Raw genomic sequence first — 67,988 nt, forward strand, 5'->3', positions numbered from 1 at the left:
CCTAGTAGCAAGCAAATATATTAGCCCTCCCCCTCGAGTCAAAAATCTCTGCCTAGCCAAAACGTGCTGCTAGCTACTGCAATCGTATATGTCAGGGGCCGTTTTGGATCGCTTATTCCATGTCGTGCCATTTTAGATTCCGCTTCTCAGGTTAACTTTATAACATCGAGACTCGCCAATCAGCTGCAGTTAGATCCTCACCCGTCTCACGTTCAAATCGCCGGTATTGGAGAGTCAATTCTACCATCCAGCAAGGCTGTGGACATCGTCCTGCAATCTCAAGACGAAAGCTATCGCGGTTTCCTCTCTGCAATTATCACTGCCTCAATCACAGGAATGCAGCCTAACTTCGGCCTAGACGCAAAGGATTGGCCAATGCCAAAGAATCTAAAACTGGCTGATCCTAATTTCGCCAAGCCCCAGCGTGTCGATCTGCTGATAGGTGCTGGTTTGTTCTTCGAATTAATGTGTGTTGGACAGATTCGACTGTCAGACCAATTTCCAACATTGCAGAAGACGAAACTTGGCTGGATAGTGTCAGGAAGTATTAAAAACTCTGAGAAAGCCCGTGCGGCGCTAGCAGCCGTTGAAGATCCCCCTGTCATCTCCGCTTGCGAGACTAATTTGTGCGATATTGTAAGGCGGTTTTGGGAAGTCGATGGAGATTATTCGCCCTCATCAATTTCGGAGGAAGATGTTCATTGCGAACAGCATTTCGTCACAAACTGCATTCGCCTAGAGTAAGGAGCTTACTCCGTGCGTTTGCCAACCAAATTCAGTCTAGAGGAATTAGGAGAATCGTATCAGCAGGCGCTACGTAGATTTCTCAATTTGGAGAGGAAGCTAGCAAAAAATGCACAGCTTAAGGAAAAATATATGGAGTTTCTCCAGGAGTATCGTGATTTAGGACACATGTCGTCAGCTTCGCGGCAGTCAGACCTCCCGCAGTACTTCTTGCCTCACCATTGCGTCCACAAGCAGGATAGTACAACCACCAAATTACGCGTAGTGTTCGATGGATCTGCCAAAACAGCGTCTGGAGTATCACTGAATGATGCGCTTATGGCTGGACCCACCATCCAACCTAAAATTCTGATAACTCTGCTTCGTTTCCGCTTTTTTAAAGTCGCCTTGTGTGGCGATATCTGCAAAATGTACCGCTGTGTACGCGTTTCCCATCCCGATACGCACGTGCAGTGCATCCTATGGCTCAATGACCCGAAGGAGGAGATTCAGGTGTTCAAGTTGGAGACTGTTACTTACGGAACCAAACCTGCCGCTTTCTTAGCAATTCGTGCTATGCATTAATTGGCAAATGATGAAGAGTTGCGTTTTCCGCTTGGCGCTGATGTTGTTCGAAGAGATTTCTATGTCGATGATCTCATATCTGGAGGGGACAGCATGGATTCTGTCATCAAGATTCGTCAGCAGGTAAAGGAGCTACTTTCGAAAGGATGTTTTCCCATACGTAAATGGTGTTCCAATGAACCCGCTGCTTTGGAAGGCGTATCGGAAGCGGATGGCGAAAAGTTCCTTACCTTTCATGACGGGACTGAAGTAACCAAGGCGCTTGGTCTAGTTTGGGATAACACCACGGACAATCTTCTGTTTAGCTTCGCTCACGTCGGAACCGCTGCAGGCCCAATATCGAAGCGTGCGGTCCTGTCTACACTAGCTAGGTTCTACGATCCTCTAGGGCTCATCTCTCCCATCATCACAAAAGCTAAAATATTTATGCAGTCGCTATGGAACGAAAGCCTAAAATTGAATTGGGACGAAAGCCTGCCCCAGGATCTACATACGACTTGGATTGAGCTGACTTCGCAGTTGTCGATGGTTAAAAACTTTAAGTTTCCACGTTACGTGCTTCGGCAGCAAGCCAGATTAGAAATGCACGCGTTTTGTGATGCGAGGCAAGCAGCATATGGCGCCTGTGTATACATGCGTTCGGAAGCTCTTGGCATTGTGCAAAGTCATCTCTTATGCTCTAAATCCAGAGTCGCGCCCTTGAAAAGTATGACTATCCCCAAGCTTGAGCTGTCCGCTGCCCTCGTATTAGCCGAACTAGTGTCCACCATAGTTAAGGGATTATCAGCTCCATGCCAAATACATTGCTGGTCGGATTCGTCCATAGCCCTTGCCTGGATTCGAGAATCACCATTGAATTTTAATATATTTGTTTCTAATCGAGTTCAGCGGATTCAGGAGCTCACCGCTGGAATGACTTGGCATCAAAGTTGCCCACAAAGTTGAATCCTGCCGACATCATATCAAGTGGATCCCACGCCCGCTAAACTAATGGATAGCAGCCTTTGGATCTCTGGACCACCATTCTTGCGTCTTGAGAGCTCAGAGTGGCCTGCAGGCTTGCAATTGCCGACCGATGTACCAGAACGTCGTCATGCAGCATTGGTTGTTTCAAACGAAAGGGATGTATCGTACGATTGCAAATTTCAAAACTCATTCGGATCCATGCAGGGCGTCTTTGCTTACATATATCGATTCTACATTCTCAAGGACAAAGGCATAGCGCGGTCGAAGGGTCAACTTACCGTAATCGACATCAAAAATGGTACGCATTTGCTCATAAGGGCAATACAGCAGCAACAATTTTTGGAAGAGATAAGGGCCCTCGCCAGCAAACAGGCCCTACCCCCAAAAAGCACAATGGCCTCACTGAATCCATTTCTGGATAGCTTTGGATTGCTGCGTGTTGGAGGCCGCCTCCAAAATGCCGAATTGGACTACGACGCGAAGCACCCGATCCTGCTTCCTAAGGGACATCCTGTCACTGTCTCTATTATTATCTTCTTTCACGAAAGGTTTCTCCACGCAGGAGCTCAAGGATTGCTCGGACTGCTTCGGCAAAAATTCTGGCCTATTGGTGGACGCAAATATGTTGCGGGAATCATTCGCAAATGTGTTAGATGCTTTCGTTTGAAGCCAGTGCTGAGGGAACATATCATGGGAAACTTGCCTGCGGATCGCGTAAGGACTAATCCAGCATTCCACACAACGGGTGTTGATTTTTGCGGACCCTTTTATCACAAGTCGGAAGTCAGAAGCAGGCCTCCTATCAAATGTTACATCGCTGTCTTCGTATGCTTTAGCACCAAAGCAACTCATTTGGAAGTCGTTCGGGATCTATCTACAGAATCCTTTCTGGCAGCATTAAGGCGTTTTATAAGTCTACGTCCCAAACCTCGAATCATCTGGTCAGACAACGCTACAAATTTTGTAGGAGCAAAAAATGAGCTTTTGGAGCTTCGGCAAATGTTCCTCAGTGATCCTCATACGTCGGCTGTGTCACATCTCTGCGTTTCTAGTGGAATCGACTGGAAATTCATCCCCCCTCGCTCACCTCATTTTGGGGGTTTGTGGGAGGCGGCTGTTAAAGCAGCTAAATATCATTTTCATCGCATCGTCGGGACCTACATTTTTACTCTTGATGAAATTCAGACCTTGGCTTGTGAAATATCTGCTTTGTTAAATTCCCGTCCGCTTTATGCAATTACAGAAAGTCCCGATGATCTAGATGTGCTCACGCCAAACCACTTTCTCAATGGAGCCCCGAAAGCTGCATTCGACGAGCCAGATGTGCGCATCTCCGGGTGAACCTACTTAGTCGATGGCAGCGGCTGTGTCAAATGAAGCAGGCGTTTTGGAGAAAATGGAGCACGGCGTATCTTTCGATTCTTCAGGAGCGGAGCAAGTGGCGGTCATCGTCCCCATACATCAAGCTAGGAGCGCTCGTCATGATCAAGGAGGAAACGCTGCCACCATTAAGGTGGCCGCTTGGCCGCATTGAGAGCGTCATCCCAGGAAAAGATGGAACCATCAGAGTAGCCGTCATCCGCACTCAAAAAGGCCTTTTCAAGAGGGCCGTCGGAAAAATAGCGGTTCTGCCCCTTCAGGATGGATCTGTTGATAGCCTTTGCCTTCCAACGGGGGTGAATGTTCGGAGCAGAACCCAGCCGATTAGCTTCTTGCCAAATAGCACCTAATTCTTGGCCTTCAGCCGCTTATTTTGTTTGTTACTTATGTCTATGTCACTCATTTGTTTGTTAAAGCTCTGCGCTTGCTTGCCTTGCTAAACGCTCTCTGCCAGCTCGCTCTTCGCTATCTCCGCTTTGCGTCTGCCTACCGACGACGGCCGAGCGAAGCTGCGCTTAGCGATCGGAGCGGCAATGTAAAGGGCAGGCAAGCCACACTTGCAATTTGGATGTCACGCATTCAAGAACATATCGTAATTTTATTTCTGCGCCGAGTTTTATTTAATTCGAAATAATTAGTCGGCCGATTGGGGATAAAAAACATTATCTCCACAGAGACATTGAAAACTTTCCATGACATTCAGTCCGACCGACCGTCTGGCCTCTGGGATTTAATTAGTTTCATCGGCTAAATCAGCATCTAATTGCGACGACACCGGTGTCAACCGCGACAGCGACATCTGTGGACGACATTTGGGGACGGCGCCGCGTGTCCAACTAATTAGCAGCTATCGGCTTTTGTTTCCTAGTGTTCCATGAAGGGGGCATATAAAACCGAAATGAGGCGCAGTAAAGCACTTAGTTGATCGACGATCGTTAGCCGCCGAGTTAGCAAGATGAGCTGTGAGGTGCACTACAACGCCGCCTCGCGCACTTGGTTCGGACCGCGTGGCAAGGACTTCTACGGCCCTGAGATGACCCTGGGCGAGGTCATCATGCGCATGCTCCAGATCAACGCCGACCAGGTGATGCAGCACTGCGACCCCACCGGCGAGGAGCTTACCGGTGCCCAGCTGGCCCAGCAGAGTGCACGGATAGCCCAGGCCTTCAAGCGGCTGGGCCTGTATCGGGGCGATGTTATCGGTATATCGGCGAACAACACGACCTATCTGACCAGCGTGGTCATAGCGGCCCTGCTCCGAGGAATACCGATAAATCCACTGCATCCGGAGCTCGCAGAAGGTACGTTTGGGAGTGGAAACTGATCTGAAATCAAATTCACAAGTGAAAAATGATCGTAACTTGAAAGAAATATGATGAAACTGGTGTTCCCTTTCTTGTATTTCTATCTTCAGAGACGGTCAAGTACATGTATGACATAACAGAACCCAAGTTGATATTCTGCGATGTGGAGAACTATCCCACAATCCAGGCGGTCAATCAGAGATTAGTCACTCCTGCCACCATCTACCTGTTGAATGGACGGCTTGAGGGAGTGCGAGACGTCAGCGAACTGCTCAACGAAGATGAATCCATCACAGCAGCAGCGTGAGTTGTACAATCCAATATTCACACTGATCTCTTAACTGAATTCTGTAGATATGTGCCCTGTCCCAAGCTCCATGGCGATCACACGGCCTTCATTGTGTGCTCCTCCGGCACGACGGGAATGCCCAAGGGAGTGACCCGCTCACATCGGAGTTTGCTCTGCAACTGCAAGAAGTAAGCAGACGGATTCACCCCATATAATTCCCAAATCTAACGCTTCGGTCCCCTTTTAGTCCCAATACATACACTAGGGACAGCATTCTGCTGTCCTTTAGTCCTTTGTACTGGATATCCGGGACGATTATCCTGCTGGCCTCGCTGCTGAATGGATTCCGGCGCATTATCACCAATCGACCCTATAGTGTGGACTACTTGCTCCAGCTGGTGGCCACCCATCGGGTGACCTTCCTCTTCCTGGCCTCCCACCAGATCGCACTGCTCTCCAAGCACGACAGCGACTTTGAGAAGCTGAAAGCCCAGCTGGAATCCGTTCGAGTGCTGATCGGTGCCGGATCGAAGGTTTGCAAGGCCGTCTTCCGGCGCATGTACGAGCTGATCGGCAACCAGAGGTTCATTATCGGCTACGGCCTCTCAGAGATGGGAGGACTAAGCAAGAACGTCGGCGGTCCGCTCGGCTGCGAGGGCAAGGTAATGCGGAATGTGGAGCTGCGCGTCGTGGACAAACTAAAGATGCCACTGGGCATCAACGAGGTGGGGATCATATACGCCCGCCTGCGCTATCACTGGGAGGGCTTCTACCGCAATCCGGAGGCAACCGCGCGGACACTCAGCCCCGATGTCAGCGAGGCCTGTGTGTTCGGGGCGCCCGATTTGGTGGACACCAACCTCACGGCCTGTGCTGTGGTGCGAACAGCCAGTCAATGTCTGAAGGCGGATCAGATAAGGAGCATTGTGGAGCGGCACTTGAGCGGCGCCTATCACATCAGGGGCGGCGGCTTCTTTGTCGGGAGGCTGCCCAAGACATCCAACGATAAGTTGCAGCGACGCAAGGTCCTGGGTCTGATACAGCAGTTGGGAATCGAGGCTGAATAAAGTTTGATCCTAGACGGTTGACACTGTGTTTTCTGTGCGGAAGAAAGCCTTCGTAAATCAGCTTGGAACCACTGTGCGAGTACCGAAGCTTAGCTTAGACTAATGCCGATCACTCGTACTCAATGAATTTTAATAGAGATTCAAATTGCAAATGCAGCAGCCAATTCCCTTGGACGACACTGTAGCCCTTCTGCCCCGTGCCCCCGGCATCCGAGCCATCGCAATGACAAGCAATTTGTTATTTGTGGCACTCCTGTGGCTCCTCCTGCAAGTCGAACAGATATTCTACATAAAATGAATTGAAAAATTAAAATTTCAATATGCTGTGGGCATTGGGCAATGGGCGATGGGCAAAACATACATATTTTATTGGGTGCTGTTTTGGGTCGGGTCGGACTTTCGATTCGGCTCCAGTTGGAACATTTTCGACATTTGACAAATGCCGAAATAAAATGCTCGACAAAACACGATTCAATTTGCTTTAAACTCATCCCTTTTACATCCCCGTTTGGATAGGAGCAGCAGTAATAGCATCAGTTAGAACCACTGTCTCTGTCTGTGCTCCGTCCGCAGCTATCCATACTGTCCTGTCGGATCTGTCCGTCCTGTGGGGGTGGAGGTGACAGTCGGCTAAGCCGTAAAGTAGAGCCCCGGCACATGGTCCAGTCCGCTCCGGTCTGAAATCGGTTCGGTTGTGGCCGTCCGTCTGCATTTTTCATCTAATGCGGATTATCCAGGGGCTTTGCAAACTGCACCCAAGGTATAAATTGGTGTGCCAGGGATTTGCATGACCAACAACTAGCTGTACGAGTATGAATGAGCTGCAGAGTGAGTGAATTAATGGAGAGGAGCTCAAGGCTCGGCACACAATTGCTTAACAATTTCCGGTTACAGGATGAAGGCAAAGGAGGTCAATGTCCCTCCCTCTCCCTCTCTCTCTCTCTCTCTCTCATCCCATCTTTTTTTCCTTCATTCTTGTCTTTAATCCATATGCAGAACGGAATGAATATGAATACCCATTCGAGTGTTTCTATGAACCGAAGTTTGGTCATTCGCTCAATTATTCGTCAATTCCAAGGGACACATTTACAAATTCGACAAAATCGACTGCATAAATGGCTCTGATGCTGCATCAGTACGCTTGTTCCATCCATAAATTTTTGTGTTGGATTTTGAATACGTCTTTTTGGATAAAAATTAAAATTTGACGAAGCAGAAGAATGCGTCAATGGAATTTGTGAAAATAAAACGTTTGGCTGGGTGTTTTATAGAGAAATTAAATTCAAATTGAAATCGCTGACCAGAATGTAAGCCATATTCAATAATACCAGCATTTCAGCAAACTGAAGTCAGGGCTCATAAAAAAAAGGAAACGCTTTATGCAAGCGCTTTAATGTTTCATCAAGGATATCCGCAGCATATGCAATAATATGTAAACAAGGAAAACAATGCCTGCAACTTCCACAATACTCATAACTGTACCACGGGAGTGGAGAGACGAACCCAGCCCAGTCCAACCCGATTCGGGACATAGCCCTGTTTGTATTTTTTGTTTTTTTTTTTTTGTGGCCCATAATTAAACAAGAATATTCTGTACTCTGGGTGGATCTGGGCAGGGTGAGAGCGCTATATAGTCCCGCATATGCCGCGGCGCATGTCCTGTGCCGCAGCGCCCCAGTACGTGTCCTGCCTCGATCGCTGTGGCACATCTGCCGTGCGTTGATTTCGCCTCAGACCCTCAGAGCCTTAGAGCCCTCAGAGGGTTGAAAAGTGGTGGAAACTATTGCGACCGTTACTTTCAACAGTGCCCACTCCCTGGGTACGTGGACACACTGACACACACACACACCGGGATGATGTGAAGCGCGGATGCAAAAGTCCGCGCTTCACAGCTTCGACGCAAAGTTTCAGAGGAAGGAGAGGGTGGAGCGGCGTGATCAGGAGACGCAGTGCTCCCCTCAACACGATGCGCCGAAAAGGAAGCTGGACAAGCCGACGAGGAGCTCGCCGAAGCGGAGAAACAATATGAGTGGCCATCCCACGTTGCAGTCCCGCGAACAACCGGCAAGGAAGACCGAATCAGCTGCACCTACCGAAGGTGAATGGGAGAAGGTGAAGAGCAGAGCGCACGCCCGGAAGCCAAGGCCCCGTCCGGATGTTATTATCATCGAGCCAAAAGGGGAAATGACTTACGCGGAGATCCTTAACCTCGGCCCCCGCAACCAGAGCGAGAAGATGAAGAAGGTCGGCGAGAGTGTGAGCAGAGTGAAGCGAACAGCCAAAGGTGCTCTTCTATTGGAGCTCAAAGACGCCTCGAAGGAGACCGCGCAGCTGCTTCGCGAGGACATAGGCACTGTCCTAGGAGGCAAGGCGGAGGCGCGAGCACTCACCCAGCAGACGAGGCTAGAGATGCTCGACTTGGATGAGATGGCTACCTCGGAGGACGTGAGGAAGGCCTTCAGCGAGCAAATGGGGATTACACTCGATGTGGACGCCATTAAGAGTTTGCGCCCAGGCTTTGGTGGTACTCAGCGGGCTATTATTTGCCTGCCGGCGACCCTTGCAACGAAGGCGCTATCCGTTGGTAAGGTTAAAGTGGCATGGTCCGTCTGCCGCATACGGTAGCGAAATCTGCCGTTAAAGTGCTTCAGGTGCCTTGAGGTCGGCCACGTTGCACTTAATTGCTAAAGCTCTGTAGACAGAAGCGGGTGGTGCTTCCGCTGTGGGTCTGAGGAGCACAAGATAAGCGACTGCCACAATGAGGCAAAATGCTTCCTTTGTGTCGGAAAGGGCAAGCCCCACTCACACGTAGCTGGTAGCCACAGGTGCCCCATGGCACCCAAAGAGAAGGCAAGTCAAAACGCTGGACATGGTTAGGTTTTACCAAATAAACCTAAACCATTGCGAGGCTGCCAGAGATCTGCTCTCTCAGTCGGTGCGTGAAATGAGATCGGACGTTGCAATAATTAGCGAACCATACATTTCCCCGAGGATGGATTCTGGGTCCAAAGCTCCTCAGGAAAAGCAGCAATATGGGCTTGCGGTAAGCCTCCTCTGCGGCCCTCAGTGTGCGCTGAGTTCCGACATTTCGTCAGGGCGAAACTGGGGAACTTATGGATTTACAGCTGCTATCTCCCCCCAAGCTTGAGCCGTCATAGCTTCGCTGCGGCGATGGACGAATTGGCCGACGACGCCAGGCACCACAAACCAAATGTAATTGCTGGCGACTTCAATGCTTGGGCCCAGGAGTGGGGCAGTGACATCTCCAGAAGCAGCAGTTCGGACGCCATATACAAGGGACACGCACTGCTTGAGGCCTTCGCTGCGTTGGACGTAGCATTGTTGAATCAGGGGACCGCGAATACCTTCAACAGGGTGGTGGCTCTGGGTCAGTCATCGACCTTACATTCGCCTCTAGCAGCCTTTCCCCTCTGTCCACCTGGCGCCTGGGGAACCACTATACGGCCAGCGACCACGAGGCAGTGGTGTTCTCGATAGGCGGAGAAGGTGGTTGCAGACTGACCAGGGCAACGCAGACAAGCCGGAGAGCAGCCTACAATCCCGAATCAATGCGGATTCCAAGGTTCTTGGCAAGAGGCCATTCAAGGGTAAGCAATCGCCGACCTATTGGTGGAATGACGAGATCCAGGAGGCCAGACGCACTTGCCTGTCAGCTAGAAGGCGATATCAACGGGCTCGCAGAAGGAGTGGCACTAGCTGGCCAAGGCTACAGGCGGAGTACTGCGGAGCTAGAAAAGCCCTAAAGAACGCCATCAAGGAGAGCAAGAGGGAGTGCTTCCTGCAGCTTTGCGACTCAGCCGAGAAGGATCCGTGGGGACGTGCCTACAAGACGGTCATGAAGCGAATTTGTGGCAGCAACGCGGGGTCGCCGTCTGACCCAGACCAGTTGCGGACGATTGTTGAGGCATTGTTCCCATCCGGGGCTCACGGTCTTGCCAGCACTGCCGTCGCACACCAGCCTGCATACTCGGTCGAACCGGTCACGGAGGACGAAATCGTCGCCCTGGCCCAAAGCTTAAAGGCCAAGAAGGCTCCAGGCCCTGATGGAATCCCCAACCGTGCGGTAAAACTGGCGATGGCATACAACCCGCACGAGTTTGCTAAGGCATTCACGCAGTGCCTGCGGGAAGGACTATTTCCGCCGCAGTGGAAGTTGAAACACCTGGTGCTCTTGCCAAAGCCAGAAAAGCCGCCGGACGATCCCTCCTCGTTTCGACCGATTTGCTTAATCGACTCGCTGGGGAAGACTCTGGAACAGATAATCCGTAGAAGACTAGACAACGCCGTCGAGGATGCTGGGGGACTTTCACCAAACCAATACGGCTTCAGGAGTGGGAGGTCAACGGTGGACGCCATAGGCAGGGTAGTTGACATAGCCTCCAAGGCAGTGGAGGGAACTCGATGGAAGGGCGGCAAGAAGGAATACTGCCTGATTGTCACCCTAGACATCAGGAACGCCTTCAATACGGTGAAGTGGGAGTGCATCCTGGACTCACTTAACCGGCGCGGTGTACCCCAATACCTTCAGGCAATCGTAAGGAGCTACTTCGCGGGGAGACTGCTGGAGTATAATACGGAGGCCGGCGCGCAGACTCACGGCATAACGGTAGGAGTTCCCCAAGGATCAGTGATGGGTCCCCTATTATGGAACATTGCCTACGATGGAGTCATGAGATTAGCTCTTCCAGGCGGATGTCAGCTAACCTGCTACGCAGATGATGTCGCCCTGACGGTGGTGGCCAAGCACCTGGACGTCGTCGAAGCAAATTGTGACACCGCAATCCAGCTGATTGCAGACTGGCTCCGCTCTGCGGGACTAGAGATAGCCGCTCATAAAACCGAGGCAGTATTGGTGAGCACCCGTTCGACTGTGGAGACCGCTCACATCAGGGTTGGCGACCAGAGACTATCGTCGAAACGGTACCATTCGGTATCTGGGCGTGATGATCGACACCAGGCTAAGTTTCCGTGAACACCTAAGCTACGTCCAGGAGAAAGCGGCAAACACGAGTCGGGCGCTGTTCCGAATACTGTTGAACACCCGTGGCCCGAAGCAGGAGAGGAGGATTCTGCTGACCAGTGTAGTCCGCTCAGCCATGACCTACGCAGCAGACGTATGGGCGGATGGAATTAAAGTTGCCAGCTACGCTAGGGGCGTAAAAGCCACTCATCGCCTCTGCGCGCTCCGGATCTGCTGCGGCTTTCGGACCATATCCGACTACGCTGCCCTAGTCCTGGCGGGTGTCCTTCCAATTGACCTTCTGGTGCTTGAGGAGAGGTCCGTGGCCGAGGCCATCCGGGCCGGCGCGGCAAGGAGAGACGCGCGCAAGCAGGCCCGTGAAGGAAGCCTCAGAGCATGGCAAAGCCGCTGGGAAGGCTCTGATAAAGGACGGTGGACACACCGCCTGATTCCGGATGTCCGATATTGGATCGGCAGGCGACACGGTGTGGTCAATTTCCATTCCACACAGCTTCTGAGCGGACACGGCTGCTTCAGCCATTACCTTTGGAGGTTCGGCCACGAGAACTCGCCGAACTGCTCGTGGTGCGGCGACGCCACTGAAGACGCTGAGCACATCATTTTTCAATGTGGGCGCTTCTCACTTATTAGGGAGGAGTTGTGGCGAGCCGCCGGCGGGCAGCTCACGCCGAACAACCTGATCGAGAAGATTGTGGAAGACCCCATGGTATGGTCGGCCTGGAGCAACTTTGCAGCCGGCGCCATGAAGGAGCTGCGTAGGTGCGAGCGCCGAAGGAACGAGAGTGGCTAGGAGGAACCATGGTCCCTGCGAAGCAATGCTTTGCGGCCGTCCCGCAGAGACCCGGAACTTCCTGCCGGTCTCTCCAACTCAATACAGCTCCCTGTCTAGCTTTAGTTAAGTCCCAGGCTTATAAAATTTAATAAAATTAAGAGTTAATACAGAAAAAAAAAAAAAAAAAAAAAAAAAAAACACCTGGATGATAGCAGTATTGCTATCGGCATTGGTCGAGGAATTTCGAGAGTGTGGAGCAAACAGATATACAGATGCTTTTTTTCTTTGAGTGCTCGAACATCTTTCGCATAATTCTGCCCCTATTATTGGTGGGGAGTGTGGAGATGGCCACTTGCGCCGCAACAATTGTGCTGCCTGCGAACCGCTTTAGAATTTGGAACAGAAACCGCAATAATGCAGAAGGAAGTATACCTGCCTGCCTAGAACCACACGTGCATCTAATGTGTGGTCGTCTCTTGTCGTTTCCCCAAAGAGTTACGTAGAGTGGTCATCTTTATATCCGGGATATGGCTGTGTTTGTCAGCTCCTTTTTATACCCGATACTCAAAATGAGTATTGGGGTATATTAGATTTGTGGTAAAAGTGGATGTGTGTAACGTCCAGAAGGAATCGTTTCCGACCCCATAAAGTATATATATTTGTAGTGTATTGACACTCAGACTTAAGCACGCGTTGTCTTCAAGATTCTCTTTTATTCTATATCCCTTGGATGGTGTGACCGTATATAGATATTAATATAATACCTAACACGCCTCTCCTTAGATGTTTAATATACATGTCATTTACAAATCTATTTTCTTATAACAATTTGATTTGTGTACTTAATCTAATTAGCGTATATAAAATTTATGTGATTTCGTATTTTTCTTTCTTCTTAATCTGTTTAGTATTTGTTTCAGTGTTTAATTTGTACATAATTTGATTTCATAATTCCTTTCTTTATATTATTTTATTGTTAAATACGCTTTACTACCTTCCCTGCCTCACGTGGTCTCAACTCTCTCCTGGTGGGTGTTGGTTGAGAAACTATTTGTTCATTGTTGGTTTTGGAATTGTCATCTACTGAACAATTGCTTTCGACATCAGGTGTTTTCGCATTAGGCGATGTATGATTGTTAGTGCTTTGGTTTCTAATTTGATCCAGGTGACGTTTTATTTCTCTGTTATTGTTCGCCAAAATACAACAATACGAACGCGGGCCCAGTTGTTGTTTTACAGTTGCCTGAGTCCAGCTTGCTTTGTTAGGATTTTTGTAGTCCCTAACCATAACTTTTTGACCCTTTAAAAATTCTGTGCTTCGTCTACCTTTGTGATTTACAACACACTCAGTCTGTTTTTTATTTATTATGCTTTCGACCGTAGGTGGTTTTAACAACGAAAATCTTGTTTTTAGTGTACGACCAAAAAATAATTTAGCAGGAGATTCGCCCGTAGTACAATGAATCGTATTTCGGTAATCGATCAAAAATCTATTTAAAATTGTATTAAAATCTTGTCTTTCATTAGCCTTTATGTTTGCATATAGTGATTTCTTAACAGTCTTTACAAAATTTTCTGCTTGACCATTAGTCGCTGGATGTCCTGGAGCAGTAAAAATGTGATTAACTCCATTGTTTTTCATAAACGTTTTAAAATCATCAGAAGTGAACTGTCGTCCATTGTCACTAACTAACACGTCTGGTAAACCATATCGACAAAATACTTCTCTAAGCTTGTTGATAGTAAACAATGAAGTTATTTCCTTCGTTTTGAATACTTCTGCCCATTTTGTATAAGAATCTATAATAACCAATAAATGAAAACCTCTAATTGGTCCTGCAAAGTCTATGTGTACTCGACTCCAAGCCTTTCCTGTGGATTTCCACGGTATTAACAGACTCTTTTCTGGACTTGATTGTAGTTCCTGACAAGGAATACAATCTCGAATTAATTTCTCAATTTCAGAATCCATGCAAGGCCACCACACATAAGAACGTGCTAACATTTTGGTTTTTACTATTCCCAAATGCGATGCATGAAATTCTGCTAAAATAGCTTGTCTCAGTTTGGTTGGAATTACTACTCTGTGTCCCCATAAGATACAATCATATTCCACTGAAAGTTCATTTGTTTTAGAGATGTAGGCAGAAAACTCGCTGCCTTTTAATCTTGTCTTCGAACCAGTGTTAATTGCCTCACAAACTTTTGATAATATTGGGTCACGTCGTGTTTCACGAGCTATTTCTTTGAAGCTAATTTTGAACACCTTTTCGGACTGTATAAAATGTATGTAATTATAGTCTTCGTTTGGTACAGCCGTTTCCCATTGAGGCATTCTTGAGAGTCCATCTGCTATATTTAAGGTCCCCTTTATGTGTTCAACTGTATATTGAAAACCTGACAAAGTCAGTGCCCATCTTTGCATTCGTGCAGAGGCCATCAATGGAAGTCCTTTCAGGTCTCCAAATATGCTTAGTAATGGTTTGTGATCTGTTCGAAGGATGAACTTGTTTCCTAAAAGATACTGTCTTAATTTACTCACACAGAACACTATAGCCAGGGCCTCTTTCTCGATTGTACTGTAATTATGCTCGCTTTTGGATAATGCTCTTGATACAAATGCTATTGGTTTGATATCTTCATTGCATTTATGTGATAAAACACCTGAAACTGCATGACTGCTAGCATCAGTCGTTAATACTAACGGTTGATCTGGGTTGTAGTGAACTAAAACTTGTTCAGAAGTTACTTCTTTCTTTACCTCTTCATATGCACTCTGACATTCGCGTGTCCAATTAAATTTTGTATTTTTCTTTAATAATGCATATAAAGGACTCATTATCTGAGCGAAATTATTGATAAACTTTGAATAATAATTTACCATGCCTATGAAAGCTCTAAGCTGTGATACGTTTTCCGGAGCCGGTGCAAACAATACACTCGCAACTCTATCATTGTTTTTGCTCAGTCCTATCCTGTCAATTGAAAATCCTAGGTAACAAATTTTGGATTTAAAGAACTCACATTTCTTGTCATTTAATTTAAGTCCAACTGATTTCAGTTTTCTAAGTACAGCTTTTAGGTTTGAAATATGTTCTTGAAGATCTCGTCCTGTAACTGTTATGTCATCTTGATAAACCACAACTCCTCGCATACCCTGAAACAACCCTTCCATTGTTTTTTGAAAAATAGCTGCTGCAGTTTTTATACCAAATGGTAAGCGTTTAACTTTCAATAGTCCAATATGTGTGCTCCAAGTACACAAATTTTGAGATTGCTCATCTAAATTTAGCTGATTGTAAGCATTTGACAGGTCAAGTTTTGAATACAGTGTACCCCCTTCAAGCGCTGCAAAAATGTCGTCTATTCGAGGTAGTGGATACTTTACGTCGACTAAAGACCGGTTTAATGTAACCTTATAGTCACCACAAATTCGTATGTCACCGTTTGGTTTTAAAATCGGTACCAAAGGTGTTGCCCATTCAGAACTAACAACTTGCTCTAAAATTCCATCATCTATGAATTTTCGTAACTGCACTTCAATCTTTTCTTTCCATGCTAATGGTACTGACCTAGGCTTGAAAAATATTGGTTTTGCATCTTCTTTTAATAGTAACGATATCGTATTCGTAGTATATGAACCTAAACGAGGCTCAAAAACTTCAGCAAACTCCGATTTAATCTGTTCTGTAATTACAGAATTTGGTTCATTTACGTACACATTGTTCACCTGCATTAACTCAAAATTAAAAGCTCTCAAAAATGTTCTACCTAGCAAAGGTGGACTCACTGCATTGGTTACAACAACAACAATTTGTTTTTTTAGACCTCGATATTCGATCGTTGCATCGTACTCACCAATAACTTTGATTGAATCTCCATTGTAATCTACATATGGAACTAGACATTTTCTAAGTGGTCTGCTGGTATTTAAGCTTTCGTAAAATGTTTTTGGAACCAATGTGCACGGTGCACCAGTGTCGCAAGCAATTTTCGTTATGTTTCCATCAATTTTTACAGGTAAATAATATACTCCATTAGTTGAGGTTGTATCAACGCTATAGATAGAAAAGTTATAATTATCATTATCAAAATTATTATCAGAATAGGTGTCATGTTTTGTTTGAGATACATAATTTACGGATTTTTTTGATTTATTTTTACAAATGCTCGCCAAGTGACCTATTTTTCCACAGCTGTGACATTTGCATGCCTTATACTTGCAATTGTTTGAGTTATGATTTCGCCAGCCACAGTGTGTGCATGGCTGCTGCTTCTTTTCTCTGCCAGCGTCGCAGTCGTTTTCGCCGTCGCCGTCACCGTCGCTTCTGCCGCCTCTGTAACTCACGTTTCGGTTGCCCTTGAAATGACTTCTGCCGTTGCTCTTTGCTTGATCTCTGTTCTCGCCTCTTTGCCTCTGCCATTGACTAGTCCCGTTCTTTTGATGCATGTAGTTGACGTTGTGTTCTGTCTTCCTTGTGTTGATCTTCGTCTCCATGATCATCGCCTTCTTGAGTGCATCAGCCAGAGTTAGATTTTCGTCTTCTTCACATATTCTTTCATATATAGGGTTGGGAAGGCTCATCACAAATTGGTTTAATACAAACGCTTCCAGATTTGAGCCAAATTTGCATTCCAATGCCAATTGTTTAACTCGAGCATACCACTCCGCTACAGTCTCATCTTCACTTTTTGTGGACATGTGAAATTTTTTTCTTTCTCTGAATATGAGTGTAGGTGGTGTGTAGTGTGTTTTTAAAATTTCACATAATTCTTTGTATGCTTTTGATACGGGTGATACCGGATTGCACAAACTATGTAGTACAGTGTAAGCCGCAGTACCGATCGACTTCAACAAAACTGCCCTTTTTGTGTTTTCCTCTTTCACATTCAATTCGCACAAATGTATGTCGAATTTTTCCTTCCAAATGCAGAACGTTTCTTGGTGTGGCGAAAACTCAGCAATTGTTGCCATTTGATAGAATGTTGGTGCTTCATTTTTCGTCATGTTGCTATTCATATATTATATGCACTTTTAACATGTGTATGTATATTAATACGTTTTATTTTATGCTCGTCGCCAATTATGTAGTGTATTGACACTCAGACTTAAGCACGCGTTGTCTTCAAGATTCTCTTTTATTCTATCTCCCTTGGATGGTGTGACCGTATATAGATATTAATATAATACCTAACAATAATGAAAGAGGTAAACTCTAACAAGTTCGTGGTGGTTGATCGCCGCCTTATAAATCCATGCTGAGTTGGAGATATAAGTGACTTGCAGAGATGTTGCAAGTGCGGAGTTAAAACCCTCTCAAACATTTTAGGAATAGCGGATAACTTTGCTATACCTCTATAATTTTTTGCATCAGACTTGCTACCTTTTTTATGGAGAGAATTTAAAAACGATTCCTTCCAGAGGGGGGGGAAGCAAGAAGAATCAATGGATAGGGTGAATAGTTTAAGCAAAGGTCCACACAGAGCCTCGGCGCAGTACCTGAGTATACAACCTGGAACCCCGTCTGGACCCGGTGAAAACACCGGCTTAACTAGTCGAAGATCATGAAGTAGGGAACATTCATTTAACAAGGGACTGAAAATGCCGTTCGACCTCGGTAAACCGTATGGGTACGGATGACCAGAGTAGCTTTCCTCAGAATAGGTGGTTTGGAAGAATTGGGCAAAAAGATCGGCAATTGCCTGATCATTATTTGCCGACGTATTACAAAATGATAGCGAGGATGGGTGTGCGGACGTTCTACGCTTACTGTTTACGAAGCTGTAAAACTGTTTAGGGTCCTGAGAAAAACGTATCCTGCATCGAGATAGGTAGTTCTTATAGCATTGAGCATTAAGAACTGAAAAGTTTGACCGAGCTAATACATAGCGAGAGTGAGAAGTAGGAGAACCCACTTCTTGAAATTTTTTATAAAGTCTTGATTTTAAGTTTTTTAGACTGGATAGCTCTTTGGTAAACCAAGGGGGTTTTCCAGATCTAGTCGGACAAGAAAGCGGGACACAAGAATCGAAAAATGTGCCAAGAGCATTGTAAAAAATGTTTGTGCCTTTTATGATATCAGTGCACAAGTACAAAGCGGACCAATCAAAATCCCTAATGAGGTTATTAAGCTTCGCAAACTCGGCTTTACGAAAGCAGCGGACACGTTCAGGTAGCCTACTCGACCGATCCAATACAGTTGGTCCTATATCTAGCGACACCTGGAAAGTAGGGTGGTAGGCGTCTTCAGGTATAGTGAGCGGAAGGGCTCGGGTTAACAACACTATGGTCGGATCCGATACAAAGCACAGATCAAGCAATCGACCCAAGGAATTATTCACATGGTTGACTTGAGACAGGGATAGGTCAAGCAAGCCGTCAACAAAGTCATGTCGTGACATGGGCACTAGGATACTAGACTCGTTTACCGAAGACCAAACAGTTCCTGGCAAGTTGAAGTCACCAAGAACTATCATACGATCTTTATCAGATAGCGAGGAAGAAACAGCGGTTAAAGCGGACAAGTGCTGCTCATAAATTGAAATATCCGAAGAAGGTGGGATATACGAGCAAGTAATGAATATAGCGAAAGCGGGAAGAATCAGTTTTACACACAGGAATTCCAGTTCCTGTTGAACTTGGACTGTGAAGTGTTCCGACGTGAAGTAAGAGTCCACTGCAATTAGAACCCCCCTGCCCGTCGAGACGAACGGTCCTTTCTAAAAGTTGTGTACCGACCTGCCAAAACCTCGGAACTAAGAATGTCCGGCTTTAACCAGGTTTCAGTAAACACAATAACGTGGGAAGCAAATGCAACACTATCCCGGAAAAGAATGCTGAGCTTACTACGCAAGCCTCTTACATTCTGATAGGTTACTAAAAGAGAAGTTAGTTTTTTGGAAAGGTGGAAGCAAGACGGGAAGTTGAGGAAGAGGAAGTTGAGGTTGAGGTTGAGGGTGGGACACTGGAAAGGTTTGGAAGGGATATGGGGGGCCTATTCTTCTTCTTAGCCTTAAACTCCTTCACCACCAAATGCTCCGGCCAAAATTTGGCGGAGCAAATGGTGTCAAATTGAGTTGGGGAGATGCTTATCTTAAACGAGGCTATCTCCCTGGCATAAGAGAAGTTAAATTTCTCCACCTTTAAACCCACGGCTTTTATTTTGCTTTGAATAAAAGCAATTACATCATTAGATGTGAGGTCAGGGGCCAGCCGTGAAACAAAAACTTGTCGTTTTGGTGGGACTCCCACCAGTGGTTTAGTCACCACAGGCCTAGTACCTGTGGTGGCAATATCCGGAGGTCCGGAACGTCTATTTACTGGTGGGATCGGTATAGACGGGACAACTAGCGTACTTGCGGACACCACGGACACGGACGCTGCAGACGTACTTGGCTGCACATTCTCCGAGGCGATGAATTCGGCTACCGAATCTGCGTCGCCAGCAGCTGTCGTTGCCCTTGGAGTGGCAAACGAGATCAACTGCTGCACACTTGGAGTGGTCGGAGTCAGTTTTTCGGCGGCGCACGGCTGAGTGACGGTTGGCAATTGCAGATCCCGCCAAGTGACCTTTTTGCGCCTCGGAGACTCATTCAGCAGTTTTAAACCGCTAAACTGAGCCTCCATGGCTAGGAGCCGATCGTATTGGTTTTTAAAACCAACGGTCAGCTCCTTAAAGCCACTCCGCGTCTGCCTCATGAAAGCCACCATGTCTTTCTCCACCGCACGGCATGCCTCGCAACTGTAATGCAAGCCATTACGTTTGGCTATAGCATCACTCACGAGGCCAGAAAATCCAGCGCATTTTGCGTGCACTACGCTGTCGCAGAGCCAGCAGGGGACATTCGGCTGATCGTGGGTGATCTGCTTCTTACAGCTTTTTTTGGCACAGACCACAGCGTATTCCATTTTATTTTATTATTTATTTATATATATACTATTGTTTGCAAAACAAATTGGTATCAGACCAATGTGCCAGACAACGCTCAAAGCGGAATTGGTAAAAAAAAGAGAGCAGAGTGGAGAGCGGTTATAGCGAGAGCTACTAAGCAGAGAGCGCTATTGCTCAGAAAGTTTAAAGAGCGAGAGAGAAAGAACAGTTATTGAAGTTGAGGTGATAGCGAGGGAGTGATAAAACAACAAAAGCTACCAGACGAGAGCGGACTGCAATGCAATGTAATGCGTACTCACTCACTGCAACAACACAAACACAAGCACAAGCACAAGCCGACGCCGAAAAATAAAAAGTTAAATAATGTTTTAACACAAATCAAAAGGCATGCACTCGCGTAATAGAATAGGTTTCCAGATTGTCGTCTGGTTAGGAAGTAAATTTAGAATTTAGTTAGGAAAACACCGGCTGTTTATTCAAAACAAAAGGAAAAAATGCGGAGCGCAAAACAAAAACACGTCTGATCACTACGAAAGATACGAAAGATGAACCTAATCATGCAAGCAATGAGACGAAGACTGTGAGTGTACGAGCTGATATTATCGAAGATGTTTAGGATATTATTTGTCTCGCAGCAAACAAACTTTTCCGTTTCTCCGAGCTAACCACGTCCATGTCAATATCAAGTTTTCCACCAGTGGCGGGCCAGTTTAGCGAATCCTCGACTAGAAACGTAGGACCCGAAAACCATGGAGACTTAATCAACTCGCTCACGTTACAGCCTCGCGACAGAATATCAACAGGGTTTCGATGTGTTGGCACATAGCGCCATTTTCCATCAGAAGTTTAATCTTGAATATCGGACACTCGATTTCCAACAAAGGTCGATAAGGTGACTGAGTGTTGTAGCAGCCAATGCAAAACGAGCTGTGAGTCGCTCCAAAAATAAGATGTAATAGTGTGTTACGCTGCCGCTACCATGGAAATGAATGCTGCTAACGAAATTCCAATGACCAGTAAGCAAAACAGGGTGTCTTTTTTGAAGCTTAAGTCAACGGAATTATGCGAGAAAATGAAAAGATTAGTTACAGCCTGGCAGAATGAGTCGTCTGACTGTGACTACTACATGCTCATGGTAAAGCAAGAGCAAGTCGAGAAGTTGATCGGCAAATTTGAGATGTTTCACGGTGAGCTTGAGGAATTGTGTGAAATTTTTGAGTCACTTTCCAGCTCGCTGAACGGGGCGATTATGGGGAAAATGGATAAGAGTACCTTGGCTGGAAGAAACACTACGGTTGAGTTTGCCGGCTCGCAATTGGCGCTCCAGGCTGTGGAACCTGGGTCAGTGGTCATGCTTCGGGAGCTTTCAGACAAGTTCAATTCACATATGCGCGCGCTCAAGAGTTTGGGCACCACTGAGATGAGTTTGGGATGCATCGTCGTGCAGGAGCTTCTCCGAAAACTGGATCCAGCGAGCCAAGAGAAGTGGGAGGAACTATTCAACGACCTCTCAGTCTGCGCTGTCTTAGTCTACGCCGTCTGAGCATACCACTGAGCCCTGTACTTCAGCGTCTACCTCGTCTGCCCTTATTGCCCAAGATCTCAGGAATGGTGTTGTTCTACTTGCCACGGCCACGGTCTTAGTCAAAAATCGTTCCTGAGTTTTAATTCCCTGCCGAGCGTTGCTGGATTCCGGCTCCTAGTTGCATCTAATAACTTCTCGTTTCGCGAATCAGCTTCAGCTTCGAAAAATGAAATCATCGACTGCAGCCTCGGGAATTGGCGACTCTAGCTTCGTCACGGATGGATTTTCGGTCAACGTTAGCCTGCACTCTCGCTCATCGGATTACTCAACTCTCATCACTGCTATTGTAGCCTCTAGCATAACCGATCGACAGCCAAGCTTTGGAATTGACACTCAAAACTGGAACATTCCATCGAACATACCACTAGCAGATCCGGAGTTTCATAAGCCCCAGCGCGTCGATCTGCTTATTGGCGCAAGTCTGTTTTTCGAACTTCTGTGTGTTGGTCAGGTCAAGCTGCTGCCAGGATTGCCTTCAATTGAGAAAACGCGTTTGGGATGGGTCGTGTCTGGAGGTAGTTTGCGTTTAAAAGGTTCCGCGTTGATGGTTTCTCGCCCTCGGGCTGTAGCTGCTGAGGATAATAATCCAGAGGATCGGCTTGTGGTGCTTCTTCGGAGGTTTTGGGAGGTAGAAAATTGCATCGAACCAATAGTAAATTCTACCAAAGAAGAGCTAGATTGTGAAGCACACTTTGTGCAGCATTTCCGTCGACTACATAAAGGCGATTATTGTGTTCGGCTGCCAGGAAAATATAATTTGGATCTCCTTGGAGAATCTTACAATCGTTGCCCTGATGTTAAATATCAGTATGCAGCATTTATAAAGGAGTACCTGGATTTAGGCCATATGTCTCAGGTTCCTGCCCAGTCAATCAGCAACTGCCGATATTTTTTGACTCACCATTCCGTCATGAAGGAAGATAGTTCTATGACCAAGCTTCGCGTCGTTTTTGATGGATCCGCTTCAACCTCATCTGGATATTCCCTGAACGACGTTTTAATGGCTGGGCCCGTAATCCAACCCAAACTGTTTCATATTCTTGCTCGATTTCGGTCATACGCCGTTGCGATTACGGGAGATATCTGTAAGATGTATCGTTGTGTAAGAGTCTCGCCTGAGGATAGCAACTTGCAGTGTATTCTGTGGAGAAACTCCAGGGAAGAAGACTTGCGTGTGTTTCAATTGGACACCGTTACTTATGGGACGAAGCCTGCCTCCTATTTATCTGTGCGAGCGATGCATCAGTTGGCGATGGACGAGCAGATGGCGTTTCCAGTTGGAGCTGAAATCCTTCGCCGTGACTTCTACGTGGATGACTTGATATCTGGAGCCAGCTCTCAGGAAGAAGCTATCCGAATTCGGGAGCAAACTACAGCAATTTTGTCTAGAGGTCAGTTCAGATTGAGAAAATGGTGTTAGAACGTCCCTGCTGTGCTGGATGGAGTTCCGTAAGAGGACAAGGAAACATTTTTGAAGTTCGACGATTTCATTTCTCTGCGCTCCCCTCATTTTGGTGGTCTATGGGAGGCTGCAGTGAAGACGGCCAAGTACCACTTCTACCGTGCGATAGGCAACTCGGTTCTTGGATTTGACGAGCTGCGGACGCTGTTGTGCCACATCACGGCAGTGATTAATTCAAGACCTTTAGTTTCAATTTCAAGAGCCCTGCCGATCTAGATGTTCTAACTCCAGCGCATTTCTTGAATGGTGGCTCTCCTGCTTCGTTCGCTAAGCCTGACGTCACGCAGCTAATTTTCGATTGCCTGGACAGCTGGCAGCGCGTTTCGTACCTGCAGCAGCGCTCAAAGTGGCGCACTGCGAAGCCTAGTTTAGCAGTCGCTGATTTGGTTCTTGTCAAGGATGACAATCTTCCTCCCATGAAGTGGCCACTGGCGAGAGTGGTCGAGCTTTTGCCTGGACGAGATATCGTTTCCCGAGTTGCTGTGCTGAAGACGTCATCTCGAATCATCAAGCGCGCCGTCAACAAGCTGTGCCTGCTGCCCCTTAAAGATGCTGTTGAAAGTAAGGCTTCCAAAGGGGGAGTATGTCGGGTCAAGCAGCATAAATACTTTAAATTATAGCCAGTGGTGCAGCCTTACGTAAATCACCAGTACTGTTCGATATTTGCACTGCCCACTGTACAAAATCATTGCTTGCCGCAATGCTTACGCACAGCAGCAGCCGTTCTTTCTACTCTCAGTCCGCCTTCTTCGTTCCTGCCGTTCTCTCGCGCTCTATCTATTGTTTCTCTATCTATTGTTCTTGGCTTAGCTTCAGCCCGAGCTATGGGATTAGCTACAGCTATAGCGCTCTACTTCTATCGCTCTCTTTGCACGCTCGCCTGCATTAGGGCACGGCCAAGTCGGTCCCCCTGCCTTAGTTAGTCTGGAGTTGAGGTTCGTAGCCATCAGAATCGCATCGTTGTTCGTCAGTCGTTCACACATATACCCACATAAATACAACTAACATACATACTTTCGCTTTCGTGTATCAATAAATTGCAACATATGTACATACGCATACGTCGGTCCACATATAACAATAAATTGTGCCTCTTATTTAAACCCGCTCTACTTTTTTTTTAAATCAAACTTGCAAAAGTTACTAAAAACACTTAATAGCTTAATTCTTGAATTCTTAACTTGAATTCTTAAATTCATAATAAGTTATCATAACTGATAAAACTACCTACGACCATTGTGCCAACTGCACACGATTTTGTTTTTATACCCGATACTCAAAATGAGTATTGGGGTATATTAGATTTGTGGTAAAAGTGGATGTGTGTAACGTCCAGAAGGAATCGTTTCCGACCCCATAAAGTATATATATTCTTGAGTCGATTGAGCCATGTCTGTCTGTCAGTCTGTCCGTCTGTCCGTCCGTCCGTCTGTCCGTCCCCTTCAGCGCCTAGTGCTCAAAGACTATAAGACCTAGAGCAACGATGGTTTGGATCCAGACTTCTGTGATATGTCACTGCTACAAGAATATTTCAAAACTCTGCCCCGCCCACTTCCGCCCCCACAAAGAGCGAAAATCTGTGGTATCCACAATTTCGACGGTACAAGAAAACTAAAAACGCAGAATCGTAGATGATGACTATATGTTCTAGAGTGTAAACTCTCAACCAGATCGTATAATTATTATATCCAGAATCAAGAAAACATTTTCATTATATCTCGCTCTGTCTCCCTCTAACACACAGGTTTCATGGTCGGTTTTGCCAATTGCAAAAGAACCTATAAGAGCCAGAGCACCCAAATTTGTTATCCACACTCCTGTTCCGCCCCCACAAAGGACGAAAATCTGTTTCATCCACAATATTGCACATTCGAGAAAACTAAAAACGTAGAATCATAGATAATGACATATCTATCAGATTGCTGAATCTGGATCAGATCAGATCATTTTTATAGCCAATAGGAACAAATCAATTTGCAGTGGCTACGCAGCGCCCGACGTCACGCTCAGACTGATTTTCTGTCTCTCTCGCACGCACTCTTTGTGGTGTCGTTAAATATTAGCGGCGTCTGCCGGAGGAGAGCCATACTGACTAAGTATCGGGTATAACTGTAGAGTTGCGGTCTCCGCAGCAACTCACAACGTTCCCCCTCGTTTCTATAATTTTTCTTCCCCTTTTTACCAATCTTATTCTTTAACGATTCTCTTTCTTCATATTTTTCTTTAGCAATTCTCTCTCTTCATAATTTTCTTTAACAATTCTCTCTCATTATAATTTTCTCTAACACAACACAACCGGCTGCAAAGAACTGTTAGTTAATCAATAGCAAAAGAAACATTAATAATAGTATATATGTAGGAAACGAAGGAAAGAGAGAGACACGAAGCGGTCGTGTTTTCGTCGTGTCGTCGGGATAGAGCAGTAATCGGCTCTGAGAGAGCCGATAGCAAGAGAGAGAGATCAGTCAGTTGTCAGTTCAGCCACGCATCAGACGTACACGCATATAATTAGTCACAAACATACTTGTAAAACTTGGAGCTGTTATAATTTTAAGTCCAACATACTTATCAAATAAATGTTACTCGTTGCCATCAAGCAACTTAAACTACTACAAATTGGGGGCTCGTCCGAAAATAAGCCCAAGACAACAACATTTGCAAGTGAGATTTGTGCGTGTATTTGGAAATTTTGGCGAACACGAGACTGGTGACACAAGAGATCGGTCGCGGTGCGAAATTGAATTGCAGTCTGGCCTATAAGTGCGAGAGAGACACTTGTCGAAGAAGGCGCATTAGTGTGAGCAGACATTCAAGAGAGTTGAAGCGACAAAACGACGTCAGACGGCAGCAAACACAGCAAGAATCAAAACCTTCGTTGTTGTTGTTGTGCATTGCGTCTGAGAGGCTAGAGCTACAAGGAGACAAGCGGCACAGAGACGACAATCTGAGCGCGTTCGTTCCAAAGATATCAGAAGCGACAAAACGACGTCAAACGGCAGCAAACATAGCAAGAATCAAAACCTTCGTTGTTGTTATTGTGCATTGCGTCTGAGAGGCTAGAGCTACAAGGAGACAAGCGGCACAGAGACGACAATCTGAGCGCGTTCGTTCCAAAGAGAGAAGGTGCGACAAAACGACGGCAGACGGCAGCAAACACAGCAAGAATCAAAACCTTCGTTGTTGTTGTTGTGCATTGCGTCTGAGAGGCTAGAGCTACAAGGAGACAAGCGGCACAGAGACGACAATCTGAGTGCGTTTGTTCCAAAGGAAGCAGAAGCGACAAAACGACGGCAGCAAACAGCAAGAATCAAAGAACATTGATTGTTGACCATTTTGTAACAGCAGAAGCAGCGACGATTCGGGAAGCGACAACGAGTTAACGGCGAACAGCGAGAGCAAGGCAAGGCAACAAAGAGAGGACGGCAACAGCGACATCGACAGGCAAGCGAGATCTGGATGTGGTGGTGTGTGTGCGTCAAATTTGGAGTCTGGAAAGTTCTGCGCAGAAGCGAGAGTTAACAAGGGTAAACCCATAGTAAGGTGAGCGTTAACAGAGAAGCGATCGTTAACAGTGACGACTTTAAAGGCGTTTTCGGAGTCGATGTTAATAAGGAGTAATAAGGTTGTTTAAGTTGATTTAATTACATTTTCTTAGATATAAGCTAATATCAATTATTTTGTATTTAAATCGTCACGATGCAAGTTGAAGAGATAATGACACTGAGAGTCGCACATTTGCGAGAGAAGTTAAGAGAGCTTGCGTTTCAGACGACGGGACGAAAGCGCGATTTGCAAGATAGACTATTAATACATCACGGCTTTCCAGTTGAGGATGAAGAAGAGTCAGAGAATGAGTCCGTAGTAACAGCAGTGGATGATACCGTAGCAGTTCAACCAGGTACGCGACAGGCAGAGTGTAAATCTTGGTTTACGCTAAAAGACGTGGAAGGTAGTGTGTCACAATTTTCTGGTTCTAATAATCCCAACATCAATCAATGGATAGAGGAATTAGAAGAATGCGCAGCTACTGTTCAATGGAGTCAATTACAATTATTCATTTATGCCAAGCAGTTGTTAGTTGGTGCAGCAAAATCTTTCGCTCGTAGTTTGCGTGATATTCGTAACTGGAATTCGTTGAAGGCAACTCTGTTGGATGAGTTTAGTGTTAAACTGTCGTCCGTAGAAGTACATAGAATGTTGCAAAAGCGCCAGCAGAAAAAAGGAGAGTCGTTGCATGAGTTTTTGTATGCGTTAATGGAGATAGCCAAGCCAATTAAACTAGATGATGAGAGTTTAATCGAATATTTTGTGGATGGTATACCAGACGCTGAGTAATAAAAGTGAGAGTTCGGTGAAAGGGTCGATGGCAGAGAATTTTAGGAAATGTTTTAAGTGTGGAGACAAATCGCATTTGAGGAAAGATTGTCCCAAAAATGATTTTTGTTGTTTCAAATGTGGCCAACCAGGACACCGTGCTGCAAGCTGTCATGTCAAGGTCGAAACCAGACAAGAAAAGAGATCGAATACGAACATTATTCGAGATAAGGAAGTCGTTGATAAGCCGTCAGGTATTTTCACTCCATCAGGTTTGGAATTAAAGGATATTAAGTACGCGAATTTGGTATTCCAAGGTTTGATTGATACTGGAGCAGATTTGTGTTTAATTCGCAGGAGGGTATTTTTGAAATTTGGAAATCTTGAACTGATCGGCCAGGAGAAATGTTTAACAGGTATTGGAGATAGTCAAGTTGTAACTTTTGGTAGCTTTTCGATACCAGTGAAAATCGATGAGATTGAAATGGAGGTAGTGTTATTCCAGACGAGGATATTGGGTTTGAAGCCATTTTAGGAAGGACTATTCTGGATCATGTTGACATGCAAGTTTCTAAGACAGGAACAAGATTTGTTCGTAGAGTTTGTGGCGAGGATAAAGATAAGAAACTTGATCAGGTAGCATCGTCCTCATGCGTGGAATTGTTTAATGAATATAAAGGCATTTGCATGTCAAGTATTGACGAAGCTGAGAAGGAGTTTTCAATTGATGTTGGTCATCTCAGTGAAGCACATGCCAGAGAGGTTAGGGGTATGGTTGGAAAGTACCAACCTCAGAGAAATGTAGATGCGCCGATAAAAATGAAAATTGTATTAGTGGATGAGATACCAGTTTTCCAGCATCCGAGACGATTACCGTTGTGTGAACAGGAAATCGTGGACAAGCAAGTGGAAGAGTGGCTGGCTCAGAAGATTATAAAACCAAGTACATCGGAGTATGCATCACCAGTAGTGTTGGTACCCAAAAAGAACGGTAGCAAGAGACTATGCTGTGATTACCGAAAGCTGAATGAGAAAATAGTTCGCGATAACTTTCCAATGTCACATATGGATACAGTGTTGGAGAAACTGCAGGGTGCAAAGTATTTCACCACGTTGGATTTAACGAATGGTTTTTTCCATGTGCCTGTAGAAGTCGAGTCTCAAAAATATACGTCTTTTGTGACTCCGAATGGTCAGTTCGAATTTTTATATGTACCATTTGGAATTTCAAATTCTTCAGCGGTGTTTACCAGATTTATAATGGCTGTGTTGAGAGATTTGGTAAAGAATAATGAAGCAGCAGTCTATATGGATGACGTTATTATTTGTAGTCAAGATATAGAAGAGGGTTTGTTAAAGTTGAGAAAATTATTGAAGATAGCGGAAATGAATGGGCTACGTATAAATTGGAGAAAGTGTCAGCTGATACGACAAAAGGTTAATTTTCTGGGTATATAATAGAAAAGAATACGATAAGACCAAGTGATGAGAAGACGAGGGCAGTCGAAAAGTGCTCAGTGCCAGTTGATAAAAAAGCAGTGCAGCGTTTAATAGGATTGACTTCTTATTTCTGAAAGTTTATTGAGGGTTATGCTGTTATTGCAAAACCATTGACAGATCTGCTGCGGAAGGATGTTAAATTTGAATTTAGGGAGATACATCAGGTTGCGTTTGAACAACTAAAGGTAGCATTGACTAGTAGACCTGTTTTAGAAATGTACAACCCGGAGTTGGAGACAGAAATCCATACTGATGCATCAAAATGGTGGTATGGAGCCGTGTTACTGCAAAAGAGTTTGGAAGACAGCCAATTCCATCCAGTTCAATATATGAGCCGTAGGACTTAGCCATGTGAAGAGAAATATCCTGCTTATGACCTTGAGGTTCTGGCAATTATCGAGGCTTTAGCGAAATGGCGTGTATACGTTTTGGGTATAAAGTTCAAAATTGTCACAGATTGTAATGCATTTACAATGACGATCAAAAAGAAAGACGTTCCTTTGAGAGTAGCACGTTGGGCCATGTACCTACAAGATTTTAATTATGTTGTAGAACATCGCTCAGGAACGAAGATGAGGCACGTTGACGCGTTGTTTTATGGTGACCGAAAGTATAGCTCATCGTTTGAAAGAAGCTCAGCTAACCGACGATTGGGTTAAGGCTGTTAAAAGTATTGTGGAGGACAAGGAATATGAGGATTATTATATTCAGAATCAGATTTTGTTTAAGGATCCGGATAAGGAGCTTATCGTAGTACCAGCTCAGTTGGAAAATGAGATTATATCAATAGCACATAAGCAAGGACATTTTTCAGTTAAAAAGACACAAGATATCATTGAAAAGTCGTATTATATTCCGAAGTTAAAAGACAAAGTATGGCGCGTAATAAATAGTTGTGTCCAGTGTATCATTGTCAATGAAAAGACAGTGTTCAGGCCAGCAGCAGATGATTGCCGCGCACTGTGCCAACTTCGTGCGCTCCGGTCTCAGCTCGATCTCTGGAGCATAGATCGTAAGGCCTAGTTTTAGTTACGTTTCCCACCCCGCTACAAGCTGTCGTCGTGTACATACGCGCACCTACAGTCCACATATATACATAAATACAAGGAACATATTTATTGGAACAACTCTGACTTCTTCTTTTGGATATTTTCCCACTCGTCGCTGGAAAGCCGCTCCGGTGATCCGCCCTCCTACAAACATTGGTCCTTCGAGCCGGATCTTCGCCTTCCCCATAAGGAGAAGCTTACCCCAGCCAGCATCGGCGGATCGCTCTAAGTTCAAGATAAGTAAGCCCAACACCAGTGCAGTGATTTTGTGCGAGTTTTCCATCCCAGTCCGAGTTCCCGTGGCATATGTACATACATATGTATGTATTCATTTCTCGCTCTAGCTCCAAATTAAACCATACTTCGTTCTGCCAACGGTTGTGGCCACCTACTTCTCCAAAGGTTTAATTTGATCCGAGCAAGCTCCTGCGGTCAACCTCCGATCCAGTGTATATATTCCTACCTCTCCCAGCTACCAGCTGAGCTTTGGTTGCTGACAGATTCCCATGCATACAAGCACATGTCCACATCGCAACGCAATCCAAGCGGCTGACAACAATCATAAATTCATATGCTTGCAATTAGTTTGTTGTTTTTTTTTTTTCCATGCTCAACGTTCCATCGGTTTTCGGTTTTATAAATAAAGAAAATAAATCACTGCTTCTCCGTATTTAACTAATTATATTGCCAACAAAAATAAGACACGATCCATACATACGGCACCACATATAGATTTATCTTACATATACATACATACGTACGCATTTTAAATTATACATATTGCATATAAAACGGTCATTCACCGTTTTAACCGTTGTTTTACATCTCGCCAAAAGGTTGGGTCGTCAACCCAAGCCACGGTACATAGCACTTACATCCATACGCACACACATACAAGCAGCAGCAGCGGTGCATTCGTTTCGTTTTTCCTTTCGCTTTCGCTTCTCCACCGTGTGCTTGCGCTGTTGTTGGTGGGAGAATATTTTTCGGTGCCGCGCTTGACCGTAACGGAACGCCAAGTGTAGCGCTACCCAGCACTTCGAGGGTATATTGTTTTCAACATTCGTTTGCAACCGATTCTATATAGGGGTACCTTGTGCATCCATATCATTGCTCATCCTTATTAGTCGCTCTTGGTTGGCCCTTTGTTTTTTATTTGATCGTAGTATTTTATATTTATATATTCCGGCCACGGTGCCCAACTTCTACTATATAAATACTCGAGATAAACCCCGCCAAGGCCACATAACCACGGTTCGTCGTTCACAACTTCCACTTCTCCATTTCCGCTCACCTGCTTTGCGACTCTGATACGCGTTATCGCAAATCCATCAGCCAACCATGACCACTGGTGAGAAGAAATCTCGCAAGAAGTTTAAGCGCGTGAGTTCGCTGAGTTTGACCCATCCACCCAGCTGCAACGGCTCAATCACTACGCCCACAGCTTCCCGTCCGGCCCCAGCTGAGCAAGGTCCGACCACGTCCAGGGCTCACACACCACATGCCTTTGAGGCCTTGTTGCTCCCCTCGGTCGTCCCTCGCACGGTTCCGAGCACTATGGCCCAATCGGTCGCCAGTTCCGCACGGTCTACGTTTGCCTTGGCTGCAAGCAGACTGACACGCTTCGACCAGAAGCTCAGCGCTCCAGATGCTAGCACACCAACCCGCTCGCTCTCCCAAGTCCATCTAGATCAAATCCGAAGCCTGTGGGCGAAGGTGGACGCGGAGTTCGAGGCCTGTGTGGAGGCGATAACGAAAGTAGATCCAGAGGGGGCAGCTGACGTCCAGGGGATGTACGATGACTGCTACGCGGTCTACGCGCAATGACTTGCCGAACTGAACGATCAGCTCGAACCCCCGACTGTCCCTCACACGCAGCGCAGAACGCGAGGATTGGCAGCACTTCCTATGTGCTTGTCCCCTCTATGAAGACTTGCGAGACCTCGATGGACTTGGAGTGCAGTACACGGATGGCGACTGGACCTTCTCCGATGTGACGGCTTCTCAGGAGAGAATGCGGACTCTCGACGGGTTCGCCGGACTGGCGTTCTCCAGGCGACAGCAGCTGCTGAACGCGCAAGCGGCGCACGGGCTGGGTGGATTCCCTATCCAGGCCGGTCGGGGTTAAAAGGGAGGATCGAGCTGAGTCCTTAAGATCGGTACCACGGGTTGTGCAGTTCCAAGGCTGCACATTGAGGTCGGCCCCCTAGTGGGAGTATCGTGGTGGCTGTGGTTGATACCCAAACGTTACGCGGGGAGAGCCGCTAGGCTCCTCGTGGAGTTGCGCTCTCAACCGGGTGCCGAGACCCATAGATCGGAAGACGTGTTAGATACACCTCGCCCCCCACCAAGGGGGATTGTATGCCCGACCAGGATACTTTCAATTGGTACCGGAAGAGTCGCTATGTACATAGCTATAGCTTATTTTTAGGGGCGCTAACTGGCGCATCGTACCAGGTTCCTGCGTATGTAGCGGTGGTGCGTGATGGCGTGATATATGTATATATATCGCACTAATCGAGGCTAAGCTGCAAATAAACATTAGACGCCGTGGTTGAAATCCCTCCCTGAGGAACCGCCACGTAAAATAAAGCTGAGAGATCAGATTCATTCTGTCCCTCACACGCCTCAACTGGCCATTCAAGTGCCGACTTCCGGCGGTTGCCGTCTTCCTCCATGTGACACTGAAGTTTTCAGTGGGGACTACCAGCAGTGGCCCACGTTCCGAGACCTGTTCACCGCCATATATATAGAGAACCCGAGGTTGGCTCCCGCACTCTTATCCTAGAGACTCAGCGCAGGGAATACTCCCAAAAGCATCACTGCCTAAGCGAGAAGCGGCCAGTGCCAAGGTCAAGTTCTATCCTGAATTTGAACCCGTTCCTAGACCAACATGGGCTCATAAGAGCATGTGGCCGTATCGCAACTTCTAACTTTCTGAAGTACGACGAACGGCATCCAATTATTCTGCCGTACCGCTGCCGGCTATCCCGCCTTCTCGCGCAATTCACCCACCGGATAACTCTTCATGGCGGGAACCAACTAATGGTGCGACTTATCCGATCCAAGTTCTGGATTCCCAAGGTTCAGAAACTCATGAAGGGGGTGGTAAGCTCCTGCAAGGTATGCGTCATCCACAGACAGAAGTTGCAAGCCCAAATGATGGGTGATCTTCCTACGGAACGAACGTCCTTTTCCAGACCGTTCACGCACACCGGAATTGACTACGCGGGTCCCTTCGAAATACGGAATTACACAGGCAGAGCGTGCCTGATAACGAAGGGGTATGTGTGTGTGTTCGTGTGTTTTTCCACGAAGGCGATTCATTTGGAGCCCACGTCGGATCTCACGACCGAGAAATTTCTTGCAGCCTTCGCTCGTTTCGTCGTACGACGAGGGTGTCCGCAGCGCATTCACTCCGACAATGGCAAAACTTTCGTTGGTGCCGCCAAGGTGCTTTCCCGTGACTTCCTAGAAGCATTCAAGGGCTCGATAACTGATGCGTACAGCCATCACCGGGTTTCGTGGCGTTTTATCCCACCAGGAGCTCCACACATGGGAGGTCTGTGGGAAGCCGGGGTGAAGAGTTTCAAAACTCTCTTTTACAAAGCCACGCCCACTCGGAAGTACACTTTCGAAGAGCTTTCCACGCTTCTCGCAAAGATCGAAGCATGCCTTAATTCCAGGCCGCTCTCGCCGATGTCCGAAGATCCAACTGAGTTGCAGGCCCTTACTCCCGGGCACTTCCTTACCGGGGGGCCCTTGATGTCCACGGACGGACCCGAAATAAAGGGTGACCTTAAATCAATAATCAATCGATGGCAGCATTTAAAGGCGCTCACCCAACAGTTTTGCCAGCGGTGGAAAGAGGAATACCTCAAAGAGCTCCGCAAGCGCACTAAGTGGCAGACGCCGACGCCAAACCTCCAGGTTGGGGATATGGTTGTCGTCAAAGAAGACAACCTGCCCTCCAATGAATGGCGGCTCGGGAGAGTCCAGTCCGTGTATCCCGGCGCTGACGATAGAGTCCGTGTGGTAGATATCCTTACTGCCCGCGGGGTCCTTAAAAGGCCTGTTGTAAAGGTCGTTCTCCTCCCAGTAGAACGCCCTAGTTCCGTCCAACAATAGCGCGAATGTACCTTCCAAAGCTCCAAGTTTCATTACTAATACTTCTTCGACCACTTTTCTTCCTCCTAGTTCATCGTATCCAGACATGGCCCCACGCTCACGCGCCAACCGCACCGGGGAGAGCCGGCATCCACGGGGTAGAGGCACCTACCGTTTCCGAGTCTGCTCAGGAATACACCCGCTACGGACCTGCCATGTGTTTCTGCGCCTGAGCCCTGAGAAGAGGCTCCGAGCCGTCCTGAGAAACAAATACTGCGCCACCCGCCTGGCGCACCAGCACTCCGGGAAGGACTGCCTCAGTGGCGGGCTGTGCAGGGTGTGAGGCAAGAACCACCACACGCTACTCCACATATCTGCGCCTCGCTGTCCAGCCCGCTCAGCCTCGCGAATACAGTCGACAGCTACATCGGCCCACGCCGGACGCCGCCCTCGTCGCCAAGCCCGTCCAGACCCGGCTGCACCGCCGCCATCTACGCCGGCTCACGCCGAGCGCCGTCCTCGTCGGCCCGTGAACCGCCCTCCGCCCGGCGCCCTCCGTAAGCTCCCTTCTACAACATAGGAGCCTCAATATCCTCCCGACGGCGCTGGTGGTCCTGGATACGGGCTCGAAGGATTTGGAAACGGGCGCGCTCATCGACCCATGCACGCCGGTGAGCTGCATTGACGACTCATTGGCCTCCGCCTTCAAGATACCTACTACGCGCGTCGGCGACGAGAAGGTGTGCACCGCGGTCATTCGTACCAAGACGGGCGACTTCCGACTGGAAGCCATCCTGAAGGTCGAGCCCCGTTTGCGCATCCGCACGCCGATCCGACCTTTGAGCGATACGATCCGGGCTCGATTTGACGATCTGAAGCTCGCAGATGCGCAATTCCATCGACCAGCCACCATCTCTCTGGTCTTAGGCGCCGACGTCTATCCGAAAGTGATCCAACCCGGGTTCCTGGCACGCGAGGACGGCCTTCCTGTGGCCCAGAGCACGGTGTTCGGATGGATCGTATCCGGTGCATGCACACAGCCATAGACACCGATTGGACTTTGCATCCTGCAGGGGGGTGGGGGGGGGGGGGGAGGATGTTCAGGCCAGCAGCAGATGATTGCCGCGCACTGTGCCAACTTCGTGCGCTCCGGTCTCAACTCGCTCTCGCGCGCTCGGAGGGGCGCTCGAGAGACTTTACGACCCACGATCCACCCGGCGCTCAAGCCATTATGGAGCATAGATCGTAAGGCCTAGTTTTAGTTACGTTTCCCACCCCGCTACAAGCTGTCGTCGTGCACATACGCGCACCTACAGTCCACATATATACAGAAATACAAGGAACATATTTATTGGAACAACTCTGACTTCTTCTTTTGGATATTTTCCCACTCGTCGCTGGAAAGCCGGAGCGGCTGGAAACAGACAGGAAAACGTGAGGGTTATTTGCAACCAATAGACAAGGGTGATAGGCCGTTACAAACGTATCATCACATTGATCACGTTGGACCAATGGAAATGACTAAAAAACAGTACAATTATATACTGGTTGTCGTCGATGGATTTTCTAAGTTTGTTTGGTTATATTGTTTCTCGTCTTATTCCTGAGGCTACAACGGAGGATGTTAAACAACATCTTGCCGCTAAACTTAACACTTCGCCTGTTGATATAGTTGTGACTAAATTTACAGTTAAACATAAGCGCAACATATCATCCTTTAAAATTCTTTAGGACACTCTGATTCTTTACTATCCTGTTCTCTAGAACCGTCAATATGGCCTGAGCATACAATTGTGCATGAGTTCCTTCTCAAAGATTCTAACTCGAATCCAAGAATTACCGAACATGCTCCAAAAAACTGATGTACTATTTTTCCATGCACTATCAGAACATTCGCAGTTTGCTGGGAAAATTGCGTCAAATTCATACTAATAGCGCGTCCTTTGATTTCGATGCCATCGCGTTTACCGAAACCTGGCTTAACTCTTCTGTCAATGATCACGAAATTTTCATTGATAGTTACACTATTTATAGAATGGACCGCCCATCTTTTGCAGGTGGGGTTCTGATTGCAGTTAAATCTGTTTTCTCATCTGAGTTATTCCCATTCAATAACATTCATGGAATTGAATTTGTTGCAGTCAAGGTTCGTGTTGGCTCCGCATTTTTCTATTTAACCTGCTCTTACATTCCTTCCAGGTCTGATGCTGAGCTTTACTTACACCCCCTTTCAGCAATTAATAATGTTGTTTCTACATTAGGGTGCAATGATCGAATTATTGTCATGGGGGACTTTAACCTCCCATTTCTTTCTTGGCTGTCTTGTAATGACGATAACCTGTTGTTTCCCAATTGCCATAATGACTTTATCAATGGGCTAACGGATATTTCCCTTGTCCAAATTAATGCCGTTAAAAACATTAGGGACAGACTTCTTGACCTCGTTTTTGTTAACGATGGTTCTCTTGCTACTGTATCTAGAGCAAGCCCAATATCTCTCCCTGAAGATCCTTACCATCCAACTTTGTTGATATCACTGGAGTGTACACAATCTGGAGGTGCTGACAGTTCCATGGCTCCTTGTCACATAAAGTGTTTTCGCAAAACAAACTTCATTGATTTATATCTACATCTCTCGCGTGTTGATTGGTCGTTTCTTTATTCATTACCGAACATAGATGCAACTGTTAACTCGTTTTATAGTTCTATTTACTCCGCCCTTAATACGTTTGTTCCAGATATCACTGTACCTGTATCGTCCAAGCCTCCCTGGTTCTCCAAGTATTTGTCATACTTAAAAAATAATAAATCCCGGCTCTATAAAAAGTACCAGAAGTCGGGGTCCACGTTGGCCTTAGCTCTATACTCCTCCGCTCGCTCTCTGTTTCTTGCCGTCAATAGTCAGTGTTATAATCATTACATTTCACAATGTAGTAGTAACTTTCGTAGTGATCCTAAAAAATTCTATTCGTTCGTTAATTCTAAGCGCAAGTCAAACGTTTTTCCTCCGTCCCTTCATTACCAGAACAAAACAGAAGCTTCTGCTGTTGGTATTGCAAATTTATTCGCTAACTTTTTCCAAACAACGTACTCGTCTCATATTTACAACGCATCCACTCCGTATCCGTACCAGCTACCTCAAGCTAACAGCATTTTTCTGCCCTTTTTCGAGGAAAGCGTTGGAAGGTTTGTCATCTATGGACATATCGTTTTCTGCGGGTCCAGATAAGGTACCAAGTTGCATCTTAAAACACTGTGCCCAGTCCCTTTGCAAACCCTTGACCTTTCTCTTCAACCTCTCCTTGGAACAGTCTTGTCTCCCAGTAATTTGGAATGAGTCCTACATCATTCCGCTTCACAAAAAAGGTTCAAGATCAAACATTGAAAACTATCGTGGTATCGCAAAGCTTTCCGCCATCCCGAAGCTTCTTGAGTTCCTGGTCACCCGGCAACTGCAACATCTTTGTTGCAGCTTGATATCTCCGTCGCAACACGGTTTTTTCAGACATCGTTCAACATCGACTAACCTTCTTGAGTTTTCTAACCTAATCCACCGGGGTTTTCAAATTGGTTTGCAGACGGATGTAGTTTTTACGGACTTCAGCAAGGCATTCGATTCTGTGAACCATGCTCTGCTTATTCAAAAGCTCTCTTTATTAGGGTTCCCAACGAATCTTCTAGATTGGATTTTGTCCTATCTCTCTAACCGTACTCAACGTGTTTTGTTTTCTAACGTGTTGTCAAATACTGTTAATGTTACTTCAGGTGTGCCACAGGGAAGTCATCTGGGCCCGCTTCTGTTTATTTTATTTGTGAACGACCTTCCTCAAGTTATAACATACTCTACTACACTAATGTATGCTGATGATGTCAAAATCTGTCTTTCTTACTCTGATTGGTATTTGCACACACGCCTTCAACTTGATCTAAGTGAACTACTATTGTGGTTTTTAACTAATCTTCTTTTTCTGAACCTTTCCAAATGCAAACTTATGACATTTTACCGTCGCGCTCCTCATTTTGTCTCATATGTTCTAGGAAATCATGTCCTTGAGCGAATTTCGAGTTCAAATGACCTCGGAGTCCTTTTTGATCATAAGATGTGTTTCAACACCCATATAGCTGCAACTGTAAATAAAGCTAAGGGTGTTTTAGCGTTCATCAAGCGTTGGTCCAAGGAGTTTGACGACCCGTACGTTACGAAACAACTGTACATCTCGTTAGTACGTCCTATATTGGAGTATTGTTCTTGTGTGTGGAGCCCGCAGTATAAAGAGCAGCAGGCTGTTATTGAATCCGTGCAAAAGCAATTTTTAATTTTTGCCCTTCGGAACTTTAACTGGGACTCGGGTAGAATCTTGCCACCCTACCGGTCTAGGCTAAATCTTATTGACCTGCCGTCGTTGCACCATCGCAGAATATGCAATGGCGTAATGTTCGTGCACAAGCTCCTTCTCGGGACTGTTGACTCCCAAACTCTCTTGGGTCAGATTGACTTGGCCGTTCCATCTCCCGTACTTTTAGGACTATCCGTATACCCATATGTAGGTCTAATTATGCTGATCATGAAACTTTTAGGGTTTTATGCCATAATTATAACTCCCTCTGTCAAACCTTATTCCCTGAACTGTCTCTTAAACTAATTGCATGCAATATTTATAATCATTTAAATTTAGGTAACTTTTAACTTATCTTTTTCCGCCTTTAGTAACTAAGTACCATTATTAACCGATAATTTGTTAATTTAATAAATAAATAAATAAAAATAAATAAATAAATAAAATATTCTACTCGTAGTACAGGCGTTGAAGAGGTCGTTAAGTGTTTGGAAATTCAGGGGACTAGTTTTGGTAATCCGAACAGAATAGTGACGGATAGGGGTGCAGCGTTTATGTCCAATTTGTTTCGTGAATATTGTGAGAGGGAGAAAATACAGCATTTAATGATTGCCACAGGCGTTCCACGTGGGAATGGTCAAGTCGAAAGGATGCACAAGATAGTGGTGCCTATGTTGTCGAAATTGTGTCAGGGTAATTCCGGTAGTTGGTATAAGCATCTAGGAAAAGTACAGCAAATGATGAATAGTGTTGAGCCGCGAAGTACCAAGGTAACACCTTTCAAGATATTGACTGGGCTAGTTATGCGTATAGGAATGGATCCAAAAATAAAAGAAATATTGGAAGAATCACTTATCGAAGAGTTGAACAAGGACCGCGAAAAAATTAGAAAGGAAGTAGTTGAAAACATTGCACGGTTACAGCAGGAAAACAAGAAGAGTTTTGACTTAAAAAGGAAACTAGATAGACAGTATGAGGTTAATGAGCTAGTAGCTATCAAGCGTACTCAGTATGGTACTGGATTAAAGCTAAAAGGAAAGTATCTAGGGCCGTATAAGGTGGTTAGGGTAAAGAATCATGGAAGGTACGAAGTCGAGAAGATTGGGGATACTGAGGGTCCCTATAAGACCTCTGCAGTTTCAGAATATATGAAACCTTGGCTAGACCCATCCGAGGCGAATGGTCCTTCAGGACAGCCGAATGTAGGAAACGAAGGAAAGAGAGCCGTCGTGTCGTCGGGATAGAGCAGTAATCGGCTCTGAGAGAGCCGATAGCAAGAGAGAGAGATCAGTCAGTTGTCAGTTCAGACACGCATCAGACGTACACGCATATAATTAGTCACAAACATTTGTGTCGTGTTACATTGTTGTTTTGGTTTTTTCACAAATCATTTCAGATCTTTTTGCACACAGTTTGCATGTTATAGTTAATTTTAACTTGTTCTTTTGCTCTTTTGCTCTGAATAGAACTCCATTGTCACTTATGATGATTTCCGGTACGACATATGCAAAGAAAATATCTTTTTTCAGGTACGAAATAACACTAGCTGTGGTAAATTTTCGTAATGGACATAGCCAGTGGAACTTTGAAAAGTGATCCAATACTATAAGTAAGCCGATAAATCCACTTTTGCTTCTGGGATATGGTCCTTACAAATCTATATAGAGTCTCTGAAATGGTCTGGAAGATTCTGCCTGCTTCCCCATCGGTGGTCGTAAAATAATGTTGGGTGCTTTTGTTGTTTTGCACACCTCACAGTTCCGAACATATTCTCGAATGGGTTGAATCATTCCTGGCCAATAAAATTGTCTCCTAACCAATTCCGCAGTTTTTCCCATACCTCCATGAGCTGCTACTACACAATCATGAGCCCTTGAGATTACCTGCTTGGTCAGACTCTGCGGTATCCAAAGTTTCCATATAGGATCGTCTATACAGACTGTACCTTCGTAATGGTTCATACGTGCATAAAGAAATCCACCTTCCATTTTCATGTCTGGGTATTTACATTGATCTCCGGATACACGAGCTTGTAGTCTCCTGTCTCCTTAAAATTCTCTGCGTTAAAATAGATTAGCGGTCCTATGCCTTCCACTACCGACACTTCATTTTCATACAATCGTAACAATGCATCTGGTACGACGTGATACTTTCCTTTCCGATTGCTTATAGAAAATCTATACCCTTGCAATTGCATAGCCCATCTAGCAAGTCTACCTTTCAAGTTCGCTTGTCTAATTAGACAAGCATGATACGTAATCACTTCAAAGCTCTGAAGCTCTAAATAACTTCTAAAGTTTTCAATTGCTAGCAATGCAGCGAGACATTCCCGTTCCTTTACACGGTAGTTTCTTTGTGCGGTATTCAATTTCTTACTCATATACGCTATAGGCCTTTCTTCCCCATTATCACTTCGTTGCGTTAACACAGGTCCTACTCCAAAATCACTGGCATCACAATTTAAATAAATTTTTTTTTTAAAGTCTGGGTTCTGCAAGACCTGTGCTGAAGTCAGTACAATCTTCACTTTTTCAAAAGCCTTTTGAGCTTCCTCTGTCCGTTGAAATTTCCGTTTGTTTGTCATTAATTGCGTGATTGGGAAAGTAAAATCTGAGAAATTCGGTATAAATCGTCGATACCACACCGCAAGTCCTAGAAATCCTCTAACTTGTCGTAATGTTTTTGGCACTGGCCATGACTTGATCGATTAGATTTTTCCTAAATCTGTAGCTATGCCTCCACCTCCAATCACGTATCCCAAGTATCTTGTTTGCGTAACACAAAATTTACTTTTTGCAAATTCGCTCGACGAAATAGCTCTGAGATCCGCTTCAGTACTTCTAAATGCGACTCAAATGAATCTGATTGTGGAGATAATGTTTGTTATCCCCAATCGGCCGACTAATTATTTCGAATTAAATAAAACTCGGCGCAGAAATAAAATTACGATATGTACTTTAATGCGTGACATCCAAATTGCAAGTGTGGCTTGCCTGCCCTTTACATTGCCGCTCCGATCGCTAATTGCAGCTTCGCTCGGTAGACGTCGGTAGGCAGACGCAAAACGGAGATAGCGAAGAGCGAGCTTGCAAAGAGCGTTTAGCAGGGCAAGCAAGCGCAAAGCTTTAACAAACAAATGAGTACATAAGTAACAAATAAAATAAGCGGCTGAGTGGCAAGAAATAGGCGCTACTTGGCAAAGCAGCTAATCGGCTGGGTTCTGCTCCGAACACTGATACTACGACTAAATCATCAAGATAACCAAAAACATAATTTTTAGGTCTGGTGGGATTAGTTTGTCCATTAATCTGCACATCGTCTGTGGTGCGTTGCACAATCCAAAAGGCATGACCTTAAACTGATAAAGAGGCCGTCCCCGAATAGTAAAAGCCGTAATTGGCCGTGCTGCTGCAAAAGGTACAATTTGATAAGTATGTACGCTTTTGTGCAACGAAAATTTTACAAATGTGGTTGCTTTAAGCAAGCAGCAAAATTGCATTTTCGAAATATTCCGCCTGCAGCTGGCCCTGAAAGTGCTTTGTATCCGTGGAGAACAGAGAAGCAAAGATAGACGCCGTGTGGGGTTGGGTTGCTTCCGCCCCGCTGCGCTTAACGGCGAACAGAATGGGCGAACAGAATGGGCGACCTTCCGGGCTCAACATGCTGCGGCGCCATCGCGAGCTGTGCACAACGTCGTGCTCAATGTCGGTGGGCGCAAAATCTTCGCCCATCGGGTTATACTATCCGCCTGTAGCTCTTACTTCTGTGCAATGTTCACAGGAGAGCTGGAGGAGTCACGCAAAACAGAGGTCACCATACGCGACATCGACGAGAACGCCATGGAACTCATCGACTTTTGCTACACGGCCCACATCATTGTCGAGGAGTCCAACGTGCAGACTCTGCTGCCAGACGCCTGCCTGCTTCAGCTGGTGGAGATCCAGGACATTTGCTGCGAGTTCCTCAAGCGCAAACTGGACCCGACCAACTTCATGGGCATCCGAGCTTTTGCCGACACACCCTCCTGCCGCGAGCTGCTTCGCATTGCCGACAAATTTACCTAGCACAACTTCCAGGAGAAGATGGAGAGCGAGGAGTTTTTGCTGCTGCCCGTTGGCCAGCTGGTGGACATTATTTGCAGCGACGAGCTTAACGTCCGCTCCGAGGAACAGGTCTTCAATGCGGTCATGTCCTGGCTAAAGTACAACGTGGCCGAGAGGCGCCAGCATTTGGACCAGGTACTCCAACTCGTCCGTCTGCCTCTACTCTCTCCAAGGTTCCTGGTCGGCACTGTGGGCCCCGATCTCCTGGTTCGCAGCGACGAGGCTTGCCGGGATCTAGTGGATGAGGCCAAGAACTATCTGCTACTGCCACAGGAGCGCCTTCTGATGCAGGGTCCACGCACCCGACCCCGCAAGACAACATGTCGCGGCGAGGTTCTGTTTGCAGTAGGAGGCTGGTGCTCCGGCGACGCAATTGCCTCAGTGGAGCGCTTCGATCCGCAGACCAACGACTGGAAAATGGTTGCACCCATGAGCAAGCGACGCTGCGGTATAGGCGTGGCCGTCCTCACCGATCTACTCTATGCTGTGGGTGGCCACGACGTTCAGAGTTACCTGAACAGCATCGGAGGAGATGCCAACACTCGCAAACCTCCGGCGGACGACAAATCTAACGGAATACACTATCGGCGTGAGCTGACCAACCTGAAGGAACTACGACAATGCGTGGGCATGGCTGGTTGGTACCGCAGATCTGTTCCTAACTTCGTGGTCCAGTCGATGTCGCTGTTGCTGTAGAAACGGAAAGCATGGACGTTGATGCTCACGTGCAAAGCCGAAGAACCAATCGTCTTCGCCACCCTTTGCGCCCATTTCGTCGGACCATTACCTCGGTCCGAGCACGGGAACACCATCCTACTGGTCTTCTTCGACATTTTCTCAAAGTGGGTCGAACTGGTGCCACTAAAGAAAGCAACAACAGCGAACATCGAACGAGCCTTCAGAGAACGAGGCGGCTTCGGCGTGCCAAAACTATTCGTCTGCGACAACGGGACCCAGTTCACCAGCCGATCATTTAAAACATTCCCACGGAACGCAGGCGTGGAGCTACAACATTCAGCCCCGAATTGCCCACAAGAATACCCGACGGAAAGGGCCAATCGGACTGTGAAAACTATGCTCGCCCAGTCCGTCGACGACCACCAGAATACAAGGGACGAACTCCTACCCGAGATGACCCTAGCATTCAACTCAAGCGCTTCCGAGTCGACCGGATTTTGTCCCAGGTTCCTTCTACAAGGAAGGGAACATCGGCTCCCCGGCGCCCTATACGACGAAGTCACGCCCGGGAGAGGAAGCACACCAGAGACGGCCACCAGCAAAGCAACGAGGCTGAAAGAGGTATTCGCCATCGTACAGAACAACATCCAAAGAGTCAGCCAAGAGCAAGGGAGACACTACAACCTCCGGCGGCGACATTGGCGCCCCGCCGTCGGAGCATTGGTACTCCTACGCCAACACCACCTCTCGAAGGCCGCCGAAGGCTCCGCTGCGAAACTGGCCCCCAAGTTCGACGGCCCCTACCAGGTCAAAATCGTCCCGTAACCGAATATCGTCAAAATACACCATTGAGAAAGCCGGAAACAGAAAGTTGCGAATTTCATCGACCTGAGAGAGTTCCACGATCACGAGCTCCAAGAACAGACTGAACTACCAAAGCGCGCTGAGGCCAGCAAGAGAAGCAACGTAACACTCACTTGACGCTCCGACAACGCGCCCGCAAACTCTGCAGAAGAAACACCACGCCATTCATACCACGAGCGACCCCGCCGAAGGGGAGGCCCCCAAATCGAAACAAGAACGAGGGGAACGTTGTGAGTTGCTGCGGACACCGCAACTCTACAGTTATACCCGATACTAAGTCAGTATGGCTCTCCTCCGGCAGACGCCGCTAATCTTAAACGACACGACAAAGAGTGCGTGCGAGAGAGACAGAAAATCAGTCTGAGCGTGACGTCGGGCGCTGCGTAGCCACTGCAAATTGATTTCTTGCTTTTGGCTACAAAAATGATCCGATCTGATCCAGATTCAGCAATCTGATAGATATGGTCATTATCTATGATTCTGCATTTTTAGTTTTCTCGAATCTGCAATATTGTGGATGCAACAGATTTTCGTCCTTTGTGTGGGCGGAAGGGGGTGGGGCGAAATTTTGAGATACACGTTTTATAGTAAAATCTAACAGGAGTGCGGATACCAAATTTGGTTACTCTAGCCTTAATTGTCTCTGAGATTTTTGAATATCCCCAGATTTTCGTCCTTTGCGGGGGCGGAAGGGGTGTGGCGAAATTTGGACACGAAACGGTCAAAGTCCGATATCACAGGAGTGTGGATATTAAATTTGGTTGCTCTGGCTCTTATAGGTTCTGAGATCCTTGAACTCATATTTTGCAATTGGCAAAACCGACCATGAAACCTGTGTGTTAGAGAGAGACAGAGCGAGAAAGAATGAAATTGTTTTTTTGATTCTGGCTATAACAATTATACGATCTGGTTCAGATTTTACACTGTAGAACATATAGTCATCCTATACGATTCTGCGTTTTTGGTGTTATCGTTTCTTTAAAAATGTAGATGCCACAGATTTTCGTCCTTTGTGGGGGCGGAAGTGGGCGGGGCGAAGTTTTGAAACATTTTTCTAGCAGTGACATATCACAGAAGTCTGGATCCAAAACATCGTTGCTCTAGCTCTTATGGTCTTTGAGCACTAGGCGCTGAAGGGGACGGACAGACGGACGGACGAACGGACAGACGGACAGACAGACAGAGCTCAATCGACTCGGCTATTGATGCTGATCCAGAATATATATACTTTATGGGGTCGGAAACGATTCCTTCTGGAAGTTACACACATCCACTTTTACCACAAATCTAATATACCCCAATACTCATTTTGAGTATCGGGTATAAAAAGAAACCATGATGCAACACGGAAGGAAAGAAGGGGAAAAAAAAGCTAGCTCCGCAAGCGTAGCCCTTGCCCCGACCGTCAGCAATCCGTACGCCCTCACCAGAAGAATATAAATCCCCAGAGCCAACCAACAGCCCAAATCATAGGCACGCCATACGCTACCGCACCCACCGCCGCGCATCCCATGAACGAGTCCTCGTATCTCTCGTCGGGGAGAAAGGGAAGGGTGTAACGAACCTAAAAGGGTTCGCGACAACGCCTTTCCCAACATAGAATAATACATATATTATTCGCCACTCGTACTTCCTATCCCTAAGAACACCCTCTCCACATATAGCTACAATGACACGCGCCCACTAATCATACCCGGTCACGCGGACTTCCCACGACACGCGCCAACGGCAAATCCGCCAAGTCGCCAAAACTCGAGGAAGCAAAACGATCGCCAAAACAGCGAAATGCGAGCACTACGCGGAAGTGCACTTTCGATCACGCTGACGCGGCGACAAGAGGCGTATAAATAGACGCCGGCTAGAACCAGAAGACCACTTACGTGGAAACCTGCCCCGAGCACAGACGTTGTACCAAAAACTTACGGGGACAACCCGACCACGAGCCTTGACGCAGTGTAAATATAATAATCAGTGCTCAAGTGTTAAGAAAAGTAATTGTTCGGAGCAGAACCCAGCCGATTAGCTGCCTACCAAATAGCACCCAATTATTGGCCTCCAGCCGCTTATTATGTTTGTTACTAACTCAAATGTTTGTTAAAGCTTTGCGCTTGCTTGCCCTGCTAAGCGTTCTCTGCAAGCTCGCTCTTTGTCATCTCCGCTTTGTGTCGGCCTACCCACGTCTGCCGAGCGAAGCAGCGCTTAGCGATCGGAGCTGCAATGTAAAGGGCAGGCAAGCTACACGTGCAATTTGGAGCTCGCGCAATAAAGTTTATATCACTGTCGCGGGAGTTGATGGCTGCTCGCACGGTTAATACCGCTCATTCAACGGCTCGCCATAGTCTCGAGGAGAATTCGTCTTTGTTCGCATATGATATTGGAGGCCGTTCTCGAATGTCCGTGCTGCAGCTTCCTCGATTTGGTGGAACCTACATGGATTGGCCATAATTCAACTCGATGTTCTCGCCAATGGTGCACAAAGACCATCGTATCCCAATCATCGAGAATTTTCAATATTTTCAAAATTACGACAAGGCTTTACCTTAAGGCTATTTTCGGGCTGCAAGGGGTGGAGAAGGGCTCGGCTATCGGCTTGCGCGCTCTCAGCGACAAGATCAATGCGCACTTGCATGCTCTTCAGACCTTGGCAACCGCCCAAGAGATTTCGGATGGGTTACTTATCTACATCATAGGCGCAAAATTGCACCACAAGACCATGGAGAAATGGGAGGAGAACCAGCCGACCTCAAGATTGCCTCTGTGGTCAAACATGCCCTCATTTTTTGAGGCGAGATGTCGGATGCTGGAGCATTTGTGATCAGCCATGGCAACAGCCCTGCATCAGCCATGCAACATAGGTTTTGTCAGCACGTGCACTTCACTTATATGAAAACATACCTTTTTTCCAAATATATCTACAATAAATTCTTGTTATTCACCGATAATATGCGGATGTGTATGTGTATACGGGTGCTGGCGTAAGAGTCGGCGGATAAAATTGGGCTCGCTGCGGGGGTATTATTTTAAATTCACTGTGGCACAACTGGTTGGCCGTCAGCCATCGGGTGCTACAGGGGGACAAACGGATGACGGGTCGGCTAGCACAACTGTGAACTCGGAACTGAGGCGCAGCCGCTCCGGTTAGTAATACCCGGTGCGGTCTGCGTCTCACACCCCCCTAGGACACAGAGGGCTGCGAGCGAACCGTCACCCGCCGTAACTGTGCACACCGGTGGAAGTGCGACTATACTCTCCCCGTGAGGGCGGCTGGAATTAGGTCCTAGCACGGTCATGTCTCTGCTAGGATGCTGGCGAATGGTAGTCGGGCGGAGAGAAGAAAACTCTCAGTGAAATTACCCCAATCCAAGGTGACACTGTTATATGCCGAGGGATGCATGGCCGGGGGGGTGCCCGGTCGCTAATATGCGGACTCTGGATACCTGCCGACCTTCAGTTTAAATCAGGCTTCCCGGGGCAAGCGGGCTATGCCTCGGGTGACCATCCCCTTCCCGCCTACTCGTGGGAACTACTATGTCAAATACTCAAAATACCAAAACCAACAAAACCGCAAGGGAGCTCGGTACTCCTCTTAAAGTACCGGAGGGACAAGCCAATCCCTCTGCACCAGCGCCTGGGAAACCGGGTCCAAAGAAGACGGGGAAGGAGACTGAGTCGTTCCACCATCTTCAGGCAGTAGCCGCAGCGAGGGGGGCCCGAAAAGCCGAAAAGCCTCCTTCCAAGTCGAGTGGCTCCAAGGGCGAAGCGGGTACCGGGGTGGCTGCCAAGCAGAGCGTAATCGCGGCTGGTAAGCGCACCGGGACCGAAGAACCCATGGGAGCCCCGGCGGGCAGCGTCTCTGCACCACGGGGAGGAAAGCCGTCGTACCAGGACAGGAGACGAGCGGCTTTCATCCTGTCCAACGAAGACCCGAACTTCAGGGCGTCAGCCGAAAGAAAGGAGCAGAGGCTGTGGGCCTCTGCTTCCGGCCAAAGCCGGAAAGGGCGCAGCCAAGGCCCCCAACAAGCGCCAACGCTCAGCGGAGGACCCCGCAAATCAGCCAGGCCAAGCCCAGCAAGCCAAGCGGGTGAAGACCCACCTCACGAACCGGTCGTTCGCTGAGGTGGCGAGGGGCAAGACTCTGATCGGTGTCCTGGACAGGGGCGCCGAGGACGGCCATGTCCCTCGCGATAAGTGGCACCTGGTGGAGAACGAGCTCCAGGACCGGTTCCTACTGGAACTGGAGGAGAACGGCGGACCACCGCCAAAGTGTGAGGACGCAGGGTGGCATCAAGGCAAGGTGAAAGCCATCGCCTGCCAAGACGCTCGCTCTGCGGCCCTCTACATGAAGGCGGTGGCGACCCTCAAAGAGGTCTATCCAGGGGCGAAACTGGAGGCCGTGAAGTGGGAAGATGTCCCTAGTCGCCCGAGAGCCAGAGCGTGGGTCTCGGCTAAGCCTGCAAAGCCTGAGAAGATCCTCAGGTTACTGCAGGTCTGCAACCCCCACCTTCCTACAGCCGATTGGAAGGTGGCAAAGGTGGAAGATATCCAAGGGCAGAGGCGCCAGATTATCCTCGTCCTAAATGAGGAATCTATTGATCTCCTCATAAAGTCGGACGGTGTAGTGGATTATGGCTACAAGAAGGTCACCATATCCACTTACAAGTCCGATCGCAAGGGCAGGCAAGGGGAGGTCGAGCCAGACCCGGAGCTGCCGGAGATCCCGAAAGAAGGGGCCTCGTGCGAGGAAGACAACCCGGCGTCGGATGCGGCGTCCATGATGTCGGACGACATCTTGGACGACTACGCGTTCGACGAGAGCGACCTAGCCAGAGGTCTCAGCCACATCGTTGTCGGGGAGGAGCCGGAGTCCCCTGACAGCGATCTAGAAGCAACAATGGTGGAGGCGAGCCTCAGGAATGTCGTTGACACTCCTGCAGATAAACCTCCACCATTGTAAGGCAGCATGCGCTGCTCTACTGCTCCACCTGGCCAAGGGTGGAGCCGACATAGTCCTCATTCAGGAGCCCTGGATCCTCGGAAACAGGGTCTCCGATCTGAGGACTTCTGACTACAAGCTATACGTAGCTGAAACCGCAGGTAAAATTCGTACCTGCATTCTTGCAAAAAGAGAGTTGCACTTATTTTTGCTCCCAAATTTCAGCAATGAAGACCACACCGCAGTGAGCCTCGAAGGCCAGGAGGGCTCACTGAGGATCTGCTCCGCATACATGGGGCATGAACAACCAGACCCCCCTCTCCGGGCTCTAATCGCAGACTGCTCGGCCAAGGACATCGGCCGAATTGTAGGGCCGATGCACATCACTGTCAGTGGGGAAGCACTGACACAAACGAAAGGGGTGAGTACCTTTTCAGTTACTTACTGACCACACAGATGGTCTTACTAAACCGGGGTAGTGATCCCACCTTTATCATTAAAAACCGCAAGGAGGTCCTAGACCTCACGCTTGCCTCTCATGAGATACAGCGTAACATTGTTTCCTGGAGGGTCCTGGAAGAGCACTCCTTCTCGGACCACAGGTACGTGGAAACTGTCTTCTCCTTCTCAGTACCGAAGCCAGTCCGATTCCGAAACATCAGGCGGACAAACTGGACTCGGTACTCTGATTACCTCTGTCGTGTTCTCCCTGAGCCCCCATCTAAGGAGGAGTTCTCCACGGAGGCCACGACTCGTCTTCTTAAGATCTTTACCGACGCCTGCAATAAGGCGCTCGACAAAGCATGCCCCTCTGGCAAGAACAGAGGCCGGAAGAAACCTGAATGGTGGAATCCGAAACTGGGTGAACTCCGGAAAGCCTCCCGGAGACTCTTCAATAAAGCTAAGGCTGAAAACGTTGAGCAAAACTGGGCCGAATACAAGGCCAGTCTGTCAACCTACAACAAAGAACTTAGAAAAGCCAAACGCGCCTCCTGGCGTAAGTTCTGCAGCGAAATCAAGAGTAACTCAGAAGCCTCACGCTTGCGCAGAGTTCTCTCGAAGACAACACCCACCCTGGGCTACTTGAAGAACACCGACCAGTCGTGGACTACGTCCAGCGAGGAGTCGCTAAATCTTCTCCTAAATACCCACTTCCCTGGCTGCGATGAAAACAGACCCAACTACCTCGCGCCTCCTTCTGTCGCCTCAAATGCCATCTTGGGACTGCTAAGCCAGGAGAACATTTCCTGGGCGATCAGAAGCTTTAAACCCTACAAGTCCGCGGGCCAGACCGCATTTTCCCTGCCCAACTGATTCACGCGGGACATAAAGCCATTAACTGGCTCAAAATAATTTACGAGGGAATCTTCTCCACGGGTGCATTCCTGACACCTGGCTTCAGACCAAAGTCGTATTCATACCCAAGGCAGGCAAGCCCTCGCACACTGCCCCAAAAGATTTCAGACCCATAAGTCTATCGTCTTTTCTTCTAAAGGCGATGGAGCGGCTCCTGGGGCTGCATCTAACGGCGTGCATTCCGTCCAGTCTGATCTCAGACTCCCAGCATGCCTATCGGAAGGGAAGATCCACCGAAACGGCCCTACACTCGATCACATCGATCATCGAAGCATCCCTTAATTTTAAGGAGTACACCCTAGTAGCCTTCCTCGACATAAAAGGCGCCTTTAACAACATCCTTCCGACCGCCATCACGGGCGCACTGACGGATCTGGGCGTTGACTCCAGGACGGTGAGCCTGATCGATCAGATGCTACAATGCAGGATGTTTGGGGCATCACTGGGGACGTCAACGTGTACCAGATTTGTTAGCAGAGGCACACCGCAGGGCGGAGTCCTCTCGCCCCTCCTATGGAACGTGGCAGTGAACACACTACTGCGGGAGATAGAGGGGGGTGGCTGCCGTGTGGTGGCGTACGCGGACGATGTTGCCATAGCATTCTCCGGAAAATTTCCGCAGACATTGTGTGAGTGCATGACAAGTACTCTCACGAAAATGTCGAAATGGGCAGACAAATGCGGGTTAGGCGTCAACCCGTCTAAAACGGAACTGGTGCTTTTCACTAGGAAGTACAAAGTTCCGGTACTGATTCCCCAAGACTATGTGGGGAAACGCTAGTCTTCAGCAACAACGCCAAGTATCTTGGCCTAATCCTCGATAGAAAGCTCGATTGGAAATTGAGCATAGAGGACAGAGTAAAGAAGGCCACAGTGCCCCTCTATACTTGCAGGAAAGCCATCGGACTAAAATGGGGAATGACCCCCTATATAGTTCGGTGGCTCTACACCGCCATCATACGACCAATCATGCTCTATGGAGTGGTGGTATGGTGGCCAGCCTTGGACAGAAGGACATGCCTCAATAAACTCAGCAGAGTTCAACGCATGGCAGAGCTATGCATAACTGGCGGGCTACGCACTACTCCAGGGGAAGCCCTGGATACTGTGCTGGACCTCCTCCCTGTGGATCTCATGGGAAAGAAGGTGGCAACACTTTCCGCCCTCAGAATGAGAGAAGCCAGACTGTGGAAAGCATCCGCGGTTGGGCACTCGGGAATCCTGATGAGACTCCCGCAATTACCAGAGAGGACAGATTACTGTATCCCCAGTGATCACCTCTCGACGCCCTTCCAGGTATCAATCCCATCTAGGGAGGACTGGGAGATGGGCGAACCAGGACCTGCAAATGCGGTCCACTTCTACACTGATGGCTCAAAGCTAGACGGCCGCGTGGGAGGCGGAGTCTACTGCAGCGAGCTGAACATCAGTCATTGCTTCAGGCTCCCGGATCACTGTAGTGTGTTCCAAGCGGAGGTTGAAGCCATCAAGGAGGCCATTTCGATCGTCTCCAAATTACTTCTAGATACGCACTTAGTGTGCGTCTTCTCGGACAGCCAAGCAGCTATCAAAGCTCTAGGCTCAATATCGTCGAACTCAGCGACTGTAAATGACTGCCGCAGGTCTCTGCACGAGATCGCAGAGCAGTTAGATCTCTCTAACCGGGGGGTCATCTCCCCGGCCACAGGGACATCGAGGGGAATGACGCCGCCGACGAGCTAGCCAGGCAGGGTACTACGATTCCTCTCCTACCGGAGAGGGAGCAAGTAGCGATGCCCTTGGCTACGTGCAGGCTCCTAACGCACGAATTGTTCGAGCAAAATGCCAATAGGAGATGGCAGCAAACCGTTTCCTGTAAAGTCTCAAGATTGATATGGCCATATCGATCGAAGAAGCGCTCAGCAGAGCTGTATAAACTCAGCAGAGCACAGTGCTCTGCAGTTACTAGAGCCATTACGGGACACTGGCAGATCGGCACTCACGCCTCTCGACTGTCAATCCCTCATAACGACTTCTGCAGGAGTTGTCGCGATGAGGAGGAGGAGGAATCGGTCCCCCACTTCTTCTGCCACTGCCAGCCCTTGGAAATCGTCGTCTTCGTATTCTCGGGGCCGCTTTCCTCACGGACATTTCGGACCTGTCCGTAATCAAACCAGGGACCTTGTCCAAATAGATCCAAGCCACCGGATGGGACTGCCCTTAACCTGCAGTAGTATGCTCTCACGGTTCGGGCAACGCGAAGGGGCACATGCCCATGCGGCAACACAACGGACCTTTTATAGGTCCAAGTGAGCTTGGGGGCGGGAGGCTCTTATCCCCCCCCTCCCGGCTACCGCCTTAACCTAACCTAACCTAACCCTTCCGTATTAGACTCTCACGATTTGAGAAGAAAAATTAATGAACACTCTACGAATTTAACTATTACTGATTTAATAGAGGAAGCTAAAATCAAAGTTTTATTTAATAATGAATTTTTTCCCAAGCCTTACCTAGTTTGAAAAAAAAAAAAAAAAAAAATAAAAAAAAAAAATATTCTGTAAGATTAATCTGTAATCACCCTGTTGAGCACAACGGCATCACAATTAACTTCGCCGAAGACGAAAAATTGCCGACGGTGGTAACCATTTTACAGCTATCGGAAACCGCGCTACCACTCTTACCACAACATTCTTTAAAAAACTTCCCTACACAACTTGTGCGCAGCAACTACACTCCGGTGTCATCGCGCACTGTCCAACTCGGCCTAGCCATCTCGAACCTGTAACACGCATCGATGATGGCATAATCATCATAAACGACATAGTGGAGACAATCGATAAACAGAACTACGCGAGGAAGTCTCCAGGATCAACAGTATCCACATTCCTCGACATAACAAACCATGAAGACGTACCGAGCTTGCCGTACTTATAAAGGTTAAGTATGGAAACTTACGACACATCGACCAACTGGAATCAGGACTCGTAAGAAGACCGATAATATCTGGATTGGCTCCGAGAAACAGACGCCAACGTGGCCTCCAAGTGCTAATTGACGGCTTAAAGGAATCCGAGGACGTCTTCCACTTAAGTGAAGGAGGAGTTAACACAATCGATCGAAAATATATATAAAAACAAGATCAGCCGTTATACAGGGGATGTTGCCAGCGACACCGGAGTTTTGGGTACGCAACAATGTTGCAGAACGAGCAGTGAGCGTCGGGAGTGCTGGGAACTTACTTGTAAGAGTAGAGTAGTTCGGGGGGAGAAATTAACCGCGTCGGCCGTCGCCACGCCTATCTCAAACCGAATAAAATAAAATAAAAATTGAAAGAAATAAAATTAAAATTTGTAGTTCTTTTTGCTTCTGTAGTTCGTCTATTATTGGATTATTCTCTGCCTCGTTATGCGTTTGTGATGTCCTATGGCGCTCTTCTAGGTGTTTTTTGTAGGCTTCAGCCTTTTCTATTGTTGTCTTTTGTCCACTTGGGAATGTTTTCTTCGTCTTCTATTCTCAATGGCCAGTTTGGATTCGGCTGCTTTTTAATGTTGTTTGTTATCTTCCACAGCTTTCTCATACTTCGTCCCTCCTGCACGCTTATTGCCTCTAACTGTCTATTGAATTTGTTCTCCTTCCAGTTTTTAACCGCATTTCTCAGCTTGTTTGTAAGCATATTGTAGTGTTTCTTTGCTTTTTGTTTCTTTGTGTTCAGGCCAGCCGTAAACAATTTCCGCGCACTGTGCCAACTCCGTGCGCCCCGGTCCCAACTCGCTCTCGCGCGCTCGGAGGGTCGCTCGGATCCACAATCCACGATCCACACGGCGCTCACGGCAGAAAAAGCACCATAAGGCATAGAGTTAAGCAGTTACGATTTCACCCCCGCTTCAGACGGCCGATCTACCGCGCGACCGTCCAAACAAATACACACACATAATTATATATATACCACTAAACATAACGGTTCTCATTTCTTATGACGGCTACAGCAATTGCGTTGTGGGAGAGTTGAGCTTCGATCCGCCCCACTACAAGCATTGGTCCTTCGAGCCGGATCTTCGCCTTCCCATAAGGAGAAGCTCACCCCAGCCAGCATCGGCGGATCGCTCCAAGTTCAAGATAAGTACTCTTCGATTGTGCTAACAACAGTGCAGTGATTTTGTGCGAGTTTTCCATCCCAGTCCGAGTTCCCGTGGCATATGTACATACATATGTATGTATTTATTTCTCGCTCTAGCTCCAAATTAAACCATACTTCGTTCTGCCAACGGTTGTGGCTTCCTACTTCTCCAAAGGTTTAATTTGATCCGAGCTAACTCCTGCGTTCAGCTTCCGATCCAGTGTAAATAATATTCTTACCTCTCCAGCTACCAGCTGAGCTTTCGTTGCTAACATACATATGTACATACATACATGTATGTACACATCGCAACGCAATCCAAGCGGCTGGCAACAAACATAAATGCATATTCTTGCAATTATTTTTGTGGTTTATTCCGTGCATGCTCAACGTTCCATAGTTTGTCGGTTTTATAAGAAAATAAAATAACAAATCACTGCGCCTCCTTATTTAACTAATTTATACTACCAACAAAATAACGATCCATACATACTGCACATACATATGTATGTATTTATCTTACATATCTATACGTACGCATTTTAAATTAGCATATTCTTGCACATCTATATAATATACATATTGTATATAAAACGGTTATCCACCGTTTTACCCGTTGTTGGACATCTCTTCAACCCAAGCCGCGGTACATAGCACTTACAGCCATACATACACACATACAAGCAGCAGCAGCGGTGCATTCTTTTCGTTTTTCTTTTCGCTTTCGCTTCTCCACCGTTTGCCTGCGTTGTAGTTGTTGGGAGAATATTTTTCGGTGCGCGCTTGACTGTAACGGAACGCCAAGTGACGCGCTACTCTGCATTTCGAGAGTATATTGTTTTCAACCGTAGTTCAATCGTAGTATTTATATCTATATATTCCGGCCACGGTGTACTATTTCCATAATTTAAATACTCGCAATAAATTCCACAAAACCACATATCCACGATCCATCAGCAAAACATGCCCACTGTTGAGAAGAAATCTCGCAAGAAGTTTAAGCGGGTGAGTTCGCTGAGTTTGACCCATCCACCCAGCTCCAACTGCTCAGCCACTACGCCCACATCTTCCCGTCCGGCCCCAGCTGAGCGAGGTCCGACCACGTCCAGGGCTCACGCACCACATGCCTTCGAGGATTTGTTGCTCCCCTCGGGAGTCCCTCGCACGGCTCCTAGCACTATGGCCGCCAGTTCCGCACAGTCTAAGTTTGCCTTGGCCGCAAGCAGACTGACCCGCTTCGACCAGAAGCTCAGCGCTCCAGATGCTAGCACACCAACCCGCTCGCTCTCCCAAGTCCATCGAGAACAACTCCGAAGCCTGTGGGCAAAGGTGGACGCGGAGTTCGCGGCCTGTTCGGTGACGATGGCGGAAGAGGATCCAGAGGGTGTAGCTTATGTCCAAGAGATGTACGATGACTGCTACGCGGTCTACGCGCAATGCCTGGCCGAACTGAACGATCAGCTCGAGCCCCCGACTGTCCCTCACACGCCGCAACTGGCCGTTCAAGTGCCGACTTCCGGCGGTTGCCGCCTCCCTCCATGTGACACTGAAGTTTTCAGTGGGGACTACCAGCAGTGGCCCACGTTCCGAGACCTGTTCACCGCCATCTACATAGAAAACCCAAGGTTGGCTCCAGTGGAAAAACTGTTCCACCTCAACAAAAAGACCAGCGGTGAAGCCCACGACATAGTGGCACAGGCTCCACTTACGAACGAGGGTTTCGCGTCCGCATGGAACGCCCTCCGTGAGCGTTTCCAAAACAAGAGGCTGATACTCAAGGCCCAGCTGAAGATCCTTTTCAGTCTGCCCCAAATCCGTACCGAGTCAGCAGCAGCGCTAAAAGAGCTCCAGAGGGCCGTCCACAAGTGCCTCACGACACTCACCCATTCCGAGGTCTCCACAGACAGCGTTTTCGCTGACGGAGTTTTAGTGTACCTCATTTCCGCTAAGCTGCCAAAGACGACCTTAGAGCTTTGGGAGCAATCCGTGACGCACAAGTCCGAAATTCCCACCTGGCACGCCATGGACAAGTTCCTGGCGGAGCGGTACCTGTCTCTCGAAGTGACCGAGGACGACCATCTAGGCATGGAAACTCAGGCCCACTCCAGGGCGAGCATACGCACTGCAGACAATTCGAGAAGCAATCCGTTTCGGTCTCAAGGAAGTCCTTATCCTAGGAGTGCCCACTCGTTAGAGACCACAGTGAATCAAACGAGGAGCACGTGTGATCTCTGCTCCAAAGAGTATCATCTAATCCGGTTATGCCCTTACTTCCTTCAAATGCCCGCTGGCGCTCGCTCCGACTACATTAAGCAAAAGCAGCTTTGTTTGAACTGCTTTGCAAGGGGCCACCAGATACGAGCATGCCAAAGCGCCCACAATTGCATAACTTGTGGAGACCGGCACCATACGCTTCTGCACCGTAGCAATCCAGCAAACTCCAGCGAGGCGATTTCCACAACGGCACAAAATTCCTCAGCGTGGCCCGAGCTACATCTACGAGTACCAAGCGTACAAAATCCAAGTTCGTCCGAAGCCCAGCCAAACGTTCAGTCGTATTTCGCCTCCGGCACGAGTGCTGTCCTCCTAGGCACGGCCATCGTTAATATTTGCCACCTGGGAAAAACTTTCCACGCCCGCGCTCTGATCGACTCTGGCTCAGAGGCGACGTTCATTACAGAACGTCTTGTGGACATGATCAAATTGCCATTCCAACGTATCCAGGCACAGGTCTCCGGCCTAAATAATGCCGTATCCGCTCAGTCAAAGAAGCTCTGCAGTTTTTCCATCCGTTCTCCGACTAAGCCGGGCTTACAACTAAATTCCACAGCCTACGTTATTCCGGAATTGGCCGCGAATATTCCATCGCATCCGATCTCGCAAGGGTTCTTGAGAGACCTGCCGAACCTCTCATGGGCGGATCCGACCTTCTATGAGAGTTCACAAATAGATATCCTGATTGGAGCGGATATCCCTCCGTCCATTCAGTTAAGTGGCTCACTGACCAACATCTGTGGCTCTCTCCTCGGGCAGGAGACCATTTTCGGCTGGGTACTCACAGGTCCAGTGCCTCAGGTGATGAATCAAATCTCATCGTTCTCGAGTCAAATTTCCAGACGACCTATCACACTGGTAGAAGACTCGGGGTCTTTTTACGACAGCAATTTCCTTCCAGCTCCCTCCGCAGAAGTTCTCGAACGGTCTCCTGACCGACGGAAATACTTCCAAAATATGCACTGTATGAAAGCTCTACGCTCCGGTCCGAATTCAAGCCTGAACTCGAAGTTCTCCGCACCCAGATATGGCCCCACGTCCCCGCGCCAACCGCACCAGGGAGAACCGACGTGCTCGGGAAATTGGCTCCTACCGTTGCCGAATCTGCCAAGGAGTCCATCCGCTACGGACCTACCACCAATTTCTTCTCCTGAGCCCCGAAGAGAAACTCCGAGCTGTCCTTATCAACCAGTATTGCGGGAACTGCCTGGCTCACCAACACTCCGGCAAAAACAACCACACGCTACTCCACGTACCCACGTCTCGTCGTCCGGCCCGCTCAGCCTCGGGAGCATCGTCGCCATCTAAATCGAACCATGCAAAACGCCGCCCTCGTCGTCCAGCCGCTCAGCCGCGACTGCACCGTCGCCATCTACATCGGCTCACGACGAACGACACACTCGTCTCCCCGCGAGCCGCCCCGTCGTAGGAACCACGGCGCCATCCACAGATTCCTCAAGAGCAACCCCGTTTTGCGCATCCTCACGCCTATCCGACCGTGGAGCGACACTGAGTCGACGACCTTGTCAAGTCCAGAGCGCCTTTTTTGGGACCAATTTTGTCGGCGCTAAGAATGAGCTGATGGATTTTTGCTTGGTCGAGGCTATGGACTGGCATTTCATTCCTCCCGTCATTTTGGTGGTCTATGGGAGGCTGCAGTGAAGACGGCCAAGTACCACTTCTACCGTGCGATAGGCAACTCGGTTCTTGGATTTGACGAGCTGCGGACGCTGTTGTGCCACATCACGGCAGTGATTAGTTCAAGACCTTTAGTTTCAATTTCAGAGAGCCCTGAAGAAGAAGTAGAAAGCATAATAATTCTAGGTCCACATTGGTTACAACGAACCAAACCGTAGCACGCTGCGCGCTGTGCAACGGTGGTGCTCACGAGGTCCAGCACTGTCAGAAGTTTAAAGCGCTGTCCCCACAAATCGCCATAAAGAAGCCAATCGGCTTTCATTGTGTATAAATTGTCTCAGAACAGGGCATCGATTACTTTAGTGCACCTCGAGCAACTGTCGTACCTGCGGGGTAGACACCATACCCTCCTTCATTTTGGTAGCCCTGAAGATACCGCAGTCCAAGGGAAATCAGCGCCGTATACTCCATCTCAGTCTGCGCTGTCTGAGTCTACGCCGTCTGAGCATACCACTGAGCCCTCTACTTCAGGAGGAAGTAGCTTCAGCTTCAGCTTCGAAAAATGAAATCATCGACTGCAGTCTCGGGAATTGGCGAATCTAGCTTCGTCACGGATGGATTTTCGGTCAACGTTAGCCTGCACTCTCGCTCATTGGATTACTCAACTCTCATCACTGCCATTGTAGCTTCTAGCATAACCGATCGACAGCCAAGCTTTGGAATTGACACTCAAAACTGGAACATTCCATCGAACATACCACTAGCTGATCCGGAGTTTTATAAGCCGCAGCGCGTCGATCTGCTAATTGGCGCAAGTCTGTTTTTAAAAGGTTCCTCGTTGATGGTCTCTCGCGCTCGGGCCGTAGCTGCTGAGGATAATAGTCCAGAGGATCGGCTTGAGGTGCTTCTTCGGAGGTTTTGGGAGGTAGAAAATTGCATCGAATCAATAGTAAATTCTACCAAAGAAGAGCTAGATTGTGAAGCACACTTTGTGCAGCATTTCCGTCGACTACATAAAGGCGATTATTGTGTTCGGCTGCCAGCAAAATATAATTTGGATTTCCTTGGAGAATCTTACAATCAAGCGCTTCGTAAATTCCTGACCCTTGACAGAAAGTTAGATCGTCGCCCTGATGTTAAATCTCAGTATGCAGCATTTATAAAGGAGTACCTTGATTTAGGCCATATGTCTCAGGATCCTGCCAGTCAATCAGCAACTGCCGATATTTTTTGACTCACCATTGCGTCATGAAGGAAGATAATTCTACCACCAAGCTTCGCGTCGTTTTTGATGGATCCGCTTCAACCTCATCTGGATACTCCTGAACGACGTTTTATTCATCAGTTGGCAATGGACGAGCTGATGCGTTTCAAGTTTGAGCTGAAATCCTTCGCCGTGACTTCTACATGGATGACTTTATATCTGGAGCCAGCTCTCAGGAAGAGGCTATCCGAATTCTGAAGCAAACTACTGGAATTTTGTCGAGAGGTCAGTTCAGATTAAGGAAATGGTGTTAGAACGTCCCTGCTGTGCTGGATGGAGTTCCGGAAGAGGACAAGGAAACAATTTTGAAGTTCGACGACGGCAGCCATGTGACTAAAACTTTAGGACTTGCTTGGGATCCGGATTCTGATCTACTATTATTTTCATTCTCGGCCTTCAATCTTCTTTGAATTCCTTCAGGCGCTCTGTTTTGTCATCCATAGCGCGATTCTACGATCCTCTCAGACTAGCTGGTCCCGTATTACTAAATCCAAAATCTTTCTCCAGCGTTTGTGCCAGGAGAAGTTGTCCTGGGATGAAAGCCTTCCAGTCGCACTGAACACCGATTGTTACCGCATCGTTATCGCCATTCATGGATCAGTTTGGACTTCTCAGGGTAGATGGTCGACTGAAAAACTCTTCGTTGGATTTTGATGGCCGTCTTCTTGCCCAGCAGCCATCCACTGACTCTTGCAATAATCTCCATTTTCATGAGCGGAATCTGCACGCTGGTCCTCGAGCTTTGCTTGGACTAATTCGATCCCAATATTGGCCTATTGGGGGGAGGAAGACGGTAAACAAGGCAGTAAACAAGTGCGTAAGATGCTTTCGACAGAAGCCCAGGGTATTGGAGCATATTATGGCGGATCTTCCAAAGGAGCGGCTCGATGGTTCTCATGCCTTTGAGATCACAGGCGTGGACTTTTGTGGGCCGTTTTTCTACAAACCGGAGGCACGCAACAAGGCTCCAATCAAGTGCTACGTCTGCGTCTTCATTTGTTTCGCTACCAAGGCTGTTCATCTGGAGCTTATAAAGGACTTATCCACAGTTGCTTTTCTTCATGGACTAAAGCGCTTCATATGTACCAGACGAAAGCGCGGCAAATTTGGTCAGACAACGCAACCAATTTTGTCGGCGCTATGAATGAGCTGATGGAGTTAAAGCGCCTGGTCCTCAGCGATGACCATCAGAAGGCGCTGCTGGATTTTTTGCTTGGTCGAGGCTATGGACTGGCATTTCATTCCTCCGCGCTCCCTCATTTTGGTGGTCTATGGAAGGCTGCAGTGAAGACGGCCAAGTACCACTTCTACGTGCGATAGGCAACTTGGTGCTTGGATTTGACGAGTTGCGGCAGTGATTAATTCAATACCGTTAGTTTAAATTTCAGAGAGCCTGCAGATCTAGATGTTCTTACTCCAGCACATTTTTTGAATGGTGGCCCTCCTGATTTGTTCGCTGAACCTGACGTCATGCGGCTAAACTTCGATCGCCTGAACGGCTGGCAGCGCGTTTCGTACCTGCAGCAGCTCCGTATCACCATTAAATTGTACCTATACGCGATTACGATCAAATGAATAAATCTCGAATTGTCTATATCGTGTAGTACATTATTAAACGCAAAGATTCCCAGAGCATTTCTGCTCAACATTGAAATCTCGTATCGAGGATTTCACAACATTTTTGGTGGCCCATGAGGGGAACCGCGTTTAATTCGTACTATCCGCATATGATTCTACCTCGTTCCGCGTTCAGTTAAATGTACAGATAAAATCATATTTTACCGGCTGTAACTGTAAACGGCAAACACAACGCAAACCAACGGTTTATCCAGCGGCCGCTATCTCTCGCACGAAGCAGGGACAAAGAAGATCGGACGATAGCTCTGCGCTCACTGCAGCACACAAAGGGCAACGCAAGCCGACGGTTAGACAGCAGCCTCTCTCTCGTGCAAAGCAGAGACCAAGAAGACAACGATCGTTCTGTTGCTGCACGTCATTGCTAGACACAAGGCCTCAACTCAACGCTCACACCTGCACAGTTTCTGCTCTCCGCTCGGACAACACCATCAACGACTCGCAAGTTCTCTTAAGCTACGCTTTAAGCAAAGAGAAGCACTCCGAGTACCACAGTAAGTGTTTCGTTGTGTGTATTTTGTACAAGGTCAAAGAGATTGCAACTAAGGGTGAGAAAGGTACATACACATATAACAGCAACATGTCAACAGCCGAGTCCACGACCTCGAAGCCGATCCCAGGTGGAGATCGACAATCTCAGTGTTATTCAGACAAATCTCATTGCGAGGGTTAATCAAACGGTGCGTAATTTCAGAAAGGATGGCGCAGATCGGAAAACAAAAGCTTATTTTCAAACGGGCTTACAAAATTTGCAACGGTTCTTAGGTGAATTTGAGCAAATCATCAACGTTTACTAATACTTCGATGTCCAAGTACGCATAGTTATGTGTCCAGCGAAAGTGGCCTTTCGCTTTGATGAAGACTATACAACGGCATTCAGCATCACATCAGAGGCCTACGAAAAAGTATGTCAAGAGCACCACCGGTACAGCAGAATCCAGAGCCAGCAAATATCATCAGTGCAATTGCCAAGCTACCTGTACCGACATTTACAGGCAAGTTTGTGGATTGGCCGGCATTTCACGATGCATTTGTTCAACTCATCCATAACAACCAGAAACTGTCCGACGTCCAAAGGTTTCATTTTCTGAAGCAGCTCTTCCCTCGGATCGCGACGAGGATATTAAGCAGATGGCGCTTGCGGGAAATAACTATGCAACAGCTTGGAGTCTCGTCCTCAAGCGATACGACAACAAACGGCTGCAGTTTATGTACCATATGAACGGTTTGTATGACTTGCTACAGTTGACAAAGGAGCAGTCTGCTGCTATAAAACATATGCTTAATGTTGCGACGGTTTGTCTCAATGCTTTCCAGAATCTAGATGTTCAGCATTGAATGGCTCATCAACTCACTTCCAGACTGTCAAGCACGACACTGCAAGCTTGGGAGCTCCATCTCGGTAGTTCTGCCGAGCTTGCCACATCCACTTGCACACCACACCCAGCTTGGCTGGATAGTCTTTGGTCGAGCCACTTCCACACGCTCACACGCTGTCACCATTAGATGTCACCCACAACAGGCATAGGAATCTCGTCCAGAAATTCCTCGAAATGGAGCATCTCGTTCTGCAAAACAGCTCACACCAGAAGAGCGATGGTGCGAGGAGCATTTTAAACGAACTCACATCCGTCAACGGAACGGCAAGTATTTGGTACGGTTACCACTTAAGCATTTGTTTGACCCTTCGCAGGTGCTAGGCAAATCACGTCAAATCGCAATTAATCGATTCCAATGCTTCAACGAAGATTCCAACGGCAGCCGGAGCTGCAAGCCAAATATTCGGAGGTCATGGATGAGTACTTTCAACTAGTCCAGGTGACTATAGTAACAACCAAGGAGCAGCAGCATTGCATCATTAGCAAGAAGAATGGAATCGAGTCCACACGTTGCACCTTGCCTCATCACGCAGTATTCAAGGAGGAAAGTGTCACTACTAAGGTTAGAGTAGTATATGACGCTCCTGTAAACGACAAACGGAAAGTCGCTCAATGACGTCCTATGCACCGACCGGACTCCAAAACGATCTAGCCGGCGTGGTCCTGAATTGGCGTTTCCATCGTTTTGTTTTTGCTGCCCGACATTCAGAAGATGTATAGATGCATTGACATAAATGCAGAGGATTCGCAATATCAACTCATCTTTTGTCATGACGAATACAACCAGTAGCTGAGTATTTTCTCAACACAGTTACGTTGGAACCGCTTCAGCTCTTACACAGCATTCGCGTCATACATCAACTGGCGCACGATGAACGCAACCGATTACCCACTCGCGAAAGGTCCTTCGACATGAAAATATACGTTGATGACGTACAAAGCGGATCTTCCACTCGCGAAGGAGCATTAGAAATTCAAAATCAATTGATCGGAGCCTTACGATCAGCAGGAATGGAACTTCGAAAGTGGTCTGCGAATGACGCTTCTCTGCTACAAGACATACCTCCAGACCATTTATCTCGTAAGACATTATTAGAGTTTGAGTACCAAGATCCCATTAAAACCTAGGTCTCTACTGGCATCCACATCAAGACTATTTTGGGTTCAAGATTAAATTTTGAAATCAGTCACGCACATACTAAACGTTCTTTACTTCCACAGTCGCCGACTGTACGACCCTTAGGTTTCATCAGGCCCTGTGTCATGACCGCGAACGCGATACTCAAGGACTCATGGATGGCCCGCATTAAACGCAACGATGGCAGCCTAGCACAACTGGACTGGATGAACCGCTGCCAACCGAACTGCTTGATAGATGGCAGGGATTCATACAGAAGTTGCCATATGTCGAGCAAATTCAAGTTCCACGATGGCTGCGCTTCAACATCCACGAGCTTGCGTCATTACAGCTACATGTTTTCTGCGATGGATCATCACTGGCGTATGCGCATGTGCATATATTCGTGCAGAGCTACCAAACGGAATGGTTCAAACTCATTTGCTAGCTGCACGCAGTCGAGTCACACCCACGAAACCATCACAATTCCACGAGTTGAACATTCGGGTGCGCTGCTGGCAGTTAAACTGGCAAAATGGATCCGGGACCAACTTCGCACGAGCAGGACCACCTATGTCAACCTTCTATTGGTCAGATGCTACTATCGTTTTGTTTTGGATAAATGGAGATCCCACCGATGGCAAACCTTTGTGTCAAACGCGTTGGACAGATTTTGGAGCATAGTACATCAACTCAGTGGAACATGTACTACTGCGGTAAAACCAGCGGACTGCGCAACTCGTGGCCTAACACCACAAGAGTTAGCAGTACATCCATTGTGGTGGTCTGACCATCATGGCTACAGCAGCCGGAAAGCCAATGGCCGGCAAACGGAGTTCCCAGTCAAGACATCGACAGGACTATATCGAGGAGAAACCATCAGTTTGTTCAAAATGCTGTGCAAGTCTCGGAGGCTCCAGAAACCTTCATCCAAAACTCTTCCTCATACGACAGGTTAATATCAGTCATGGCATATGTTCTACGGTTTATACATAACATACATAACATGAGTGTGCAGGAGCTCGACAACGCTTAATTCATCTCGTTCGCAGCATTCAACAGGAGGTCTACGCGACAGAAATATTGAGGTTGAAGGAAACAAGGCAATATCGGGCACACACAACTGTGTCAATTATCCCATTTCTAGATGACCAACAAATTCAATGCACCTTCCAATAAGCCAGCGACAACCAATGATCATTCCAATTATCATCATTTTACCGATCTCGTCGTGCGTAATGCCCATCGTCTCGCACTCCACGGCGGCACCGAATTAACGCTGGCCACTATTCGACACAAATTCTGGATAGTCAACGGAAAACAAACTGTCAAACGCATTCTTCGACAATGCGTCCGATGTTTTCGTCACCGACCGAAACCAGCAGCACAATTGATGGCCGATCTTCCCTACATAGAGTCAGTCCGCAACTCGCGCATTCATCGCACAGGAGTGGACTATACAGGCGCGTTCGAAATTCAAGCATCCAGATTCCGTGACACACAAACTGCAAGGCGTATATCGCAGTTTTCATCTGTTTGGCTACAAAGGCAATCATCTGGAAGCGGTCACGGGCTTAACCACCGAACACTTTCTCATGGCTCTACAACGTTTCATCGCGCGTCGGGCTACTGTCAACACATGTATAGCGACTGCGGCACGAACTTCATTGGTGCCGACCGGGCTCTTCAACTGTCAATACATTTGAAACGAGAGCTACACACAACTGTAATACCTGCTTTAGCGGCCCGAAACGTCCAATGGCATTTATCCACCGCATAGTCCTAATTCGAAGGCCTTTGGGGGCAAATGTAAAGTCTGTCAAAACACATCTCTATCGAGCCTTTTCAGGATATAAATGACCTACGAACAACTTCTACCGTGCTTACACAAATTGAAGCCTGTTTAAATTACAGGCCATTATGTCCACTAAGCGCTGAGCCGGAGGACCTAGCTGTCCTCACCCGGCACATTTTCTTATGAATCTCACATTATTAGCTCCGCCGGATGTAACGACAAAGGATGTTCACTCACAGTCCAATTTCTGGAAGGACAGAAAATGATCCGGCAATTTTGGAAGCGTTGGAGTTCGGATTGGCTATCACATCTTCAAGCCCGTCAAAGTGGCGACATGAAACCGACAATCTACAAGTCAGCGATCTAGTAATTGTCAAGGATGACGACTGCACCCAACGAGTGGAAACTGGGAAGGATAATAAAAGTTCACTCTGGAGCTGACAGTTTAGTCAGAGTCGCAACCGTAAACAGCATCAGGCGTATACAACGATCGGTCTCTAAACTATGTCGGCAAACGTTGCCACAGACCTCAGATAATCCTACCACCGTTGCTAGCTCCTTTCGACCATACATGTACCATAACGAACACTTTATTTATTCACAGAGCATTCACATGTGACATCCTTTGGTTTCTAATACTGGTCCCAGTATTGGGTGCGGCATGGACGGTTTTCTAAGGGTTAACTACAAGAGAGTGAGAGCTCTCTAACTGCGATTGCCCACTCGGAGAACGGCATCGTTTCATGCTAGGGCGGCGTAACCTCGTCTCCGATCACCGATCGACGAAATCAAGCGACATCAAGCAGTTGCAGCCGCCGCGCTTAAACCCGTATTACCCATTAAATTGTAACCTATACGCGATTACGATTAAATTTTAAGTTGATTGAAGTCCAAATGAATAAATCTCGAATTGTCTATATCGTGTAGTACATTATAAACGCAAAGATTCCCCAGAGCATTTCTGCTCAACATTGAAATCTCGTATCGAGAATTTAGCTATAGCATCACTCACGAGGCCAGAAAATCCAGCTCATTTTGCGTGCACTACGCTGTCGCAGAGCCAGCAGGGGACATTCGGTTGATCGTGAGTGATCTGCTTCTAACAGGTTTTTTTGGCGCAGACCACAGCGTATTCCATTTTTATTATTTATTTATTTGCTCAAGAAAATTTTCGAAAAAAAAAAAAGAAAATTTTCAAAACAAATTGGTATCAGACCAATTGCCAGACAACGCTCAAAGTGGAATTGGTCAAAAATGAGAGCAGAGTGGAGAGCGGTTATAGCGAGCGGTACTGAGTAGAGAGCGCTATTGCTCAGAAAGTTTAAAGTTGAGGTGATAGCGAGAGAGTAATAAAACAACAAAAGCTACAAGACGAGAGACGGGAGCTGTAATTCAATGTAATTTCCTCACGTCAACAACACAATCACAACAACCCGACGCCGAACAATTTTAAGTTCAATAAATAATAATTAAACACAAATCAAAAGGCATGCACTCGCGGAATAGAATAGGTTTCCAGATAGTAAGTGGATTAGGAAGGTATTTAATGTTTATTTAAGAAAACACCGGTTGTTTATGTAAAACAAAGAGAAAATATGCGGAGCGCAAAACAAAAACGCGTCTGATCTACGAAAGAGAACGAACGATTGATGAGGCCAAATATCCCCACACCAGGTTCATGTATAACCGGCAGTTCTAGCCTGCGAACGGCCAAGACGGCCGACATTATGCAAAAGTGGAATGTTCCGTTTATGGTTCTACCGAAGGTTTAGGGGTAGAAGAATTCATTTACCGAGTCAAAACATTAACCGATGAAACCTTGGATAGCGATTTTCTCGGCCTTTGCAAACATTTGCAGATCTTGCTGGTTGGCAAAGCGCGCGATTGGTATTGGAGATATCACAAGCAGGTAGATCGCATCGTTTGGACGGAATTTTGTGCAGCTCTTAGACAAAAATATAAAGACTATAGTTCCGAGTTTATGAGCAAGGAATTGATTCGAGCAACACGTCGGAGAACCTTTCGTCGTTTTTCACGACGCCGTGGCTTAAAATGGCGGAAGAGGAATTAATAGAAATATTAACAGCAAATTTGCTTCGCGAAACCCGTCACAAAATCTTATATCAGTCCATTAGCTGAGTTGGTCAATTGAGAAGATTAGTACAGATGCAGGAAAATCTAGTGCACGAGTTACAGAAATCTGAAAAGTCCAGGCCACAGGTAGGCCGACGTTCGATACATAGTCGGGAGGAATCGCGCCCCGAAAGCGATCAAGAAGAGTATGAGGATATCAGCGTAGAGGCCATTCAAAGTTCGACGGCTAAGCGTTCTTGTTGGAATTGTGAGGAGCTTGGACATATGTGGGAAAATTGTATGGCAGATAGGCGATATTTTGTTACGGCTGTGGAGCTCCGAACGTCTATAAGCCGCAGTGCCAAACATGTATTCATAGAGCTTCGGAAAACCGTCAGAAGGGTGCATCCAACAACAGCCGGATGCCCCCGGAAACCACCATTAAACTT

The 67,988-nt window shown here is 47.3% G+C and overlaps 1 protein-coding gene and 1 pseudogene across 1 annotated transcript; both read left to right on the forward strand.

The window, feature by feature from the left end:
* The first annotated feature begins 4,388 nt into the window (after positions 1–4,388).
* Positions 4,389–6,333, forward strand: LOC117189410 (4-coumarate--CoA ligase 4-like). Its single transcript, XM_033394538.1, has 4 exons — positions 4,389–4,955; positions 5,069–5,261; positions 5,313–5,435; positions 5,495–6,333. Exons 1-4 carry the CDS (start codon positions 4,610–4,612, stop codon positions 6,312–6,314), a joined length of 1,482 nt encoding a protein of 493 aa, XP_033250429.1. The 5' UTR covers positions 4,389–4,609; the 3' UTR covers positions 6,315–6,333.
* A 31,417-nt stretch (positions 6,334–37,750) lies between these two features.
* Positions 37,751–42,977, forward strand: LOC117191714 (annotated as a pseudogene).
* Positions 42,978–67,988: the final 25,011 nt, after the last annotated feature.

Source organism: Drosophila miranda (genome assembly GCF_003369915.1).
Source record: "Drosophila miranda strain MSH22 chromosome Y unlocalized genomic scaffold, D.miranda_PacBio2.1 Contig_Y1_pilon, whole genome shotgun sequence".
NCBI lineage: Eukaryota > Metazoa > Arthropoda > Insecta > Diptera > Drosophilidae > Drosophila > Drosophila miranda.

Coding starts and splice junctions, on each gene's coding strand:
- LOC117189410 (XM_033394538.1), top strand. CDS start 4,610: ATGAGCTGTGAGGTGCACTACAACGCCGCCTCGCGCACTTGGTTCGGA. Junction 5,262..5,312: donor GAATCCATCACAGCAGCAGC/GTGAGTTGTACA, acceptor TGAATTCTGTAG/ATATGTGCCCTGTCCCAAGC. Junction 5,436..5,494: donor TTGCTCTGCAACTGCAAGAA/GTAAGCAGACGG, acceptor GTCCCCTTTTAG/TCCCAATACATACACTAGGG.